Raw genomic sequence first — 72,089 nt, forward strand, 5'->3', positions numbered from 1 at the left:
AGCTTGCAGACAAAGTCTCCCCGTTCTCTGACTACGCAGAGGTGCATTTTAGACTTCATAGACATAGCCAGCATGGAACACTGGGCAGCTAACAGGCATTAGGCAATCTCTGGTAATGTTTCATGCTGGGATCAAACCATTACTACTCTCAAGTCCTTTATAGGCTAATCTATTTGCTCCTTCCATGGGGTCCTGTTGGGGGGGGGGGGGGGGGGGGGGGGGGGGGCTGTGATGGGGCAGGTGGGTTGGAGGTATGTGGGGGGAGGGACATTTGTGGGAGGAGGGGGGGTAGGGGATTGCTGGGGTAGGGGGAGATTGGGCGGGTAAGGGGAGATTGTGCGGGGAGGGGGGCTGGAGGGAAGGTTTGTGGGAATTTTGTCATTGTACTTCTCTCCTGTGTTTAATTGTTTGTTACCACTCCCTTGTATTATTCCCTGAAAGAATAATAAAAAATCGCTTACTTGGGGGACCAACTATAGAACTATAGAACTTCAACCAAACCTGGTCAGTTCACCCCCAGCTGCAGTTCACACCGCCCTGCCAGTCTCCCCAGTCTTGCCTGTCCTGACCCAGTTGTTTCCCAGTTGCAGGTTCTCCAAAGCTCGTTAATATTCATCACATGCACCCCTAACAAGGTCAGTGAGGCCTGATTTAGCAGGAGAAGACATCTGGCTTCCTGGTTCCGTACCAGACAATCGTCTGCCACATGCCGTCTGGAAAAATTCCCTCTTTTCTGGTGAAATTTATGAGGGCGGCAGAGCACCTCTCCTCTATGATCCCATTTTCCTCTGGTGGATTGCCTGCCTAATGGGCGCTGACAGATGGGACTGTAAATAGAAGGCCCGTCTCTACCACCCTGCAAAAACCGGGCTAGCTAGCATGCGTTAGCTCTGCCTCCTCTCATCCTAACTACGCCTCCTTCTCTCACTCTAGGTCCCTCCTCCGCCCTCCTTCACCTTCCATTCTGTTACTCTATCACTCCCACCCCTGTTACAATAGTTCTATCATCCCTTTCGCTATCTTTCGTTCTCTTTCTTTTAGTCTCTGTTCAGCTTTGAATTCAACTTGATATGCTCACACAGACAGTTGTGTTCAATGTGTTCGATGTGCTCAATCATCCCTTTGTACACTACTGATCTACTGATGTATTGATTTTTTCTTTCTCTGAAGAAAGTGTGATTCACGACTTGATGCATATATTACTTTTTATATAACAGTAATGCATGTACAACTTCCATACCTTTTTATTCACATACTATACAAACATATCCAAGTGAAAAGGGGATTACAGATTAGAAACACTTTAAAAGAAGATGTTTGTCTTACACGTTGAAGTGAGAAAGACATAAGGAGTGTTAAGTAATGTTGTACACCACTCAGCAAGAGTTGTTCAGAGACCACAGGAGTGTAATGAATGAGAGTGGACATTGGTCACGATCAGCACTCGAGTTGAGGGGGGATGAGGGGAGATGGCATCCGCCCTGAAATAAAAACGGTGAAAATCATCCCCCTTCTAAAACTGCCATCCCTTATGTCTTTTTATCAATGAACGTGGTATTACTGCTATTTCAACATTTAGTTTAGAGGGGTAGTGGTGGTCTAGTGGATAGTGAGTTGGACTTGTGATCGGAAGGTTGTGAGTTCAAATCCCGCCTGAAACCACACCACTACTAGTGTGCCCTTGAGTAAGGCACTTAGCCCTCAGTTACTCCAGGGGGAATGTCCCTGTAATTCGTAATTGTAAATCGCTTTGGATTAAAAGCGTCTGCTAAATGGCCAAATTAAAATTAAATAATTAATTTGTTTTGCGCATATTGAGTAAAATACTGTGGGCGAGGGAGGGGGCACGCACACATGCAATGACATTTTTACCAAGTCACTGACACTGTGGGGATGCTAAAATTGTCCCCATATGATAAAATCCACCATCCCCCCTGATTTTTTGAGTACTGGTCACGATGGACAGTGGAAAAAAAAAAGCAGAGAAGATGCGAGAGAGAAAATAGTAGAAGGCACAAGCAGGGTGAAGGGTTGAACTGCTGAACTGCTGAAAGGGAGGATACAGGAGATGAGGACATACCTCGCTGGCAGACACTGCATTATGCACATCCTCCTGGGTCTGGCTGTGTGCTAGCGATGATTTGGATCCCCTGTCTTTCTCTGTCTCTGCCTGCACCCCAGACTCCACTTCCTCACAGCCAGCACTCAAGTAGGATGGCATCCCCCCTGAAATAAAAACGGTCAAAATCACCCCCCTTCTAAAACTGCCATCCCCCCTTTCATCCCTCATGTCATTTTATCAATGAACGTGGTATTACTGCTATTTCAACATTTAGTTTTGCGCATATTGAGTAAAATACTGTGGGCGAGGGGGAGGCACGCACACATGCAATGACATTTTTACCAAGTCACCTGACACTGAAGTCACTGACGCTGTGGGGATGCTAAAATTGTCCCCATATGATAAAATCTACCATCCCCCCTGATTTTCTTTTACAACTTGAGTACTGCATGTCTGTCTCTCTGTCTGCACTCCAGACTCCAGTTCCTCACAGCCACACAACACACTGGGTTGTAGACACAGAGAGAGACAGCATCATTTAACAGCACTCTCCTCTAATTGTTTAGATTCACTGGGAATTAGAGGGCCGCGCTGACATCAATGCATTTTGGAAAAACTAATCAATTATTACAAATGACTATTTGGTCCAGACTGAAATGATATGAGGCCAGGGTGTAATTAGCAGCCAGACTGATTTCACAGTGCAGGCAATGATGAGTGAAGTTGGTGGGTGGGTGGGTGGGTGAGTGTGTGTGTGTGTGTGTGTGTGTGTGTGTGTGTGTGTGTGTGTGTGTGTGTGTGTGTGTGTGTGTGTGTGTGAGAAGGGTACAGTGACTGGAGGACACATTTTGTAAATAGACTTAAAAATGAATTAGTTATGTTGACCAAACCAAGGAATTTCATGGATTACTGGAATTACTAAAACTGTCACGATATCGCCATGCCATTATTAATTTCCTTATTACTGTTTTTTTTTCTTCAATTGCTAACACACTAATATGACACAAAGCACAATCATTGAAACTGACACTCAAGAGAACAGAACCTCAGCTCAAGTCTCCAAAACTATAAACACATTTTCTGTTTTGCTTTGGCACGTTTTGCAACACACTGACTGCACACGGCTCCCTACACAAGACACAGGAATCTGACAAAAAAAGGCGTGTTCGAAGTGGCATACTAGCAAACTACCTACTACATACTACTCAATGAGTATGCACTGCTAAATTCATAATAAGTATGCCATTACCAGCAGACTGTTAATTGCAAACTCATCAGTCATGATGTAAGAGCTATAAAACACATAGGTGGTGAGAAGTATTTTTCTTTCCTGTTTTTTTTCCCATGGATTGACACACACACACACTCACACTCACAGTCTGAGGCACTGCCAGGTAAGGCCTCCTGAGGACATGTTCTTCTCTGCCTCAATCTGACTGAAGTTGTGGGAGCTGGTGAACACCAGGTCCACCATGAGGCGGGACAGGAAGGTGACTGCCCTCTCTGAGGTCATGCCCTGGGTCAACTCAACGTCCTCCAGCGCCGTCTGGGTCACAGTCAGACGCTGAACTCGTCTCTCTTTCTTTCTTTCCTTCTATCTTTATTTTATTCTCTCTGTGAATCAAGGATTGGCCTCTACAGCCACCTGAAGACCCACAAACCAAACGCACAACAGGAGGACAATCATACTCTACCGACAGTGATTGCCGATGGTGGTGTGTGTGTGCGTGCGTGTGCGTGGTGTGTGCGTGCGTGTCTGAACAACCCTGTCTGAAGTAGTCTAGGTGCAGGGAAGGTGGGAGTCACACAAAAGAATCCAGTGAAACAGTGTAGTTCATGTCAGTTATGCGGAGGTTTCATAAAGACAGTGGTGACAGTACACTGAGGGCAGGGCAGTGTGTTGAACCCCAACCACTACCCAACCACTACCCACCTCCACCCCAGACCCCACATTGTCAGACACTGGAGCCCCATCACCAGTCTTTACCACCTGTTTTTGGCTAATTAGCACTCATTTGCTTCAGTTAACAGGAGAAGGAGACAACAATAGAAATACATCATATAAACATATCAAGGGTTTAATTCTTAATTAGCTCAATGGCTAATTGGCTTAATGGTTCAAGTGAGGGTGTTCCAACAAAATGCGAGTCAGGGTGTTCCAACAAAATGTATAGTAAGTGTTTTCTGATATTCATCTTTCAGCCTGGATTTTTTTTTCAGTTGATGACTTTCTCATCCCAAACTAATAAATTAGTTAATAATAAATTACACATTATGATGAGACAGTAGACAGAGACAGTAAATAAGGAATACTAATATTAGACATGATTCTTGTGGTGAGAAGATATAAAAAGCAAAACGTTTAGTAAAACAGAAATGCAGTTGAAATAAAAGAAAACTATCATCCTAAATACTAACCTTGGTATTCTGGACATGCACTGAAAACAAAATAGAACACAACAAAAAACAATGATTAACATCGAGATTGCAGATAGAGCACATAATAATTGCACAAGGTTTACAACCCTTAACACAATCAAAGCCTACAGAACAAAACATTACTAATCACTAATTACTTAAGTGAGTCTGACGAGGTAATATCGTAGAAAACCGCAGAATGAAGCTAAGCTAAGTAGATAAAGTTGATAAAGACAATCAACAAGTCTTATTTTCCAAAGGCACTAAGCATGCAGTCATAATTCAACATCACCAGGTGGCAGTGTGCCACCACAGACTAGAGAGGCTGTGTAGACTTACTTGGGAGAGGTGGCCGCAGAGAGGAGAGGAGAGGCAGTACTAATACATCCGAGGGAGCAATGCCAGTACAACAACATACCTCAAGCAGGGAGTCAGGTGAGCAAAGAGGTAGATCACTGGGTGCGCACAGGTTAAGTAGAGAATCACTAATCACTAATTGTTTACCAGGTGGTGGATGTCACGCCCCTCTGGATCCCATTGGCTGTCCTTCTTTTCACAATAAAAGTCAGTGGCTGTCCTACCTGTCACACATAGGCAAAGTTGCCATCAGCAATTGTACATAAACTGTACCTTAACTGGTTATTGCTTGTGTTTGATATTTCCCTTATTAGCGTTACTATTTATCTTCACTTTCTGAATGTTTTTACCTGTATAATATATACATGTGTTATGATTGTTTTACCTGTATAATATATACATATGTTATGATTGTTTGTGATGCTTTGGCAATGTAAACATTTGTTTGTTTATGCCAATAACGCCATACATTTTTATTATTTTACACATTGAGCAGTGGTTAATTCAAGTTCAAACAACTAACTGTCATATAGTTCAATATGTAAACCTAAATCTGTATTCAAAGCAGATAGTTTTGTAACTTCTCATGGTCTCATGGACTTCATACAGAGTACCCACCCGTGTTGGTTGGATCACTGCTCACCAGTCTGAGAGACTCCTCATTTAGTGGTTAAGTAGGGCAATCTTGTGGACAAAGGCACAGTTTACTAAATATGTCACTCCATATGCAATCTGTTGTATTTTTCATGTGTTATCACAGAATGAGTCTGCAGTTCAAAGCACACTGAAGCCACTGATATCCTGCCTGCTCATACTCCACTACACTGTTGTTTCATTAAAGCCTTTAATTATTAATTTAACGTTCATTCTGAGATGGTCCACAGTCCCCCATATCATGTCTTTCATCATTTCACAAATTGGTTCTGAATACAGTTGGTTTCAAAACCGTTATAATAGCTAATATGTATCAGTTTACAGTAGACACAGTCAAACAATAGTCACCTATATAGCTATGGTATAATTCCAAATGAGGGATTGAGGAACACAGGCTGAATTCATAGCTTTCAGTCACGTGGTTTCTTCCCTAGCAACCACCAACCTGACGGGCAAAAAGTATCATAGCAACATCGCTCAACATGGCTGCCTACTATTTAGACCACGTCACTCATGAAGAACTATCAAGATACACGACGGTGATAGGAGTGGAGGATTGACACCATTCAAATAGTGTTGGATTCCCTGTCTTCTACTCTATCCGGACACGTTGGAATTATTTTCCTAACCCCCGGAGAATCAAAGTTATTGACCTGCAAAGGGTGCCTCCTTGACCGGCTTTTCCCGTGAATAACACCGGTTATGGAGGTGGTACAAACATAAGACTATTATTGCTAAATTCACCATCAGTATACGGTCATTTTGAGCCCTTAACCACCGCGCTGACACCCCGAGAAGATATACTTTTAATATGAAACTCGATCAACCGGGCGTTCACCAGCTGCTGGACGAAACTCCCAACTCCCGCTGTCAGCGAGGCGAGGGAATATTTATATCCGGGAATTCGCTCCTTGCTGTGTCCACGGTGATAGGAGTGGAGGATCGACTCCATTCAAATAGTGTTGGATTCCCTGTCTTCTACTCTATCCGGACACGTTGGAATTATTTTCCTAACCCCCGGAGAATCAAAGTTATTGACCTGCAAAGGGTGCCTCCTTGACCGGCTTTTCCCGTGAATAACACCGGTTATGGAGGTGGTACAAACATAAGACTATTATTGCTAAATTCACCATCAGTATACGGTCATTTTAAGCCCTTAACCACCGCGCTGACACCCCGAGAAGATATACTTTTAATATGAAACTCGATCAACCGGGCGTTCACCGGCTGCTGGACGAAACTCCCAACTCCCGCTGTCAGCGAGGCGAGGGAATATTTATATCCGGGAATTCGCTCCTTGCTGTGTCCACGGTGATAGGAGTGGAGGATCGACTCCATTCAAATAGTGTTGGATTCCCTGTCTTCTACTCTATCCGGACACGTTGGAATTACTTTACACACTGTAAAGTTGGAATTACACAACACACTGGGTTGTAGACACAGAGAGAGACAGCATCATTTAACAGCACTCTCCTCTAATTGTTTAGATTCACTGGGAATTAGAGGGCCGCGCTGACATCAATGCATTTTGGAAAAACTAATCAATTATTACAAATGACTATTTGGTCCAGACTGAAATGATATGAGGCCAGGGTGTAATTAGCAGCCAGACTGATTTCACAGTGCAGGCAATGATGAGTGAAGTTGGTGGGTGGGTGGGTGGGTGAGTGTGTGTGTGTGTGTGTGTGTGTGTGTGTGTGTGTGTGTGTGTGTGTGTGTGTGTGTGTGTGTGTGTGTGTGTGAGAAGGGTACAGTGACTGGAGGACACATTTTGTAAATAGACTTAAAAATGAATTAGTTATGTTGACCAAACCAAGGAATTTCATGGATTACTGGAATTACTAAAACTGTCACGATATCGCCATGCCATTATTAATTTCCTTATTACTGTTTTTTTTTCTTCAATTGCTAACACACTAATATGACACAAAGCACAATCATTGAAACTGACACTCAAGAGAACAGAACCTCAGCTCAAGTCTCCAAAACTATAAACACATTTTCTGTTTTGCTTTGGCACGTTTTGCAACACACTGACTGCACACGGCTCCCTACACAAGACACAGGAATCTGACAAAAAAAGGCGTGTTCGAAGTGGCATACTAGCAAACTACCTACTACATACTACTCAATGAGTATGCACTGCTAAATTCATAATAAGTATGCCATTACCAGCAGACTGTTAATTGCAAACTCATCAGTCATGATGTAAGAGCTATAAAACACATAGGTGGTGAGAAGTATTTTTCTTTCCTGTTTTTTTTCCCATGGATTGACACACACACACACTCACACTCACAGTCTGAGGCACTGCCAGGTAAGGCCTCCTGAGGACATGTTCTTCTCTGCCTCAATCTGACTGAAGTTGTGGGAGCTGGTGAACACCAGGTCCACCATGAGGCGGGACAGGAAGGTGACTGCCCTCTCTGAGGTCATGCCCTGGGTCAACTCAACGTCCTCCAGCGCCGTCTGGGTCACAGTCAGACGCTGAACTCGTCTCTCTTTCTTTCTTTCCTTCTATCTTTATTTTATTCTCTCTGTGAATCAAGGATTGGCCTCTACAGCCACCTGAAGACCCACAAACCAAACGCACAACAGGAGGACAATCATACTCTACCGACAGTGATTGCCGATGGTGGTGTGTGTGTGCGTGCGTGTGCGTGGTGTGTGCGTGCGTGTCTGAACAACCCTGTCTGAAGTAGTCTAGGTGCAGGGAAGGTGGGAGTCACACAAAAGAATCCAGTGAAACAGTGTAGTTCATGTCAGTTATGCGGAGGTTTCATAAAGACAGTGGTGACAGTACACTGAGGGCAGGGCAGTGTGTTGAACCCCAACCACTACCCAACCACTACCCACCTCCACCCCAGACCCCACATTGTCAGACACTGGAGCCCCATCACCAGTCTTTACCACCTGTTTTTGGCTAATTAGCACTCATTTGCTTCAGTTAACAGGAGAAGGAGACAACAATAGAAATACATCATATAAACATATCAAGGGTTTAATTCTTAATTAGCTCAATGGCTAATTGGCTTAATGGTTCAAGTGAGGGTGTTCCAACAAAATGCGAGTCAGGGTGTTCCAACAAAATGTATAGTAAGTGTTTTCTGATATTCATCTTTCAGCCTGGATTTTTTTTTCAGTTGATGACTTTCTCATCCCAAACTAATAAATTAGTTAATAATAAATTACACATTATGATGAGACAGTAGACAGAGACAGTAAATAAGGAATACTAATATTAGACATGATTCTTGTGGTGAGAAGATATAAAAAGCAAAACGTTTAGTAAAACAGAAATGCAGTTGAAATAAAAGAAAACTATCATCCTAAATACTAACCTTGGTATTCTGGACATGCACTGAAAACAAAATAGAACACAACAAAAAACAATGATTAACATCGAGATTGCAGATAGAGCACATAATAATTGCACAAGGTTTACAACCCTTAACACAATCAAAGCCTACAGAACAAAACATTACTAATCACTAATTACTTAAGTGAGTCTGACGAGGTAATATCGTAGAAAACCGCAGAATGAAGCTAAGCTAAGTAGATAAAGTTGATAAAGACAATCAACAAGTCTTATTTTCCAAAGGCACTAAGCATGCAGTCATAATTCAACATCACCAGGTGGCAGTGTGCCACCACAGACTAGAGAGGCTGTGTAGACTTACTTGGGAGAGGTGGCCGCAGAGAGGAGAGGAGAGGCAGTACTAATACATCCGAGGGAGCAATGCCAGTACAACAACATACCTCAAGCAGGGAGTCAGGTGAGCAAAGAGGTAGATCACTGGGTGCGCACAGGTTAAGTAGAGAATCACTAATCACTAATTGTTTACCAGGTGGTGGATGTCACGCCCCTCTGGATCCCATTGGCTGTCCTTCTTTTCACAATAAAAGTCAGTGGCTGTCCTACCTGTCACACATAGGCAAAGTTGCCATCAGCAATTGTACATAAACTGTACCTTAACTGGTTATTGCTTGTGTTTGATATTTCCCTTATTAGCGTTACTATTTATCTTCACTTTCTGAATGTTTTTACCTGTATAATATATACATGTGTTATGATTGTTTTACCTGTATAATATATACATATGTTATGATTGTTTGTGATGCTTTGGCAATGTAAACATTTGTTTGTTTATGCCAATAACGCCATACATTTTTATTATTTTACACATTGAGCAGTGGTTAATTCAAGTTCAAACAACTAACTGTCATATAGTTCAATATGTAAACCTAAATCTGTATTCAAAGCAGATAGTTTTGTAACTTCTCATGGTCTCATGGACTTCATACAGAGTACCCACCCGTGTTGGTTGGATCACTGCTCACCAGTCTGAGAGACTCCTCATTTAGTGGTTAAGTAGGGCAATCTTGTGGACAAAGGCACAGTTTACTAAATATGTCACTCCATATGCAATCTGTTGTATTTTTCATGTGTTATCACAGAATGAGTCTGCAGTTCAAAGCACACTGAAGCCACTGATATCCTGCCTGCTCATACTCCACTACACTGTTGTTTCATTAAAGCCTTTAATTATTAATTTAACGTTCATTCTGAGATGGTCCACAGTCCCCCATATCATGTCTTTCATCATTTCACAAATTGGTTCTGAATACAGTTGGTTTCAAAACCGTTATAATAGCTAATATGTATCAGTTTACAGTAGACACAGTCAAACAATAGTCACCTATATAGCTATGGTATAATTCCAAATGAGGGATTGAGGAACACAGGCTGAATTCATAGCTTTCAGTCACGTGGTTTCTTCCCTAGCAACCACCAACCTGACGGGCAAAAAGTATCATAGCAACATCGCTCAACATGGCTGCCTACTATTTAGACCACGTCACTCATGAAGAACTATCAAGATACACGACGGTGATAGGAGTGGAGGATTGACACCATTCAAATAGTGTTGGATTCCCTGTCTTCTACTCTATCCGGACACGTTGGAATTATTTTCCTAACCCCCGGAGAATCAAAGTTATTGACCTGCAAAGGGTGCCTCCTTGACCGGCTTTTCCCGTGAATAACACCGGTTATGGAGGTGGTACAAACATAAGACTATTATTGCTAAATTCACCATCAGTATACGGTCATTTTGAGCCCTTAACCACCGCGCTGACACCCCGAGAAGATATACTTTTAATATGAAACTCGATCAACCGGGCGTTCACCAGCTGCTGGACGAAACTCCCAACTCCCGCTGTCAGCGAGGCGAGGGAATATTTATATCCGGGAATTCGCTCCTTGCTGTGTCCACGGTGATAGGAGTGGAGGATCGACTCCATTCAAATAGTGTTGGATTCCCTGTCTTCTACTCTATCCGGACACGTTGGAATTATTTTCCTAACCCCCGGAGAATCAAAGTTATTGACCTGCAAAGGGTGCCTCCTTGACCGGCTTTTCCCGTGAATAACACCGGTTATGGAGGTGGTACAAACATAAGACTATTATTGCTAAATTCACCATCAGTATACGGTCATTTTAAGCCCTTAACCACCGCGCTGACACCCCGAGAAGATATACTTTTAATATGAAACTCGATCAACCGGGCGTTCACCGGCTGCTGGACGAAACTCCCAACTCCCGCTGTCAGCGAGGCGAGGGAATATTTATATCCGGGAATTCGCTCCTTGCTGTGTCCACGGTGATAGGAGTGGAGGATCGACTCCATTCAAATAGTGTTGGATTCCCTGTCTTCTACTCTATCCGGACACGTTGGAATTACTTTCCTAACCCACGGGAAATCAAAGTTATTAACCCGCAAAAAGTGGGTTTTGCCCGTGGGTTTTGCCCGCAAAAAGTGCCTTTTGCCCGTCAGGTGGGCGTTTCCACTATGCTGTGACGTCACATGAAAGCTATGAATATAGACTATCTATAATACACAACACATCTAGCAGGAAAGGGTGACATCATGGGGTAGTGGTGGTCTAGTGGATAGTGAGTTGGACTTGGGATCGGAAGGTTGTGAGTTCAAATCCCGCCTGAAGCCACACCACTACTAGTGTGCCCTTGGGTAAGGCACTTAGCCCACAGTTACTCCAGGGGGAATGTCCCTGTAATTCGTAATTGTAACTCGCTTTGGATAAAAGCGTCTGCTAAATGGCAAAATTATTATTAAATTAAAATTATTATTACATCAAATAATAATTATTTTTGTGTGTATGCGTTTGAGGTTTGAGATAGTTCCCCCATCACACACAAAATGTGTAACAAATTAATGATATATCATATATAGCATTGATTCTTCAACACAACATGTATTCCACTACATTCAAACAATACTATCTGGCCAGCCTATTCTGCTCCCTCCTTATCAGACCAAAATAATTACCCAGAACACCCTAGCCCATTCACACCTGTCTCCCATTCATACCTGTCCCGTTCACACCCTAACCCATTCACACCTGTCCCTGAGCAACAGAACATTCAGACCCCAAACATTCCAGGCATTCCATTCTAGCTGTGCCTAGGATCAGTTAAATGTATTTTTTTAACTGATAAGGTACAGACACAGTTCAAATACTGCTACAGATAGTTTCAAATACTGCAATCAGAAATAATGTATTAATTTATTCAATTGTTAACATAGAAAACTCATTTAGAACTTAGTTACTGTTGTGAAGGCCCACAGTTTAGAGCCAGTTTAGTTTCCCCAAACCAGCCCTATTTTGCCCCAGTTATTTCCTTTGTTATTTTCTATACTATTCATATACGTTTCGTGAAGTGTATGTATTGTTATTGTAATGTTTATGTATATGTTTGATGACGTGGTATATCCGGGGTGTGTCCGTGACCCGGATGCTAGGTTCGGTGGTGTATATATAGGAACGGAAGTGCTCAGTGTGTCAGTGTGTGATGAGAATCAGAACGAGAGAGACCAAACGAGAGAGAGAACCAGAGAAGTCAATCTAAGATGGCGGATTCAGTAACACGCACACCGTGCAGCAGCTGAAGACGCCAGGAAAGTGATTATTGCGTTTACCACTGTAGCCCAGTTTAGTTGTGTCCCCGTTAGACAGCCTTGCCAGCAGCCGGCTGTTAACGTTGGACCACGCGAGACGCCAAACTGGACAGAATCGTCGCCTCCACGAGCGGACTGCGACCGAACGCTGACTCCATCGGAGCTTCGACGTGGACCACCGGACCTGGGCCCTTCACCTCGTCGTGGACCACGAAGAAGGCCCTTTCCCTCCGCGTTGCTACGTCACCCCCCCCCTTTTGTCTGCTACCTTCCTCGACGCACATGCCATCCGACCAGGCCTCAACGCGCACCACAGTCCGGGACTATAAGCCTGTTCAGGCCAGATACTATGAGTGAGTGAGTGTGTGTGTGGCCGGCGGGGAGGGAGTGTATATATCGGGGGATGTATACATCAGTTATGTAAATAAATGTGTTTGTTCATATGTGATACCGTTACCGTGTGTTAGTTGTTTGTATGCTAATGCTAATTCCAAGGCTAATGCTAATGCTAATTCCAAGGCTAATGCTAATGCTAATTCCAATGTTAATGCTAATGCTAATTCCCATGCTAATGCTAACGATAGTAACTGCTAGTCTAACGGTTTGCTGGCGCCCCCTGCCTGTATCCTCCTACACTGCCTATTTAGCTTAGAGTTAGTTAGATAACCAGCCCCTTCCTAAATTCTACAGTCCTTTTAGCTACTCCCTGGTTACAGTTACAATACTGCAATATACTTGATACTTGATTGGTTGCCAATATGCGGAACAAAACACTAGAATGTGACACATAATGTTTAACATTATTTAGGCAGTTGATATTCTTTTTTCAAATTATTATTGTTTTTCAGATTTTATCCCTTTTTCACCCAATTTGGTAGCCAATTGAACCCAACCTAGCATCCAATTATCCCCTGCCTATTGCGAAGGATCCGCCGCACGACCCCGTGGCCGGCAGTCCCAGAGGAGGCCGCCAGGCAGACTAGCTGACTGGCTCCTCGAGCCCAGCACCGTTATTCCGGCACCCCGGGGGCGCTGTTGCGCGACGGATCCTTGTCCGGAAATACTCCTATACCGCCCTCGGGAGCGGCCGCCCAATATGCCGCTCCCCGTGTGTGCCCCAGCCATATCCGGATCTGGCGAGCTGGGATTCGATTCCAGTCCCCGGTGGGCAGCTTGCACTAGTGGCCAGTGCTTAGACCGCTACACCACCGCGGGGCACTGCAGTTGATATTCTTTACCCCTCATTATCTGGGCCCCCTAGTGGTGAGGAGGCCCTAGGCATGTGCCTAGAATGTCTATGCCTAGATCCGGCCCTGTGCATCCATGTTAATAAATGCATCCAAAGATCGAGTGGAAATTTGAAGTTAGTTTCTGTATTTAGTTGTATTGTATCTTCTTTCCAAGAAAGTAAATAGGTAGCCTTAAGTTTTGAGGGAAGGACGACGTCTGGTATGATAATCTATATAATAGATAATATAATAATAATGTTTCTATTAACAGTGGGGCGTGCATTGGGACATACCTCCCACGTGGGGCATGGGAAGAGAGAGAGCTCTCCTGTGCTTGCTTACAGGACTTCAGTTATCCACTGCCTGCAGTGTAGCAATAGGTTGTCATTGGAGACAGGATCAGATCTCTTCTATTCCTTCATAGCTCTTCCTTGTCTTGTCTTGTGTGGTGTGTCAACATGTTCTGTGTTTTTGTGTTGACAGTGTCACTGACAAGGCCTTTTATTAATGATCTGGAACAGGTATTTGAGGTCAAAGGTAATAAGACAGGTGGTTGGCCATTTGTTTGGTCTCTCCCTTTTTGTTATTCTTTTAACACTTAATCAGCCATGAGGAGTGGGGTCATTTGACCCCTGTGAGTTAAAAAAAAAAAAAAGTTATATCTTTGCACTCGATCGAATTTCAGGACCCTCCTTTCATGACTTTTCCTAGATATGTGCGTTCTACCGCCCAGTATCCTTACATTTTCAAAATCACACCAGGATATGCTAATATAAAGCTATTTGCAGTTTTTCTGTGTAGGAGGCAGGCTAATTTACAAGCGGCCAACTAGTGGTCGTTTTGTGTAAATAGCAGCTTAGCATTGTTAAGAGGGGGTTTGACCACCGAGGCGGCTCTTTTAGTAGGTAAAAAGGCACGGCTGTTCTAGTGTTAATGGTATTCACTTGTTTACAAAGTAAGCGTGAGCACAGATTCCATCATTCTTTTTAAATTGTTTATTAAAAAATAGTTGTCTCTGGAGCTTGACTGAAGCATAATCCAGTACCCTAAAAACAGGGATGAACATGTCAAACCTGAGTCAATGTTTCTTAACCTACGAGATCAAGGTCAAAGGTTAAAATAAAATTACACCCATTCATCTTTTGAAGCAACGTAAAACCAGCTTACAATTTTGTACCATAATGTATTACAATAATCTTGAAACAATGGAAGAATCAATATATAGGCAAAAATGATTGTACCATCAAACCTTTCATATATACAGTATATACAGCTAGTATGCATGAATGTATTCACACACAGATATATACAGACACATGCGTGCACATAGCATATCTTATATATATATATAGCTTTACATTTGAAATTAATACAATATACATGCTTCACAGAAGCGTTTAAGAGGTTGAATGTCCTAGACACTGTAGATCCTGACTGCAATAATATTAATTATTAAAAAATAATAACAATTACAATAATAATATAACACAATATATCACGATGTAACTGTAATCCTAATGCTAAGGGATGTTGGCAGGATGATTCTCTCACTCTCTCCCCATTGGGTGATAAATGTCCAGCACCTATAAGAGGTCTCCTTTTGTTATTGTGCAAGTTCCAGTGAAGCTCCCAAGTTGATCAGATCATCTTGTGGCGCTGTCACAAAAAAACACTTGGCTTTACGGCGGTCATGAGTTTCAGGGGCTCAATCCCCCTTCTTCTCCCTGTGGAGCAGGCGTGGGTGGCGTTAGAGTCAGATCTTGGTCTCTGGACCTTCTGTCGTGAGCGGATGGAAGGAGTTGCGGATTCGGGCGGATTCAGCGGCACAGAGGTTCCCGAAGGCCTTGTTGTACCACTCTGGTGTTCTGCCTCTGAAAGAGGAACACAACGAGACAGGAAGGTGAGCCTCATGTACATACATGTGACACGTTCTAATGCTTTGGTCCTCATATCGGCAAACAATCAAAAATGTTTGGACTTTTCTTTTGAAACACGGAACTACATTTCAACGTTGTTGAGAATCACAACACAAACTCGCTAGTCAAGCCAAAATACTGGGAATACTTTTCCTAGATATGTGCGTTCTACCACCCAGTATCCTTACATTTTCTAAATCACATCAGGATAAGCTAGCATAAAGCTATTTTGCAGTTTTTCTGTGTAGGAAGCAGGCTAAATTACAAGACGCGCCAACTAGTGGTTTTTGTGTGTAAGCAGCAGATTAAAGACTATGGTCATTTCACCCCCGAGGACGGCTCTTATAGTAGGTAAAAATGCACGACTGTTCTAGTGTTAAGTCTCTAATGTGTCAACTGTCAACTCACTTCAGGTCCACCCTGCAGATGTGGGTCAGTCTGGACTTCCCAGAGCCGCAGGGCTCCAGCAGGTAGTTGGACTCCAGTACCACGGCCCGCACCCCGCCCACAGCAGGACAGTCCTCGTGCTCTATGGACACGGACACCAGGGCACACGTGCCTTTGGGCAAGTCTGTCCTCCAGGACCTTCGGTTGAAACAGAAACATTAGCTTTCAATGGGTGCTCTGCACACACACACACACACACACACACACACACACACACACACACACACACACACACACACACACACACACACACACACACACACACACACACACACAAACAAACATGACAGAAATTCTCTCAAGATCATTGTGATTTACTTTACTTAGTTTACTTTATTTATTACTTTATTTGTATAGCACTTCTCAAGACAGTAGTCACAAAGTGCTTCACTATAAATTTGATAGCATACAGCATAAAAGACAGCAAGTAAATAGCCAACAAGTAAAATATAATTCATAAAATGTAGACAAACACTTTAATTTAATCTAAACTTGAACAGAAATATTATGCCAGGTCTGGCAAACAACAGAGTATTAAAAAATACATTAAATGAAGATACGTTTTGCCTTAATTCAACCATGCAAGAACATCATCTAGCCTTCCCATGACCCCCCCCCCCCACCACACACCTGAGCACCACAAAGTCCCGGCTGGGGTGGGGGGGCATGCGGTTGAGGACGTACTGGAACACCTCTGTCTGCTTGTCCAGCGTCTCCTTCGTCTTCCACTGCAGCAGGTCCACGTCCCACAGGTGGCGCTCTCGCAGCACGCGGTTCAGCACCACGGACGGAGGGGCCTCCACCTCCACCGACACACGCCAGCGCCGCAAGGGGTTCCCATCACCCACCTGGGCAGGACACACAGGGACACAACAAAGTTTTCGTCCGTTATCCTGAAAGACTGTTGAAGAATGTTCAGAGAGACTAGAGCCTTACTGAAATGAAGCCTCTAAGGTGAAGCCTCAGCAACCCTCAAGCTCATCCTGTGATTGTTAAGAGTCAGTTGGTATTTATAAGGAAATTATGTTGCTTTTAAACTATGTGTGCTAAGCACTTGAGTTACTGAGAAACTACTTGTATGTGTTGTGTGTGTACCACCCAGTATCCTTACATTTTCAAAATCACATCACGATAAGCTTGTTTCTCTGTGTAGATTTCTCTGTGTAGATAGCACAGTTTCTCTGTGTAGGAGGCAGGCTAATTTACAAGACGCGCCAACTAGTGGTCTTTGTGTGTAAGTAGCAGCTTCCAATTCTAAAGACTACGGTCATTTAACCCCCGAGGCGGCTCTTATAGTAGATAAAAAAGGCACGGCTGTTCTAGTGTTAAAGCTCTTCCATCGACCCACCTTCTTGTAGTAGAGCTCTGTGTTGTCGGAGCTGGTGCAGGACACCCAGCCCTTGGACTTCTCGCGGGCCTCTCTGAGGAGGTTCTGGAGCCTGCCCTCCATGTGGGTCTGGTAGGACCCGTCATCCTCCTCCAGCTGTCTGCACAGGTCGTCCAGCGTGAGGGCGTGCAGGTCCGCCTCCACGTAGGAGTTCCGCGACTGGGTCACCATCTCGTGAGGAATCTAGTGGTCACCATGGAGACACACAAATGCAGAACGTAAACAACGTGAGGAATCTAATAATGATAATAATAATGCATTTTATTTGTATCACACTTTTCATTCAAAAGAATCTCAGAGTGCTAAGGAGTTTAAAAAACTGCCTAAAACATAATAAGTTAAAAACAAAAACAGCCTAAAAACGTAAATAAAAAGTTAAAAACATAATAAAAAACACAAAACTATTCACAAGAATGAACACAGATTCAACAGTCAAAGGCCTTTATGAATAAAAAGGTTTTGAGGCCTGTCTTAAGAGTCCAGGCTCTGTACTGCCCTTAGCTGGCTAGGAAGGCTGAATTTAGTGGTCGCCATGGCAATACAAATGCAGAACGTAAACAAACAAAAAAAACAGCATTATTTATGTATGCATACTGGTGAGACACAGGGGCAGGGCAGACACTAATGGGAACACAGTTATAGTTGGAAAAGAAGAGAATGCACACCGCAGAAAACTTGGGCGAGGTGCTGGCGACGGAACAAAATACTATTAAAAGGATTAGATGCCGCACACTCTGGTGTTACATCTTAGACTTGACAAAGGCTACGGCCGAAACCGTTGTCATATTAAATCTACACTGTTTTGCATCTGGAACTAGAGTGTGTGGCTTCTAGTCCTTTTAATAACACAGCTATTAGACCACATAGGGCTGTATTTTAACAGCGGAAAAGCGCTACGTGATGGCAATTGACATGTTTATTAGATTAGATTAGTTTAGATTCAACTTTATTGTCATCGCAGAGTACAAGTACTATACAACGAAATGCAGTTTAGCATCCAAGTCCAAATAGTGATATAAGGGCATGATATAAATAGAACAAGAATGGTAGTGATAGGTAACTATGTAATATACAGTATGTGCAGAGGTAGTATTGTAAACATCAGTATAGTTTAGAGGTATATACAGTCATGAGCTACACAGCAGGGCTCTCAAGTTTTGAACAGAGTTCAGAGTGAGATTTTGGCGGCGGCGGGGGGGGACGGGGGTCTGATCTGATCAATTTGTAAAAAAATAAAAAATAAATCACACACACACACACACACACAGTCTCAGCGTCAAAGGATATGGTCTTCTCCCACGTCGACCAGTCTGTAGCCACTTCGAGATGTGAATGATCAATTCAAATAATCTGTCCTCTTCTGTGTAGCGAGCATCTGAATCAATAACTCCAGTCAGCCCGTGTCGTTGGAATCAGAACGTTGTTTCTTGTAGCGGGAATATCAAAATGTTACCCGGATACAGCAATGCTATTATTTTCTGATTGGCTGTTCGGTAGCTATATTTTTGTTAGTTGATTAGCTGGTGCGTGGCCTTCTGAACTCTAGGGGAACCAGAGGGAACTCACTTGATTCTCTACCTGTTCTATTTTTAAAAAATAGCGGCGCAACTTGGTGGGCGTTACCCTGGTAATTTCGATGCGTGAGAAATACAAGGTGTGGCGTGTGAGCGTGTGAACGGGTTGAAATGCGTGTGTCTCACGCCCAATGCGTGAGACTTGAGAGCCCTGATACAGTTATGAGCTATGTACAGTTATGAGCTATATAGAGTTATGAGCTATGTACGGTTATAAGCTATATACAGTTATGGGCTATATACAGTTATGAGCTATATATAGTTACGAGCTATATACAGTTATGAGGTATATACAGTTATGAGCTATATACAGTGAAGTCGTTTATGTACAGTATCTAATGTGCGGAAGCATAAAAGAAGCTTTGTTTATTGTCACGAACATGGCTCTGTTTACCACTACTCCACTCATGAGCACAGACCAGACAGCACTACAGCCCCTGAGGTTGATGTTAACATCCCTGCATCCAGTCTGTCCTCACCTCAAACAGATGGTTGCACTCTACGATCATGTGAGCCAGGCCCTGCGTGGCCGCCAGGTTCTCATTCAGGTCCTTCTGGTCAGGCCGTCCCGAGGCGTACTTCTTCTGCATGGCCCTGTGGGTTACAGGAAGAACATCAGTTAGCTGTGGATTACAGGAAGAACATCAGTTAGCTGTGGATCACAGGAAGAACATCAGTTAGCTGTGGATTACAGGAAGAACATCAGTTAGCTGTGGATCACAGGAAGAACATCAGTTAGCTGTGGATTACAGGAAGAACATCAGTTAGCTGTGGGTTACAGGAAGAACATCAGTTAGCTGTGGGTTACAGGAAGAACATCAGTTAGCTGTGGTTTACAGGAAGAACATCAGTTAGCTGTGGATTACAGGAAGAACATCAGTTAGCTGTGGGTTACAGGAAGAACATCAGTTAGCTGTGGGTTACAGGAAGAACATCAGTTAGCTGTGGGTTACAGGAAGAACATCAGTTAGCTGTGGATCACAGGAAGAACATCAGTTAGCTGTGGATTACAGGAACAACATCAGTTAGCTGTGGATTACAGGAACAACATCAGTTAGCTGTGGATTACAGGAAGAACATCAGTTAGCTGTGGGTTACAGGAAGAACATCAGTTATCTGTGGGTTACAGAAAGAACATCAGTTAGCTGTGGATCACAGGAAGAACATCAGTTAGCTGTGGATTACAGGAAGAACATCAGTTAGCTGTGGGTTACAGGAAGAACATCAGTTAGCTGTGGGTTACAGGAAGAACATCAGTTAGCATCCACAGCAGCATCCTCCAGCTGAGGTTCGTTGTGTTTGTACACCGGATGACCTCATAAAACACAGTGCTTTTAAAGAGCATCTTGGAAATTCTAGAACATTCTTAAAACGGCCCAGAAAACTAATTTATCTTTACGCCTGAGGCCTAAGCAAACTCTGTAACTGGCTTTATATCTGTCTTTATAGACTTCTAGTCAGTGGGAGATAATCATCTGGGGTTTATGTATAATAGTAGAAGATACAGTGCCCTGCCTAAGTAATGGGACAGTTTTGTTTTTCTTCTTTTGGCTCTATACCCCAAACGTTTGGATTTGAAACCAAACAATTACTATGAAGTTCCCCCATTAGCTTTACCCATAGGCATGAGCTACTTTTAGTGGGGTCCACATTTAAAACATACATTACAAATAACATTTAACATTTAAAACATACCTTACAAATAACATTTAACATATAAAACATACTTTAAATTACAATATCAAACATTAAAACCTACATGGCTCAGTATCCCACTGTGCGTCTAAAAAAATTGGTATTGGCTTTAGGGAGTGAAAACCTTCCTTCTGTTACCCGTCTAGTGACATAGGTACTGTATGTGAAGCCAAGTTATTATCTAGTTTGCTATACTGATCTGCTGGAGTTTTAGACTGTAAGAGGCTCCATGCTGATAAAAGTAGTGCAGCGGCCTTCCTGTCTTCAACTTTTAGCCATTGGAGACCAGCATGCATACTGTGTATGCTAGTTCTATGGGCACTGTAGAGCAAAGCGTGCAGCTTTGTTCTGTACTAGCTGTAGTTTGCTCAGGTCTTTCATTGTGGTATTATCCCATACTATCTGGCAGTAATCCAACTGTGACAGCTGAGCTGTATGTGCTCAATCCTTACTGGAAGTATACTGAGAGATACTGAGGTAATTTCTTTAGGGCAGGTCTGATAAATGAACAGTCCAAAGGAGCACAGCTATCACTGCAGCTTACCTGGGTGACAGATTGTCTTTCTTCAGGATGTTTAGGTGGAAGAGCGAGGGCGCCAGGCACACGGCGATGTTCATGGGGGTCATCTGGTTCTCCTCCACAGACGACGTGACATCACTCAGGAAGCACAGCAGCGTCTGCAGCACCTCTCTGTTCTCGTCTGACATGAGCATTATGGCTGCCTGGACTGCCTGCAACCTTTGGTCCTTAGGTACATCTGTACGTACGAAGGTTAACACCAATGGAAGAGTGAGAAAAAGACGGTGGTCGAAGCATGGGGAATTCAGAGAGATATCAGCATGATAATAATAATAATAATAATAATAATAATAATAATAATAATAATAATAACTTTTTTAATACTTTTAAACTTTCCTGCAAACGTTGCAGCTCAAAGTGCTCCAATCATTATATAATCATCATTTCATTATTTAGACTTTTTTTTTTTCTTCTGATTTTATCCCTTTTTCACCCAATTTTTGCCTTTTTTTTTTTTTTTGCAGACGCTTTTATCCAAAGCGACTTACACTTACGAATTACAGGGACATTCCCCCTGGAGTAACTGAGGGCTAAGTGCCTTACCCAAGGGCACACTAGTAGTGGTGTGGCTTCAGGCGGGATTTGAACTCACAACCTTCCGATCACAAGTCCAACTCACTATCCACTAGACCACCACTACCCTGCAATTTGGTATCCAATTGCACCCAACCTAGTATCCAATTATCCCCTGCCTATTGCGTAGGATCCGCCGCACGACCCCGTGGCCGGCAGCCCCAGAGGAGATAGCCAGGCAGACTAGCTGTCTGGCTCCTCGAGCCCAACACTGTTATTCCAGCACCAGACGGGGGCGGTGTTGCGCGACGGATCCTTGTCCGGAAATAGTCCTATACCCCCCTTGGGAGCGGCCGCTCAATATGCCGCTCCCTGTGGGCCCCGGCCATATCCGGGTCTGGCGAGACCGGGATTCGATCCCAGTCCCCGGTGGGCAGCTTTGCACCAGAGGCTGATGCTTAGACCTCTGCGCCACCGCGGGGCATTATTTAGTCATTTTAAGGCAATATTAAAAAGATGGGTTTTTAGTCTTGACTTGAACATATTTGTTGAGGTTGCATTCAGTGCATTCCACAATATGGGTGCATAAAATGAGAATGCAGCCTCACCAAATCTCTTCTTTTGTACATGACGCGCGCATGCTTGTGTGTGTACATGCATGCATGTGTGTGTCTCTGTGTGTGTGTTTCAGCCCCTTACACTGGTAGATGTGGAGGAAGGTCTCCCCTAGCTTGCTGGTGAGCAGCGGCTCAGGCAGGTCTCTGAAGAACTGCTTCACCATGTCGGCCACGTCGTAGGCCGACTGGTCCTCGTAGCTCACGTCCTCTGGGGAGTTCTCGTTCATCTGCCTCAGCGCCTGGATACGAGACTTCACCCCCGACTTACGGAAGAGACCCACCTAGAGAGAGAGAGAGAGGAGGTAAGTGTTGACGATACTTCATGGTACAATGATTTAGACAGATTCCTCTGTGGTCCAGCGAACGCAGGGCCGGCCCAGAGCATAAACAGACGAAGCGGTCGCTTAGGGCCACAGCCACTAGAGGGAGCCACACCTTGTCATTATGGGGTATTGTGTGTGGATTGATGGCAATTTTTATTTATTGAAAAATAAATTGATTTATTGATTTATTATTTTATTTTATTGTATTTATTTATTTATTATTACATTAAATTAAATTAAATTATTAAAAATAAATTGATTGATTTATTGATTTATTATTTTATTTTATTTATTTATTTATTTATTATTAAATTGATTTATTCTTTTGAAATTGAGTCTATAACACAACAAAATTTGGAAAAACGTGAAGGGGTGTGTTGACTTTCTATAACCACTGTATCTGTTATTTTATTTAGTTAGTGTGTGTCTTTATTGAGTGTGTGTGTGTGTGTGTATGTTCATCTAGCCCCCCCGTGTGTATGTTCATCTAATCACCCGTCTATCGAAAACACCTGTCAATCAAAAACTCCAACCCCCTGACAAAACGTGTGTGTGTGGGGACCCCACATTAAAAATATTGGAATTTTTTGGGGGAAAAAGTGAAGGGGTGTGTTGACTTTCTATAGTCACTGGATATGTTATTTTATTTATTATCTATTGAAAACACCCGTCAATCGAAAACTCCAACCCCCTGACAAAACGTGTTTGTGTGGGCGGGGCCACATAAAAAATCTTGCTTAGGGCCACAAAAGTCCTCAGGCCGGCCCTGAGTGAAGGGTTGAACTGTGACTGACCTGGTCCAGACATTGTGTCTTTATTGAGTGTGTGTGTGTCTATGTTCATCTAACCCCTTAAATAATAATAAAAAAAGGCTAGGTTTAGAAGAAGGTTTTTCCTTCTATCAATGGCCCCGGACCTGAGCTGGATTACTCTTCCTGCTACGACTGGTGGATTGATGATTCACTTGCTTAGCCAAATGTATTGATTGTAAGTCGCTTTGGAATAAGGCGTCTGCTAAATGCCAAAAATGTAAAAAATGTAAAAATGTCTGACCTGGTCCAGACACTGGCTCCTCAGGTAGCGCAGGGCCTGCTGCAGGCTGAGGGGGAGGGGCTGGCCCGTCCGCTGGACATGGACGATCAGCGGCACGCCAAACACGTTCTTGTCCTTGTAGTCCGGCACTTTCATTCTCTTCATGAACTTTGGCACTGACCTGAGAGTGACACACCACCACAAAAATGAATATACAGTAAACTCCTGGAATTGGAAGTGGCTTTATGTACATCATGCTCTCCCTCTGTGTTAACACTAGAACAGCCATGGGTGGGGTCAATTGACTACAAATTGTGAGACATTTTGGCACTCGATCAAATTTCAGGACCCTCCTTTCATGACTTTTTCTTAGATATGTGTGTTCTACCACCCAGTATCCTTACCTTTTCTAAATCCCATCAGAATAAGCTAGCATGAAGCAATTTTTTTGTGTAGGAGGCAGGCTAATTTACAAGACGAGACCAACTAGTGGTCTTTGTGTGTAAGCAGCAGCTTCCAATTCTAAAGACTGTGGTCGTTTGACCCCCGAGGCAACTCTTGTAGTAGGTAAAATAGACACGGCTGTTCTAGTGTTAACTGTCCACACATCTCTCCATGCGTGTTGTGTGTGCAGTACTCACCAGGTCCAGCCATGCTTGTTGGACATGGAGTACTTCTCCATGATGGCGGTGAGGCGCAGCAGGGAGAACTTCTGCAGCAGACTCAGCTGGCCTGCTGATTGGTTGGTGATCTGCAGGGAGGCCACTGAATGGCTGAGGCGATTGGATATCTGGAAACTGGGCCACCGCAAGCTAATGGCCAAGAAGATCATTAAAACTCTTTTGGTCCGCATATCGGCAACCAATCAAAATATTCGGACTTTTCTTTTGAAACACGGAACTACGTTTCAACGTTGTTGAGAATCATAACATAAACTCGCTAGTCAAGCCAAAATACTGCAACCAATGAATTCAGTGAGTTATCCCCCACTGCTACCTAGTTAACTATAACACTACTTTACATCGTCAACAGGCTCACAAAACAAGCTGTGTTAGTTTACTAGCGACTAAAGCGGAAATGTATTCACAATTTTTTGAAAGAAAAGTCAGATCGTTACATCGGATCCTGACATGAGGACCAAAGCCTTAGAACCTGTCACAGTGTCACATATTGATATTGAAAAATATTGATGGGAGTGTAAAAAAAACAATGAACGCTCTCATGGCCTTACCGGTTTGGTCTGGTGAGCGAAGCCCCGACCCCCGAGTCCCTCCTTTCCCTCAGCCCGGTCGAGTCCGTCTCCATCTCCGACACTCCGTCCCCTCCGTCCCTGTCTCCGTCACTGGGCGTCCCCTGGCCCTCCATCCCCTCAAAGTCTAGTGTGATCTGACTGGACGACTTCGCCATCTCCTCCCCTCCCATCTCCTCCCCTCCTTCCCCTCCTTCCCCCACCATCCCCCCCTCTCCAGCAGGCGGCAGCACGTTCTTCGACCAGCGGTCCACGATCTGCTGCAGGCCGTTGACGTGCTGCAGAATGTCGTCCAGGTGGGGGAACAGATCCTCCTTCTCCAGGTCTATCAGGTCCCCTGTAGAGGCGTAGAGGTGGGAGCCAGGGACGTTGTCATACACACTGATGCGGCTTCCCCTTGTGCAGAACTGGGTGAGGGGCCTGGGCGGCGATTCCTTGGCGCAGCTAGAAGGAAGAGGAGGCTGCTGGGAATCCAGGTGCGTGCTACTACCACCTCCTGCATGCCGGCTGATTCCAACGGAGGCCCCGTTGTGGTTGGGGGTTGGCGACAGGCTCTCGATGGACAGCGCTTTGGGGAACGTCCCCGGCTTGTGGTCCTTGGGGATGTGCACCACCAGGTCTTCGTAAGAGTGGAAAACCTCGTTCCGGCGGTTCTCCTCGGCCACCCTCTTCACCTGGTTAGCGCCTTTCGTCGTCGTGGTGAAGATGTCCTCCAGGTACATGCCGCTGCGTTTGTGGTCGGCCCGGTGCGGCTTGCGCTCCTTCAGGTTCGGCGTGCTGGCGGCGCTGCCGCTACCGGAGCGGCTGCTGCTGCTGCCTCCTTCGCTGCTGGACTGGGACTGGGACTGGAACTGGGGGGGCAGGCCTCTGCCCGGGGAGGAGGGCTCCAGGGACCCCCCTCCTCCTCCTCCTCCTCCGTCTCCGTCGACGATCTCCACACAGCGCAGCGTCTTCAGCGCCTGAGGCTCCTGCTGCAGCACCGGGGCGCTGATGACTAGCGTCTTGCGCGTCCCCCCGCCCCTTCCCAGAGTCCCCCGGGAGCGCAGGGTCTCCATGCGCCTCAGGAAGTCTTTGGCATGCATGTGTCCTCCCGCCGCCTTCCTGGCCTGCTTGGCGGGCAGCGAGCCGTAGTGGGAGGAGATGTTGTCGTCTTTGGGGATGTGAGGGAGCAGGGTGAGGGAGGTGGAGTCCGGCATGGCGGGGGGAGTCGCCGAGTCGGAGCAGGCGGTGCGGTTGGAGTTGGAGCAGTCGGAGTCCTCCGCGCCGCTGAGGACCCGGTGTGTCCCCCCGCCGCTGCCCCCGCTGCTCTCGCTGTGCAGGGAAGAGACCTCGGGCTCGGGCTCGCTCTGGTCCGTCAGGACGCTCTCGCTGCTGGTGGTGGTCCTCAGAGCCAAGCCGCCTCCTCCCTCCCGGGGGCCCTGGACCACGTCCACGTCCGCCTGGGGACCCAGGAAACAGTCGATGTCCTGCAGCCTCGACCAACGCCTGCTGCTCCACTCAAAGGTCCATTTGTCGCTGATCGCGAAGAGGTCTTCTTCATCAGAGTCTTCACTCTGCAGGGCAGGGCAGGGGAAGGGAGAGAGAGAGAGAGAGAGAGAGAGAGAGAGAGAGAGAGAGAGAGGGAGAGAGAGGGATGAGGGAGAGAGAGAGATGGATGAGGGAGAGAGAGAGAGAAGGAGGGAGAGAGAGAGAGAGGGAAAGAGAGAGAGATGAGGGAGAGAGAGAGAAATGTAATAAAGCAATCAGTAACCAGTGAGGTAGACATTGAAAAGGTTTACAGTACATAAACACAAGTGTTATAGATAAATAGATGTTTAATAATCGATCATAATAACTTGTTGTCTATGTAAGCAGATAGATCAGATACAGTGAGAGCCTGGGAGCGGTGATGGGTGTGTTGCATCACAGCGTATCTAAGAATAGACATAGAAGAGTAGAAGAATAGACAATTTGATCTGCAGGAAATGGCCAGGAGGTATTTATCTGCTCATTATTAACAACATCAAAACAGGAAACATCCTAAAGCCAAGAGCCTTTTATTCTACGATTGGGGGAGGATGAAAGAAAAAACAGAAACATTGAATCAATTCAGAGATAACAATGGCACAATCTCAAGTATCATAGAATCTAGGTTAAAGGGGTGAAGGATGATTAGCCTACATTGTTGTTGCAAGACACAGATATCTACATCTACTACTCTACTAGCCCCCAGCACTGTGTCTCCCGAGACAACCACTTTTCCCCTTTACTGTGTCCCCTAAGACTTCTACTGCCCCCCTTGTACTGTTTCTCTGTTTCTCCAGTGTCTATATAAAAACAAAACAAAACAAAACAATATTTGTATTTTTGTTTTTTTTCCCTTCTATCACGGAAACTGCCAATGGCCCCTGGCCTGAGTTGGATTACTCTTCCTGCTGCAACTGGTGAACAGATGATTCACTTGCTTAGTCAAATGTATTGATTGTAAGTCGCTTTGGAATAAGGCATCTGCTAAATACCAGAAATGTAAATGTAAATGTAGATATTGTATAGACATTTGGCCAAGAATGCAGCAGAATAGTAAAAAGACCTTCAGGTTTTTTACCTGTTCAAACTCTTCCAATTCAAGGCATACTGAAATGTGACGTTTCAAAGGTGGACATTTTTCAATATCAACAAATCACATCTACTAAACACAGGAAAACAACAGTAGAATACTGTATCGTACATCAATTCCCCATGAGCATTTTAGAAAATCCAACATTGTAATAACAGTGTTTTTTGGCCAAAGTCTAAACCAAAAGATTGTTGTTGAAAAAGGATGTTGATTCACTGTCTTGTGCTAAACCACAGAGAAAACAATGGAAAATAAATGTAGGAATTTGGTTAGGCTGCTTTGGTTAAAACCAAACATTGCACAGTAGAATGTTGTAACTTCATCATACCATGGTACTTTTATTTTATTGTTGTTATTTGATCCTGTCATCATACAATGTTGCTACATTATTTATCCTGGGTTGGAAATGAACGTTTTTGTTAACATTGGCAGTTGACCGTCAGTTGACCATCAGATCATCTTACAGTTGAAAATAATGGTTAAAACAGTAAAATGCTGCCTAGTTACATTCTGAAAAATCAGCATTTAATGGTCGTCACCAGGCACGCGGGAAGGTATTTTGACTGGGGGTGCTGAGGTGCTGTCTATATACGCTACAGGGAAAAAAATTGCCAGGGAAAAAATTATAACGATTTCTCTCCCTCCCTCTCGCTGATTGCTCGTTCGCTCACACGCACACAGTGGCATAACGACGGGCCCCAATGCACGGGCAATAATAGTTAAGCACGCACGCATGCACCCACACACTACAAAGACGTAACGTTAAATATTTTACCAACAATGTGTTGGAATTTACAGTAATTTCCACTCAGCTCACAGTGTCCCACAATGTCCACAAACATGATGTTGACCATTATTACAGACAGCACTCCATGTCGATTGGTATTGCATCTTAACGGAAGCCCTTCGCTGCCGAAGAATCGGATGGATCTGAATATCAGTTCTAATACGTTTCTGGCCGTCTGTTGCTCTTTCTCAACAACGTCCGACAGTAGAGCATTAATGGGAGTGTTGTTAAGCGAAGCAAGCAATCTCACCGATTCTGAATGTATGTCAGACATCTCGTGTTGGCTAAACTTACAAAAGCCTCCTACTGTAAATGCACTTGTCTTTCTGTCGTGGTGCCTTAACCCCTTCTCTATATAGCTTTACTGCAAGAGAAGCAAAGAACAGGGTCTCTTTCAGTGACATAATGCAACCATTTCCACCTGGTAAACCAGCTTTTTAAAAATGAAATGAAACTCGAATGTCTCTGTTCCAATTTTCCTCCCAGGAAAACGTATGTCTGGTCGACACGGCTCGTCAAACGGGGGTGGGGGTGGGGGTGTCAAGACTCGGATGTCAAGTCCCTAGCAAGATATGACCATGTGATCACTAACATTAAAACTAACAAACACATTTTTACATTTATTACAAAAAACACATTTATTTTTATTCCCAAAAGCAACAATAGTTATTATATTGTTTTAAATTATTGTTTGAATAATATTTTTATTTTTAAAATTCAGGCAGGAGGAGCTCCTTCTGCTTGCCGCTAGGGGGTGCTGCAGCACCCTCAGCACCCCCCTTCCCGCGTCCCTGGCGTCACACAACATTGTGATGAGGTTGGACTACATACACTACTACACTACTGTAAAGAAATACACTACATACACTACTACACTACTGTAAAGAAATACACCACATACACTACTACACTACTGTAAAGAAATACACTACATACACTACTACACTACATACCTGTCAACCCTCCCGTTTTTCCCGGGATTCTCCCGTATTTTACCTTTCTTTCCCGCTGTGCTCCCGTTGTAATATTTTCCCGTAAATGTCCCGTATTTTTAACCTATAATATAATATAATTGAACACTTAATTGTTAGTGCATGCGCACAATCGTTATATCCATGTCGGAGTTGACTTGTTTCCGCTCGTTTGTTGGGCTGCGTTCGTAATTTTGCTCTGAGAGCGCCGGAACGCACACTAGGTGCAACGTCATAAAGGGACCAAGTAATTTGATTGGACAAGAGACATTCCATGAGTGGTGATCAGATTTCCAGAGCGTATTTACGAACGCAGCCTCGGTTATCTCCGTTTTGAAATGATCGCTGGTAGCATTGCGCCGCTCTTTTCCTGGTGTCAAGTAATGTATAAATAAATGTGCTGAATTGATATGCCCTTTTGTGTTTTCATGTATATACTGTATATGCAGGGATGTTCAAAGTATTTTACTTTCAACCAGGTATCTGATTCTGATCACCTGTAGTCACGTGCTTAATCATAGGAACTAGTTAACCCAATTCTTGTTGCACTGAAGCAGGTGGTTGATTGACTGTGTGTACCCTTGTCTAAATGTAAGGGGTATCCTATGGTTGTCTAGTGGTGATGTTAGGACTGACTGTGTGTACCCTTGTCTAAATGTAAGGGGTATCCTATGGTTGCCTAGTGGTGATGTTAGGATTGACTGTGTGTTCCCTTGTCTAAATGTAAGAGGTATCCTATGGTTGCCTAGTGGTGATGTTAGGATTGACTGTGTGTACCCTTGTCTAAATGTAAGGGGTATCCTATGGTTGTCTAGTGGTGATGTTAGGACTGACTGTGTGTAACCTTGTCTAAATGTAAGGGGTATCCTATGGTTGTCTAGTGGTGATGTTAGGACTGACTGTGTGTACCCTTGTCTAAATGGAAGAGGTATCCTATGGTTGTCTAGTGGTGATGTTAGGATTGACTGTGTCTACCCTTGTCTAAATGGAAGGGGTATGGTTTGTGGACGGTGGGGGGGGAGGACGGCCCGGGGGCGTGCGGGGGATATCCCTTATTTTTCCTTATTTTTGGGGAAATATCCCTTATTTTCAAATCCCAATGTTGACAGGTATGCTACACTACTGTAAAGGAATACACAACATACACTACTACACTGCTGTAAAGAAATACACTACTACACTGCTGTAAAGGAATACACTACATACACTACTACACTACTGTAAAGGACATGTTTCTACATTAACTGACAGTCATCATCCAACATTGTAACAAGGATGTCCACTGATTCCCAACCAAAGCGACACAAAGAAATACGATTTAATTACATGAATAAAACGTGATTTACTTAATATAAGCTATTTGAGTACTTTATCCCTGCACTATAATTGAATAAACACTGTAATTTATGATGCAATTTGAGGTTTGAACCCACACGATTTTTCGACCCCCACAACCGTTGAAAAACATCGGTTTGGTTAGTTTTTGACTGTTGCACAACTGTCTGTGACACAATATAAAATGCCCATGGGGTAGATTCACAAAGCTGTCAAATATCGAGGTCTTAAGAACACTTATAAGAATAGGCTCTACTTACTTTCTTCTTAGGCAGGCACACGTCAAGTTTCATAGAGGCACACTTATTCAAGGTGTTCAGCCGTCTGAAAGAAAATCAATCCATAAACATACATATTCATCTTCAACGGATAGTCTCAGTCTACAAAAGCTCACATTGCTCTTACATAGAAGACGCTAGAAAAAAGACCCTATCAACCAGCAGCAGCCCCTAACCTGATCAGCCACCATATTCTGATCTGTTCCCCAACCCTGGAGCTAACTCACTATAACATGGCCTCGGCAACTCAAACCTAATTAAGTCTGGTAATTGTCAGATGTTCTGGACTCTGTTCTGTCTCTCTGCCATGGATCTAATTGGTTGTGGCTGCCAGAGGGTTAGCCCGCAGTGGTTTGACTGGAGTGATTCTCCACGAGTAGCTAATGGGCTAGTCTCTGCTCCAGCTGCAGTCTGACCTCCTGGGTCCACTTAGCCATAGGCTCCACGGCGGCGGATTTGGCTGAATCCACGATGATTTGATATCATTTGCGATTTTGAGGTGAAATGTCTTGAAATTGGACTTTCCATCAAAACAGTGAGTGATAAAACAATGGAAGACCAATGCCTGAGCTTAAAGGACCAACTTCAAACGAAGGGACAGAAGATCACACTGAATTTAAGCTACCTATATCGGGTTCATATGTGTGTAAATCTGACTCAGTCATTCCCTCAGTTCATCTCTATTTCTGTCTTCTGTCATTCCAGGCACCCAAAGACAACAAGAGCCCTAGATCCTCTCCTCCTTTGATGCCATTAGTCACGCGCTTCTAATCAGCCTGATCTACTCAGGAAAAAGTGTGGCTATCTCCCTCCAATCTATAAGCAGGCTCAAATTTATCTGACTACTGAAAAACACACCTGAAAATGAATAAGATGGCTTTTTGATGTCCCTTTTGGTATTCTTTGGGCTTTACTTTTTTGGTTTACTCAACTGGTTAGAGTTGGAGTTCCAATTAAAACTCTCCCAAAAGCTCTTTTAGAGTCACAACGGGGGCTTCACTTGACGATATTTCCAATAAACAGTAAAAGAGGAGGCCTGGGAGTCTGGGGCCGGGAGATTAGAGGCTTGTGGGAGCAAACTGGCAAACTGGAGTAAATAAAATAGGGCCTCTCAAAACAGTGTGTGTGTGTGAACCGACAATAAGACAAGGGGGGAACAGAGTACGACACATTCCACATTAATCACACACAAGGAAACTGAGGGACGAGAAGACTGAAGAGCAGGATCACGTGTAGTGTGATAATTGTAACTTCAGAAGATGTTGTTTGACAAGGTTTAAGTGTATCCTGTGACAGGAAAATACTTCAGATATAGTAGTAGATAGAAGAGCCAAACCTCCTCATAGTCCCGTAGAAAACCAAAAAGGGACACAGACAGGCTAAAAGTAAGTTCCCATGGTGCTTACTGTAGCTATAGGAGCCTTTTGAGGAGGAGAGAGTAGTGTTAAGGCTGGATAAAGGGAGGGCCCCTAACTCAACAAGACTAAAGAGCTTTGAATACGGGGGATAATAGGGGGGTTGACTAGTCAAGAGGTCAAAGAACGCAGTTGTGATACTGTATCTGACCCAATCAATAACATCCACAGGTATGACAGGAGTGTTATTCTGCACACCAGCAGAGAGTGACAGTGTGAGAGATTGTTTACCAAACTTCCACTTCGCCATGTCGCCATTAAAGAAAACTAAGAAGTCATGGACAGAATCACATGGAGGTGGGAACTGCATGGCGGCCATTGTCTTCTTTTCATTCGAGGGCTTGTTTGGAATTTAGATTAGTTGCTTAAGGGTTGTTTAGAGTCACAGTATATAACGGAGTCGTGTAAAGCAGCACCCTACTCTCTCGCTCGCCAGCTTCTCCTCTGAGGGCCGTCGCCATGGCAACCGTGGTAACTGAAGCATTTGTTGTCATCTCTGTTTAAGAATGTCTGTCTTGCCAAAGGCGATATAACGATGACGTTCGACCGCTTGTTAAGTCAAAGAGAAGCTTCTATACGTTCTATACTCTTTTTGTTGTTGTTGTTTTGAAAAGGTAAACGAATCAGATAAATCCCATGAGATTTACGGTACAGTCTGTGATAGTCTCCTAGGATGGATACCGTTCTGAAATGGTGGAGCTTCTAGTTCATCAGTTAGTGGTTATCACTCCCCTAGGGCTCAAACACTAAGTACTCTCTGGCCTCATCTCACCTACTGACTCAGTGCTGGATCTGAGTCATTAGACCAAGCGGTCATATTCATTCAGACTTTCACAATCAAATTAAAGCCCTAATGTACGTTGTTATATAACTTACCTGCATAGAGGTTCCACCAGGTCTTTGTCCAGAAAGTCATGATCTTTCTTCACAGGAGAGATGTCTATAGGAAACTGGGAATCTGAGAAAGGAAATAGTTATAAATCAGGATGATGGGGCGCTTAGGTGGCGTAGTGGATTAAGCGCTGACCATGTACCGCAGGGATCCCGGTTCGATTCACGGACATATCCTGCATGTCATCCCTTCTCTCTTTCTCACCCATCCTTCCTGTCATAATCTCTACTGTGTCTGTCATTAAAAGGAAAAATATGAGTGGGACTGCCCCACTCAGAAAAAATAACTTAAAAAAAGAAATCAGGATGATGTTCCTCCATTCAGAGGTTAGCTAACTAGCTCCTTAACTGGCATGCTGGAAAGACTTGGTAAGACATTTCGAGCTGCGCATTACTATCTTATGCGAGAAGTTCCAGCAAAAAAAAAACAGAAGACCACATTCTTTCCAGTGAGACATCCAAGAGGCAGGAGTGCAGCAAAATAGTTTTTGGACGACTGACGTTAATGAGGACAGACAGGGTTTGCCCAAGTAACGGCACTCAGACTTGTGGAGGCATTACGACTTGCTTTGGGCATGGGCCTCCTCTCTTACATAACCAAAGAGACTCCATGCAGACCCCCTCCGAATCAAACATTCCACTGCATTCATGTGGTGTCCTTAATTTTTTTGTGAAAAACAGCCCGTTCATATAAGTGAAAACACAGTTCTGACAGAGCCCTTGTTTGGGGGGACGGCAGGAATTGTGAAATGGTCTTTAAACTTGAAATGTCTAAATGCAGTGTATAACATTTTTTTTAAAACACAGAAAAACTAAATATAAATATAGGCCTAAACATCACCTAAACTGAATCACTTACAGTAAGTCTTGGTAAATATCCTATTCTTTTGAGACTATGACTGGAACTGGATACAGAGAGACAGACCACAGCAGCAGACATAAGAGACTTTCACATACAATAACAGAGAGAGAACTGGGATCAGTGTTTTCCTTTTACAACCCGCCACAATCCTCCCTGCCAGCCAGAGATTCATGACACCCCTCCTCACACTTAAACAGACCTGGCTCAGGAGCCGGCAATGTTTTTGGGGGGGTCGGGCGGGGGTGGGGGTGGAGAGCTTGCTTTTTCCAAGCCATGATAAAACCAGGTTTTTCCCATGACCTCTTACTTTTAGTGTGCTGGACATATTTGGGTAGTAACTCTAGCTCGGAACTAGCCAGACGACGACAATCCAGATGAGATTATTCTCCCTCCTGTCCGCTTTGAGTTGAAAGAGGACCTTAGCTTCTAAACTTCCTGAGGACAGCAGCTGTGTAAATGAAGCTTTCCATGTAGCACCCTGAACCACAACTACAGTACGTGGTAAGACACAGACACACTGCGCTATGTGACTCACTTGTCATCTTAAATACATGAATGCTATATAGTTGACGGTGGCTAATTTAACAGTAGACATTAACTTATAAAAACTCATAAAACTGCTATTTTTGGTTTACTACATGACTTTTTAGTCTGATACTTATATAATATCATATGACATCATATGACAAAAACAATTATTTCCAGAAATAACCGTTAAGTAATTTCATTACTGGTAATGCGTGTGATAAAAGCTGTGTACAGGGTTTTATTGGGTGTTTTTATTACCTTCAAAGAGCTGAGCGTACTGAGGAAACCCTGCCGCCCGCAGCCAGTCGCACGCTTCCTTAGCCTCGATTTCTGCAACACAACAAGGTAATGAGTTTGTTAGTCTGTATTGACACACACACACACAGACACACACACACAGACACACACACACACACACACACAGACACAGACACAGACACACACACACACACAAACACACACACACACACACACACACACACACACACACACACACACACACACACACACACACACACACACCACGTCTCAGACCTTCATCCCGTCGTTGACAAAAACCCTACGGCAGGGATAGTTGCCTCCTTTACTCCACCAATGACTTAAAAAATAAATAGCAAGCTGCCATGCAAGCCGCCAGCCCGCTCATTGGGAGCCATTTGGGGTTCAGTGTCTTGCTCAAAGACACCTCGACATGTGGCCAGCCAGGGTTCAAACCACCAATCTGCCAATCTTGCGATCATTAGACGCCGGCTCTACCTCCTGCGCCACAGCCGCCCCCTAGTTAGTATTTTTAAATAATTTATATATAACTCATTAATAATAATAAACTACTTATTAACTCTCTATAAACCCTATATATGGGTGAACTCAATGTTGTAAGTGTTACCAAAATAATTTTGGAAAAATAGCAAAAATGGTGCTGAGACTTATAGTTAGTCTATATTGATTGATTGTACTGAGGTACAAGATAGTTATGTCTGGATTTGAGTGGACCCTCTGTATCCCAGAGGGTCAGTCATGACTTTTTGAGGTACCCCATGTCTCACACGGAGAGACACGAGAGCTTCAAACAACCTGTGGTCTGGTTCCTTTTAGCTTGGATGTAGTATGATACAACCAAAGCACAACGCCATGAAGAGAAGGTGAAATAAACATGTGTTGTTGTTGTTGATGATATTGTTGAATATAAGTAATTATCTGTCTCTTTTTCATGTCCTTGAACACTCTGATTTAAGTGAGAGTTTTACAAAAGACTACACATTATCAGATATCTAAAAAACAAAGCTAAATATTGATCCTCAAAAATGAACAAGACACAATTGTTGTTGTTGATATTGTTGAATATAAGTGAATAATCTGTCCCGTTTTCATCTCCAATGAACACTTTCGGATTTAAGTGAGAGTTTTACAAAAGACTATACATTATCATATTAAAAAAGCTAAATATCGATCCTCAAAAAAAAAATGAACAAGACACAATTTTGGTTATTTAGCGAGAACGAGCAGCAGTCCTTGTTGACAGTTCGTGAGCTTAGAATTATAAGGTTCTAACTCCATTTAGGGTAGTTCAGAGATATTGAGCGTCAACGTTTTTACATTCCATTATGTTTTGTGAGATGGAACCTTTGTATTTTATTAATTACTAACTCAAAAATGTCAACATTTAAAAAAATAACACCACACTTGCATTAATAAACACCTAATGGATCAGATTATGTAAAAAAACAAATCAATTTTGACCAAAAATGGAGATAGAACCTTATAATTATAACGTCACGAGTTGCTGTTTCCTTAAAGCAGAGTGATCAAAGTGCAGACTGCTCTCTGTTGAAGTGGCCATGCAGGCAGGTCCGGCCTTCTGTCCCTCTGCAGCTGTTCTGGTAGCGTTGGCCTGTTAGAGGGAGGAGGCGACCCCTAGGCCGGGGTCACGCCCTGGCCCTGCTGACCTCTCGAGCATGACGTCTCCAGGCTCCAGGGGCTCTGAGACTCTGATGACAGGGGAGGCTCAGCCACTCAGCCCCGAGAGGAAACAGACCCTTCTCACTCCTCCATCAATGCTAATGGAGCCGGGTGTCTTTTACTGCCTCAGGAAAACTGACTGACTGAGTGTCGCAGTAATAAGGCAGGACACATGGTCAAACCCACTGTAATAAGGTAGGACACATGGTCAGACCCACTGTAATAAGGTAGGACACATGGTCAGACCCAGTGTAATAAGGTAGGTCACATGGTCAGACCCACTGTAATAAGGTAGGTCACATGGTCAGACCCACTGTAATAAGGTAGGTCACATGGTCTAACCCACTGTAATAAGGTAGGTCACATGGTCTAACCCACTGTAATATGGTAGGTCACATGGTCAAACCCACTGTAATAAGGTAGGTCACATGGTCTAACCCACTGGAATAAAGCAGGACACATGGTCAGACCCACTGTAATAAGTCAGGACACATGGTCAAACCCTCTGTAATAAGGCAGGACACATGGTCTAACCCACTGTAATAAGGTAGGTCACATGGTCAAACCCACTGTAATAAGGTAGGACACATGGTCAAACCCACTGTAATAAGGTAGGACATGTGGTCAAACCCACTGTCTGTAATAAGGTAGGTCACATGGTCAGACCCACTGTAATAAGGTAGGTCACATGGTCAGACCCACTGTAATAAGGTAGGTCACATGGTCAAACCCACTGTAATAAGGTAGGTCACATGGTCTAACCCACTGTAATAAGGTAGGTCACATGGTCGAACCCACTGTAATAAGGTAGGTCACATGGTCAAACCCACTGTAATAAGGTAGGTCACATGGTCTAACCCACTGTAATAAGGTAGGTCACACGGTCGAACCCACTGTAATAAGGTAGGTCACATGGTCAAACCCACTGTAATAAGGTAGGTCACATGGTCTAACCCACTGTAATAAGGTAGGTCACATGGTCTAACCCACTGTAATAAGGTAGGACACATGGTTGAACCCACTGTAATAAGGTAGGTCACATGTTCGAACCCACTGGAATAAGTGTCTTTGAGCCCCGGAAAAGCGCTATATAAATATAATGAATTATGATTAATTATTATTATTAATAAGGCAGGACACATGGTCAGACCCACTGTAGTAAGGCACATGGACGTCAAATGGAAAAAAAAACAGTAGGCCAAGACGAAATATATACAATAAAGTAGTAGAGTACAATAGTATTTGCACTTCTGGTTGGATGCTAAACTGCATTTCGTTGTATAGTACTTGTACTCTAGTCTGCGATGACAATAAAGTTGAATCTAATCTAAAGAAAAACATTAATTCAGTAAAAGTTAATGCTATACCTTGTTTTTTTAAATCTAATTTGATTGACAATTAAATAAAATGTTATGGGAATAGAATAGGTAGTATTATGACATTAAATCATTTGCTGTTTTTTAATGAAATTGTATTTTGAGAAATAATCTCACCTACCCCAGCAGCACAAACAAAGACTGTCATCATTGGTAGAAAAGCTGTTTGAGTTTCATCAGAAGCCCTAGACCCTGAGATAAAGTCACCACCCGTGACTCAAACTCCTCAGCGAGACAGACGTTGTTCACTCCATGACCAGCCATGAGAAGAATGACACTGGATCATGGCTCACGTCTAAATATCACAGCAGAGGGACACAAAAGCAGAACCCTCCACTCCAAATCCCCACAACACCCTTCTCAACAATGCGTCTGCTGCGAACAACGAATCGTGTTTCAAACAGGACTCCCACACTCCCACAACTGGAGTGTCCTTCTCCCCCCGCTCCCTGTCTGTGTCTGACACTCTGTGAAGCCTCGTGACAATTAAATCACAGTAAATTTAATCTGTCTGTTCTACAGACTCGAGTATTGAATAGTGACTAGTTCTAACCTTTCTCCGTCATCTCATCTGTCCTCTGTCCTCCACCCCGTCTCAAACGGCCGCTCAGCCACTCACCTGTGTCCCTACAACTCAACGACTGGTGACTTTGGTCCACACACACACCGCCACCACCAACTGAATACATATTAACAGTTTCCCAGTAGTGTGTCCTTGGGCACCTGACAGAAAAATCCACTGTTTACCCTAAAAAAGCACATTGGAGATTAACAGTTGAGTCAACATGTGGAATCTCCCAACAGTCCCGGCGATTCCAGGTCCCATTCTCCACCTGGGGTCACCAGGAGGTAAAAGGTTCCCAGCCCAGACTAGCCTGACTAGCCTTCCCCTCCCAGGTGGATATTATTAGCTGGTATTGTCCCACCGCACCAACATATCGAGCGCGCCGCCACCAGCTCTATTCTCTTGTCCTCTAGCCTCAGGTGGGACTTTGGGGAAACAGAGGAAACCTGAGATGGGAATTCCACTGTATTCCTAGATCGTTCTGTAACACTATACGGAGGACGTCCTGTGCTGGCGTTCCCTTTTTTTTCTCAGGGAATCTCTTAGATAAAAGGATAGGGGGCTGGGCTGACACGATGCCAGGAGGGGGGGGACTCACATTTTACTACTCCTCCTCGGCTAACCAAAGCTTTTAAAGTTGTGTACAGTGTAAAATTGCAGCGGCCACAAAGGAGAGAAACCCAGTACGGCACATGGACACAAAGGCACCGGAATGTCAACAGAAGTGTAGTACCGACGCATGGGTGGAAACGCTGTCCCAGAACGGACGACACCTTTCCTCTCCTTTACAAACGAGGTTATGCAACATTCATTCGCCTGTTTTTTGCAACGTTCCCGTTATGCAACGGCATAAAGTATATCAGAGGTGTTAGCGTTTAACGAGACAGAGACGCCCTGCCAACAACATGACAGCTTTAAACACCTCCTTCACACACCGTCGCATTCACAAAGTTGTGTGTGTTGGGAGAGAGAGCCAATAGTAGCGTAAGGTTCCAAGACTTTCCAAGATTTTTATGGGACATGGTAAAGGTGTTCGGAATTGTTCTGCTGCTGCTCAAATCTAATTGGCTGCAGCTCGGTGGCTAATCTTCAACATAGTATAAAGAAGCATGCTTCTTTGTAAAACAATATACAAAACGACGTATTTATCTATGCTCATTCTTAACAACAACAACAACAACATTTATAAAAAGCAGAATTCACTTTGTGAGTCCCCCTGAGGTGCCTTTACATAACTTAACATGTTCATTCCACTCTCTGACTTTAAACTGTTATGTTACAGACACTTTGAATCATACATGCAAATGTGCCTAGGTTATCTATGTGGTTAGGGTATCTGCTCACTGTTTCTGTTGTTATTTTATGTTGTATATTGTATGTTTTTATACTGTATGTGGTGTCTTTTTAATTAAGTGCTGCTTTTCTTGGCCAGGGCTCATTTGAAAAAGAGGCTACTGTCTCAATATGACTACCCTGGTTAAATAGGATTAATAATAATAATAATAATAAAATAACATGGGTTCTGTATATAGAATTTCTTAACAAAATACCAAACTCTAATGTAACAAAATGGTGGTATACTCACTGGATATTTTCATCATATAGCCATTGGGAAGCTCCTGTGATAATGTGATGAATTCACCGTGGCTCTACACATCTCAGCATCTTCCTTCCCACGCTGCACCACATTCCTGCTCTCTCTCTGAAGACAGACTAACGCTCTCTACTAAGACCCAGTACTCCCCTCTCTTCCTCTCTCTCTTTCCATCCACCCCCAACAGTCATAAGCCCAGCCCACCCCTACTATTACTCTACAAACCCACCCCTTTCTGTAGCCCCCCCAGTCCTCTCCCCCGCACCCCACCCCCAGCTTCTTGTGGTCTACCCTCTTACCCATCTCTGCCCACAGTGTTTCCTACAGCTCTCAGCACTTTTTTGATATCAAGAGCATCAATGTTTGGAGCCAACCAGCCAAAGCTGTGTGTTCTGCAAATCCGGAACTTCTCTTTTGTGAGATGAAATCAAATCCTATATGTTAACAGGAACTGTTATGAATAGAGACCGCATTGTGCGGGGGAGAGAGACTGCATTGATTCCCCTGTGATGAGGCTTTTACCCATCCGAAACCTCTTCTTCCCCTCTTTAGCAGGGTTCTAACATTGAGCAGGGACATTGTTTTCTTATGAGGGGGGGAGGGGGGTTTCTTGGGAGAGTCCAGATGTTGTTCCAGCAAATCAACGCAAATGGAAAAACTGAAAAGGCAGCCGAACTGGGGAAAACCATGACATAGACCGTCGGCTATCAGCAGCAGTGAATCATCATGCTGAGGAACTCCAGCTTCCAGATCAGAGTGCTAACATCACCACAAACATCCGTCTGCCTCCACCTCAGGCTCACTTCTTGACGTTAGAATTATAAGGTTCTAGAAGGTTCTAGAAGGTTCTATCTCCATTTTTGTAAAAATTTAGTTTTTTACATAATCTGATCCATTAGGTGTTTATTAATGCCTAATTAATTTTTGAGTTAGTAATTACCGTAATAAAATACAAAGGTTCCATCTCACAAAACATAATGGAATGTAAAAACGTTGACGCTCAATATCTCTGAACTGCACTAGACGGAGATAGAACCTTATCATTCTAAGCTCACGACTTCTAAACTCATAGAGACAGAGACCATTGTCCTTAGAGATTAGAGAGTCGAGTCACAGCTGAGTACACACTAATGTCATTTATTGTATGATAGTAATGTGCTGAGGTTTTGCTTTTCAAACAACAAATTCATCTACATGAAAAAGAAAGAAAAAAATACACAATGGGGGGGAATCACTGCAGGAATATGGTCACAGGCATCTTAAATTGCTAAGTTCTGGCAAGGTAACCATGATTACGTAATGGCATATCCATCCAGGATTTCTGTCTGAGTACCATTCCAGATGTAGAACATTTCTAATGCGCCCGCCTCTGCTGTGGCTGAAATGTCTGCCATTTCCCGTTGTAAAGCATAACTCTTCTAACCTACCCGGCGTCCGTGAGTAGGTAGGTATGGAATTACAAGTACAAGTAGGAGCAAAACATACTTAACAAACCACTTAACGTTATTTACACTTTACACTTCACTAGAGCTTCATAAACGTTCTCCTGGAACCTGGAGAAACCACAATGATAGCAAATTCACAGGAAATAGCTTTGTCGTCCCCCCCCCCCCCCCCCCCAGAGCATGCTGAATGAATCAGCCAGCGGAATACCTCAGTAAAAACATCCCCCTTGCCAGACGCCTGCCTATTACTGTACACTGTGATTGTCTGTATCCAAAACACCTGGGGAGAGAGAGAGAGAGAGAGAGAGAGAGAGAGAGAGAGAGAGAGAGAGAGAGAGAGAGAGAGAGAGAACCTCGGTCGTGAAAACAAAGTTCCACTGACTGTCTGGAAGGCCTGAGGGGGGGGGGGGGGGGGAGGGAGGGAGGGAGGGGGCTGTCTGGGGTGTCAGAAGACCTGAGAGACACGGAGGTGACGCCTCCCCCCTCCCCTCCCCTCCTCACCCCCCCTCGATGACGCTGGTCGCAGACAGGCGCCCACCACTCACAGTCAGCAGAGTCTGAGTTATCTTACTGTAAAAGGACCCAGACGCCCCCCCCCCCCCCCCCCCGTCTAGTCTAGTGCCCTCCACGAGTCTACTGTACCTAAACCCAAAACATCTGATGTCTCATGCCTAAAATAGTCCAACATTTCTCTCGTCTTGTCTAAATGTTTTCAATTGTGCACGGCAAACAGGACAGCATCAAAGAGAGAGAGAGGGTTATATGATAGCCCGACGATAAAATGTAGACAATGACAACCACGCACATTGCTCGAACGCAGTCGAGGTTCCATGCAGGAAGCATAAGGAGACCGCTGACCAAGCAGGGTGGATTAATATTGCCGTGCCCCCCCCCCCAGGCCATTCCCATGGGGGGGCCATGTCATGGGAAAAAAAGGCATTCAAATTTCTTCTGACCAGGTTTTAATTAACACAGCCCCCCCCCCGCCCCCCATGTCTCTCAGACCCCCAGCGATCAGCCTCATCAGCACAATGTGCCACAATCATCAACTCCAACAAGAGGAGGTGCCACTCACTAATCTCCTGGACACATGTCCCGGGGGGGGGCGGCTGTGGTGCAGGAGGAGGTAGAGCCGGCGTCTAATGATCGCAAGGTCGGCAGATCGGCGGTTCGAGCCACCGGCTGGCCACATGTTTGAAGTGTCCTCGGGCAAGACACTGAAACCCCAAATTGCTACCAGTGAGCGGGGCCGGCGCCTCGCGTGGTAGCTTGCCGCCATTGGTGTGTGAATGTGTGTGGGTGAATGAGAGCAGGGCTCGACAGTGCGACCATTTCACTCGCAATTGCGACTAAAAATAAATCTGTGCGACTAGAAAAATAATTCACGAGCACACTGTGCGAGTACAGATTTCAACCATTTCATTTCATTTCATTTATTTTGATTTTTTTAAATTCTAAAAATAAATCTGCGCGAACCGGGAAAATAATTCACGAGTGAAAGATTTCAGTCCCACATTCCACAAGCCACAATCCGCCAACCACAGTACAGCTCTCTGTGATAACGTGTGGTGTCAACTTTCCCTGAGAAGAACACGGCTGCGCTATCGAAAGTTTGACTCAAAATGAAGAAAATGAAGCCCATTCATTTGTATTTTGTGAGGGCCCAAGTAATTCGCAAGCTGGTTCAACTAACGAGAGAGATGGGGATGAGACGGCTAGTAGCGACAGTGAGGCTGAGAACAACGTTAGTAGGCCTAACGTTACTAGCGAAGATGACACCCCAGCGTCCATTGCAGCCGGCGGAGGGAAAACATATAGATTTAATCCGAAGTGGCTGAAAATCTTCCCATGGCTAGAGTTTAAAGACCTATAGGTCTTTTTTTTTGTCGCCTCCTCGTCAGCAAAACTGTCTCTCGGCGCGGACTACCTCAGAGAGATGTGTGAGACAGGTCTCACTGCCTGGGACAGCATAGGACACGATGAGACATCTCCTTGTGAATGGGTAAGAGATGTGTGTGTGTGTGTGTGTGTGTGTGTGTGTGTGTGTGTGTGTGCATGTGCGTGTGCGTGCGTGTGTGTGTGTGTGTGTGTGCGTGCGTGCGTGTGTGTGTGTGTGTGTGTGTGACTGTGTGTGTGTGTGTGTGTGTGTGACTGTGTGTGTGTGTGTGTGTGTGTGTGACTGTGTGTGTGTGTGTGTGTGTGTGTGTGTGTGATCCCAAAGCTATGCTAACAAACTATGATCATCCACAGTATCTAGTCTAATCAGGTTCTTGTGATGAACAGCCTCCCTACTCATAATCCAGTATCTAGCTGCTCTATTCTATTCTATTAGACAGTAGAATGTGTCAGTTCCTCCTCCTCCCTGGGTTGGGCTTAGACAGTAAGTCAAGAGATAGACTCAAACACTGTTACTGTTCTTGTTACAGTAGGCTTACTTACAGTGGACTGGTATGATAGTTGAATGAACCAACCCCATGTAGTAATGTAGAAATGAACTAAGGAACTATCACTTCCTCCTTCCTGGGCTTGTTAGATAGACAGATCAGTTAGATCAGTAGTAGTAGTAGTAGTAGTAGTCGTCAAAAAATATATGGTCCTCTGTGTCTAGTAGGGCTGTAGGCATGGGCCAATGTGTGATTTTGGTGCAAAAATTGCAAAATCACTAATAAAAATGTGTTATTATAAACATTTTCACTGTGCTCCTAAATTTCTTTGTGTGCCCCTAAAATTTTTCATGTGCTCCTAGTGAAAAAGGTTAGCGTAGAGCCCTGGAGAGGCCATTGTAAAGCGCTTTGGAATAATAAGACGCAAGTATGTCAGTCCATTTACCATTTATGTCCTGACTCCGCAGCCGTCTAGTCGGCGATACGAGAACGTGTGTTGATAACGCAGACGCAGAGTCACTGGATAAAAGCGTCTGCTCGATATCAACAATGTAAATGTACATATCAATATGATACGTCTGTATGGCCGTGGAGCCATAGTCATAGTCTCCCTTTACAGCGTTTTTATCAAGTCAACACGTCACAGCAACATGCCAAGACAAAGAACAAAGTGCACTGCTTCCATAAGAGGCCTCACGTCAGAGAATCACCCGTGATAAGGTGCAATGAACGTCTGTGTTGTGACAAAAGCAGCACTTTTATGAATGTAACATTCATTTAGTGGTTGTGGTCACATGAGGTAGCCGGCGGACTCGTAAGGCAACATAACTAATTAGAAGGAGTCTGCAGTGTTGAATCACCCTCAGAGTTCCAGGCCTCTCATTTGATCCCGGTGTGAACCCAGGGAACCTGTCACCAGCCCACAGCAGACGTGGTATCCAGGTTTTGAAATTAGTCAGCTTTGCTAGGGCTAGGGGGGGTGTTGCTAAGACACCAGAGCAACATTTCCTGAAATACAAATGAGGATAAGAATCTTAAACCTGCTTTGGCCTGACCGCCAAAGCCCTGTGGCATACTGGACCAGTCTCACACAGGTCTCCAGTCAACACCACATATGGACCAAACAGCACCTCGCTTCCTCCTGGACTCAGTTCCTAAGAATCTGGTGAAAGGAATTGCTGTTGAATGCCAGCAGGGTTCTGAACCACCAGAAACCTGAAGTCAGATTATCTTCATTCACTCTCTGAACTATTTCAAGTCATGTGATGTTGTTTGAACCCTTAAAAACCACTGCATTCACTTGTCTGCTTTATGCCTGAAGAAGGTCTATGACCGAAAGCTCGCAATAAACAATATTTTTTTGCACAGTGTTTGAATGTATCCTACAAAGGTTACAAATGAGGGCTGTCAAGCTTGTACACTTATCTCTCACTCCTGAGTATATGAAAGAGCTCTCTGTGTAAAGGTCCCTGGTATTCGTTTGCCTGACCCCCATCAGCTCCAGTGAAAGGGGTTGAGGTCCACCTTCCATTTCAAAGCAAAGAAGAGAACCACACAGCGAGAGCTTATTGATTCTGAAAGTAAACAACACGACTATGTGAGCTAGGAGCTGCTGTTGTTGACCGTCACTGAAGCCGCCTGTTAGATCAAAAGTCACCTCGGCTGTTTTTTTTCTATCTACAAGGTCCTGTATTGAATTTAAACAAGAGCAGCACAGCTGTGGTAACGATCCCCTTCACCCCCTGAAGGACACCAGGAGAGAGGGAGCCCTTTCATCTTTCGGGGTAACAACCCCTCAACTCTCTCTCTCTCTCTCTCTCGCTGACTCTGCCTGAGGTCTCTGCTCTGACTGCATACGTGACACAGTCTGATCATTTTGGTCCGCATGTCGGCAACCGATCAGAATGTTCAGACTTTTAATTTTGAAACACGGAACTACGTTTCAACGTGTGTTGAGAATCACGCAAACACAAACTCGCTAGTCCAAGCCGAAATACTGCAACAACGCAATGGATCGGGTGAGTAATCCCCCCACTGCTACCTAGTTAACTACAACACTACTTTACATTGTTAGCAGGCTCACAAAACAAGCTGTGTTACTCAACTAGCGAGTGTGTCATTGACTTTCAACAACGCAGAAATGTATTCCCACTTTTTTTCGACAGAAAAGTCCGGTCATTACATCATTACATCGGATCCCGACAGGAGGACCAAAAGCATTAGAACGTATCACGTATCTCCACGTAGGGTCCCTATGCAGTGTGCGTGGGCTAAGGGTTCAGGTCACCAGGGGCAGTGTTCACTGGCCCTCGCGGAGCAGAGCAGGTGTGGTGCTCCTCCTTCCCCACACGGCCCCAAACCACAGGACCGTCCAGCACCTGGCTTCCATTAACCTACCCAGGGGAGAGAGAGAGAGGCCTATACCAGGAAAGAGGGGACTTCGACCCCAGGCCTCCAGGGATGAGAAAACACGTCTACAATCTCAAGAGCCCCCCCCCCCAGCACCCCCCCCCTCCCCGTACTCTCTACCCACCACTCACAGCGAGCGACTCCAACCGGAGCAGAAAATCATCCAGCAGCAACAGAGGTTTCTTCTCTGTGAAACACATATAGCAGCAGCAGTCCCACTCGCAACAACCCCACAGTTGCACTAAGATAAACACTTCCAGACATCATTGGAGCACAGCCATGTTCCCACACATGCTAAAGTGTTTCTGACAACCATCTTTTTAGAGGCCTTTTATGAAGGATTTGGTGTTTTTTGGGGGGGGGGTGAGAAAAACATCAACTTTGGGCTTTTCGGAGATTTTCATTTTTCATTTCATCAAGGCGTACCGCCGTCAACCATTTCTACTACCGAAGCCCCTCCATCTTTGTAGAGAATTCATTATGTTAGAGATAACGTTATTGACACTTAAACGACACTATGCCAGGTGAGTGATGTACGTAGGAGAATGATGACATGCATTAAGAATTAGCTGCCAGTGATTAGCCTCAAAAGTTTTCTTCTTCTTCTCTCTTTGCTATTTTCTATAGTAGCAGTAACAGCATGACAAATACAAAGTGTGTGCATACGTATGGGGGGTAAGGCGGTCTGTTGAGAGAGATTAGGAGAGTTGTTGTTGTACCTGCTAGCATCCGGGCTGCACTGTGTCCAAACAGGCTCCGGCCAGGAACAGTCCCTGTTCTTCAGCTCCCGCTTCTGACCAACAAACTCTCTCACTCTCTCTTTATCTCCTCCCTCTCTCTCTCACTTCCTACCTCTCTCTCTCCCCCTCTCTCTCTTCACTCTCTCTCCCTCTCTCTTCCTACCTCTCTCTCCCTCCTTCCCTGACTCTCTCTCTCTCCCTACCTCTCTCCCTACCTCTCTCCCTCCCTCTCTCTCAGCAATCCACTCTGGGGTTTTTCAGTTGTCTCCTCAACCCCTCTTGTGCTCCACTTTAAGAGTAGTGTGTGTGTGTGTGTGTGTGTGTGTGTGTGTGTGTGTGTGTGTGAGTGTGAGTGTGAGTGTGAGTGTGAGTGTGAGTGTGAGTGTGTGTGAATGTGTATGTGTGTGTGTGTGTGTGAGCGCCTGCGTGTCCCGACTCAAGTGGTTATTTGAAGTGTACATGGATCTCCTGTACAATATAACCCCTTGCCATTGCGATGGTGACATAATACAAATATGTACACAAGTATGTAATTATCTCTCTGTGATAGCATACGCAAACACTGTAATTTGTTTTTCCATGAGAGCTGTAGAACACAACTGGAAGAAGAAGATCACCCCCATGAATTACCGACATGTATTACTAACTACTAACCAAGAATCCCAGCTTTCACACACAAACAACAACCAGGAAACCCAGAGATCAACACTTCTTAGTATTGGCTCTCACACAAAAAGAAACTCTGTTATTAATGTGCTAAAGCCATCTGGTTTAGATGAAGCTAACACATCAATGCAGTGTAAGCTAGCTAACACATCATCTTTTATTTCGCAGCCAAGGCTTCGACTGGGAATAAGAGGGGCAAAAAAACGTCAAACACATACTGCTGTCGAATTGTAACAGCCGTGTCTGTCTGAGGGCTTTCACACCTCCGAACGTTGGCGCTGTCTGGCGAACGAGCCCGCGTTCATACCAGTGTATCGTTCGCCAGACAGCGCCAACATTCGGAGGTTTCCGAATGCGAACGCGAACCGGCACGGTTCTTTGCCGGTGTGAAAGCCCTATGAGGGGTCCACCTCGTTCTCATCTGAACAGAGAATCCCAGAGGGGGCTGCACTGGGTTCCCTCGCCTTCTGTGAATAGTCTGAAGAGAGTCAGAGGGTGGAGGGTGGAGGATAATGTCAGAGGGGTGAATAACAAGAGAGAGGCCTCCCTGGGTGTGGATATTAGAGGCCCGGGAGCAACGGAGGGAAGGGACTCACAGGGCCTCACACACTAGAACAGCCTTTTTACCTACTAAAAGAGCTGCGGTGGTCAAATGCTTTACAATGCTACGCTGCTATTTACACACAACGACCACTAGTTGGCCGCTTGTACGGTAAATTAACCTGACTCTTACACAGAAAAACAGCAAAATAGCTTTATATTAGCTTATCCTGATGAAAATGTAAGGATACTGGGTGGAAGAACGCACATATCTAGGAAAAGTCATGAAAGGAGGGTCCTGAAATGTGATCGAGTGCAAAGATATAACAATTTTCTTTACTCACATGGTTGTTCTAGTGCTAATGAACTGCATCAAAGTGCAGGGCCACAAGACAGCCTTAGGAGCCTTACAGTACAGTCATACAGTGCACATCATATCAGCAGTACACACGTTGTATAAATTCTCAATACTGTTTGTACTGTGTGTGTGTGTGAGAAAACAGTAAGAAACAAAACAAAATGATAAACAACCGCTATAAGAATGTGTTCATTAAGTATGTGCATAGTGGTTCTCTATAAAACACACACACACACACACACACACACACACACCACACACACACACACACACACACACACAGACACACACACACACACACACTCACAGTACACACACACACACACACTCACAGTACACACTCACAGTACACATAGACACTCACAGTACACACACATACACTCACAGTACACACACACACACTCACAGTACACACACACACACACACACACACACACACACACACACACACACTCACAGTACACACACACACACACACACACACACACACACACACACACACACACACACACACACACACACACACACACAATTACTCATGTGTGGCCCTCAGTGACAGAGTCCATGTTCAGTCAGTCGGAGGCCTGTAAACTGAACAGGCAGCGGTTGGATGTCTGCGGTCGGCTCAACGCACACTGTTTCTGTCTCCCTGTCACACTGTGTTTCTAAGTTGTGGTGCGCCATACCACATGTCTGCCAGCGGAGGGCGACCAAGAGCTTAAACACAGTGTGGTTGTTGTCTGTGGAAAACTGAGGAGATGATGGAACAGTGATGATAGCCTACTACTCACTCAATAAACTGGGGAAACCCCCCCCCCCCCCCAAAAAAAAAAAACTTTTCAATCTTCTCAATCAAAAACAGAGGGTCTATTTAATACCCTTTTTATTTTTTCTGAAATATGTAATCCTGCTACAGATCTCTCCTAAAAGGTACAAGACCGGTACAGGCACTAATTTGCAACAGCTGCAGACCAGATTGCATCGACTATTCCCTAAATAGGCCTAAACTGTACGTTCTTGTGTTTGGACAATAAGTTGGAGCACTTTTCCAGTAGATTACCATTTGGCTCAGAGGAGTGTAAAGTGACCTGTGAGCAGGAAAAGTTTTCCAGCAGGGTTCTGTCAATATGTAACTTTACTGTTGCTTTCTACAGTGTACACAATGTATTTAACCATGTCTCCATTCTTCTTTTGGTCAATTATTAGCCCTGCACATGTGGCAGCTGTCAGCTAGACAGCAGGGGTTAAACTTGAACAGCCGTGCCTTTTTATCTACTAAAAGAGCCGTCTTTAAAATGCTAACCTGCTATTTACACACAACGACCACTAGTTGGCCGTCTTGTAAATTAGCTTCCTACACAGAAAAACTGCAAAATAGCTTTATAATAGCTTATCCTGATGTGATTCTGAAAATGTAAGGATACTGGGTGGCAGAACGCACATATCTAGGAAAAGTCATGAAAGGAGGGTCCTGAAATTTGATTGAGTGCAAAGATATAACACTTTTTTTTACTCACAGGGTCAAATGATCCCACCATGGCTGATTAAATGTTAAGAGCTGCAGCGTGTGAGAGTCAAAGGAAAATCTTACCACCTCCAGGTAGATATGACAACATTACCTATCATTCTACCACCTCCAGGTAGATATGAGAACATTACCTATCATCCTCCACCTCCAGGTAGATATGACAACATTACCTATCATCTTACCACCTCCAGGTAGATATGACAACATTACCCATCATCCTCCACCTCTAGGTAGATATGAGAACATTACCTATCATCTTACCACCTCTAGGTAGATATGACAACATTACCTATCATTCTACCACCTCTAGATAGATATGACAACATTACCTATCATCTTACCACCTCCAGGTAGATATGACAACATTACCTATCATCTTACCACCTCTAGATAGATATGACAACATTACCAATCATTCTACCACCTCTAGATAGATATGACAACATTACCTATCATCTTACCACCTCCAGGTAGATATGAGAACATTACCTATCATCTTACCACCTCTAGATAGATATGAGAACATTACCTATCATCTTACCACCTCCAGGTAGATATGAGAACATTACCTATCATCCTCCACCTCCAAGTAGATATGACAACATTACCCATCATCCTCCACCTCCAGGTAGATATGACAACATTACCCATCCTCCTCCACCTCTAGGTAGATATGAGAACATTACCCATCATTCTACCACCTCCAGGTAGATATGACAACATTACCCATCGTCCTCCACCTCCAGGTAGATATGACAACATTACCTATCATTCTACCACCTCCAGGTAGATATGAGAACATTACCTATCATCTTACCACCTCTAGATAGATATGAGAACATTACCTATCATCTTACCACCTCTAGGTAGATATGAGAACATTACCTATCATTCTACCACCTCCAGGTAGATATGACAACATTACCTATCATTCTACCACCTCTAGATAGATATGACAACATTACCTATCATTCTACCACCTCTAGATAGATATGACAACATTACCCATCATCTTACCACCTCCAGGTAGATATGAGAACATTACCTATCATCTTACCACCTCTAGGTAGATATGACAACATTACCTATCATTCTACCACCTCTAGATAGATATAACAACATTACCTATCATTCTACCACCTCTAGATAGATATGACAACATTACCCATCATCTCACCACCTCTAGGTAGATATGACAACATTACCTATCATTCTACCACCTCTAGATAGATATGACAACATTACCCATCATCTTACCACCTCCAGGTAGATATGAGAACATTACCTATCATCTTACCACCTCTAGGTAGATATGACAACATTACCTATCATTCTACCACCTCTAGATAGATATAACAACATTACCTATCATTCTACCACCTCTAGATAGATATGAGAACATTACCCATCATCTCACCACCTCTAGGTAGATATGACAACATTACCTAAGCAACACATTCTGTTACCTTCTCCTTCAAGACACACGCAGGTTGTGTGGCTGCTTAAACCCGTTAACATGGGCGCCTAAATGAAACTCATGCGCGCCGCTGAGGTAATGCAAGGTTGACGTTTGCGGTCTAATTTAGCCCTCACCAACTCATCAACACTTGCTCAACACTGCTCATCAACACTTCCAAGCATTCCAATGAATCCAAGCAACATTGTCAGGTAAGCCACAAGTTTAACTACCAAAACACAGTGATAAACTTAATAAGCAAATCAGTATGCAGTAAACATGTTGTCCTATTGCTGGGTTGTAAGTCAATAACATTCTCAAGATGTGTTTGCATTATATATTATCATTCATTACTCTCTCTCCAGTCATAATAAACCAAAAGTTGTATGCATATGCTCTATAAGCAGCTTGCTTACTCATGAATATTCAAACATCATTGTTGCCTAGTAGGCAGACAATGTGTATACTCCCAAAACTCCCTAATTTAAATACAGCAGCAGACTATTTTGACACGTTCTAATGCTTTGGTCCTCATGTCGGGATCCGATGTAATGATCAGACTTTTCTTTTGAAAAATGTAAATACATTTCTGCGTTGTTGAAAATCAATGACACATCGCTAGTCAACTAACACAGCTTGTTTTGTGAGCCTGCGAACAATGTAAAGTAGTGTTATAGTTAATGAGTAATCGCCACTAGGTAGCAGTGGGGATTACTCACCCAATCCATTGCGTTGTTGCAGTATTTTGGCTTGACTAGCGAGTTTGTGTTGTGATTCTCAACAACGTTGAAACGTCGTTCCGTGTTTCAAAAGAAAAGCCCAAACATTTTGATTGGTTGCGCCGACATGCGGACCTAAAAGACTAGAACGTGTCACAATTTGTCTCACATGCTGATTATCTGATGAGCTCCAGGTTCTAGCTGAATAAGGTATTGCTTTGAGTTTAAATACTGAGGTAGAGTGAGGGCCCCTTTTGTATAAAATGTAGCTGGTTAACAATAATGAGCTGTTCGTTGAGTGGAGGAGGAGAGGGAGTAGGGTCAAGTTTGTCCTCTTTAAAGAAGAGGGGCTCCAGTCCCTCTCTTCACTGCAGTGTTTGAAACAAGTGTTACCTAACCTAATCCTACTCTGAACCCTTTGGGAGCTTTTCCACAAACACAACTGTAGAGTTCACACACACACACACACACACACACACACACACACACACACACACAGTACACACACACAGTACACACACACTCACAGTACACATAGACACTCACAGTACACACACACACACACACACACACACACACACACTCACAGTACACACACACACACACACACACACACACACACACAGTACACACACACACACACACACACACACACACACACACACACACACACACACACACACACACACAATACGCCCATTGTACCTTATGTATTATGTAACAGTCAATTAATACATGAGTGAAATAATATTTCTATAATAATAATAATATTATGTGTCAATAGAATAGCCATTTACAACACTGATGTGAATCTTGTCTTGTCTACAGATGCCTGAAGAAGGTCTCTGACCGAAAGCTCGCAATAAACGATGTTTTTTGCACAGATTTGAGTGTGCGGATGCTGTTTTTTTGCACACTATTGATACTCTTCAGTTCCAGCACCTCAGCTAAGTCTGATCACGGATGAGCGGTGGTATTTTCACAATCTTGTCTTGTCTAAAACATCACCTATAGCAAAGTAACACAGACAACATGGATAAACGCCCTATTCACTAAACGACTGGTAGCACTGAGGTTGTGAAGGCAAACCCGTACGTAAGAGCCAATCAAAATGTCTAATTTTGAACGCCAGGACACAGATAGACTCGGACAGACACAGACAGACACAGACAGACGCAGACAAACACAGATAGACACAGACAGACACAGACAGACACAGACAGACACAGACAGACACAGACAGACACAGACAGACACAGACAGACACAGACAAACACAGACAAACACAGATAGACACAGACAAACACAGATAGACACAGACAGACACAGACAGACACAGACAGACACAGATAGACACAGATAGACACAGACAAACACAGATAGACACAGACAAACACAGATAGACACAGACAGACACAGACAAACACAGATAGACATAGACAAACACAGACAGACACAGACAAACACAGATAGACACAGACAGACACAGACAGACACAGATAGACACAGACACACACAGATAGACACAGACAGACACAGACAAACACAGACAAACACAGACAGACACAGACAAACACAGACAGACACAGACAAACACAGACAAACACAGAGAGACACAGAGAGACACAGATAGACACAGACAGACGCAGAAAGACACAGACAGACACAGATAGATTAATTGAACGCCACACAGCTGCCATCAACATCGTTTGGCAGTTGACGAGGAGTGAGCGGCCTCCTCTGTCAGAGGAGAGACAGGAATGATCGTTCCTGGCAGGGAGTGTCGCTCGCCTGCTGAACCCAGGTCAGACAGACAGGAAGTAGGCCCATGGAGGTGTGAGGCGGGACAGCTCCCTTTGTCCAGAACACAAACCCCCTCAATTCAGACATGGAGAGAAACGGCCTCTGTCAGCCAGGGAGCTTTTAGTCATACTTAGAAGTTTCGCCACGTGGCCTGGGGTGGTCCAGTGGTCTAGCACCGTGGTCTACAGTGCACACATATGCCCATGTCGGCATGGGTTCGAGTCCGGCCCCATGCCCTGCTGACATGTCCTCTCTCTCCCTTCTTCTCCTTACTTTCCTGTCTGTCTTCACTCTCTCTATCCAATAAAATGAAAAATAGGAGTGGGAGTTTTGCCACAGTAACCAGCCATATAAAAGACTACAAAAAGAATTGATTGTGGGAAACATACCAGGACCAAGACTCTCAAAAGTGTATTTTACTACTAACAATTATCAAAGGTATATCCAGTATCTAACCATTCATTAGCTCTCAGTATCAAGGCCAGCCCTCTTGACTTTCTTTCTTTCTTTTCTATGGAAAGAGGAAAGAGGCTGCTCCAAAACCCTTTGCCAACAACCGTCGTCCAAAGCGACCTGGACTGGAAAATCCTGCACACTCAGAGAGGAGAAATCTAACAGGAAATGACCACTCCATGACGGCAGGAATAGCTCATTGACTGAACAGAGGAGGAGTGTCGTGACGTTAGAATTATAAGATTCCATCTCCATTTTTGGAGAGTTTTTTACATAATCTGATCCATTAGGTGTTTATTAATGCCTGTGTGGTGTTATTTTTAAAATGTTGACATTTTTTAGTTAGCAATTAATAAAAAACAAAGGTTCCATCTCACAAAACATAATATAATGGAATGTAAAAACTTTGACCGTCAATATCTCTGAACTACCGTACCCTAAACGGAGATAGAACCTTATAATTCTAAGCTCACGGTGTGTCCAAGGCACGTGTGAATATGTGACACGTTTTAATGCTTCGATCCGCATGTCGGCAAACCAATCAAAATCACAACACAACACAAACTCGCTAGTCGAGCCAAAATACTGCAACAACGCAAAGGATTGGGTGAGTAATCCCCCCACTGCTACCTAGTGAACTATAACACTACTTTACATTGTTAGCAGGCTCACAAAACAAGCTGTGTTAGTTGACTAGCGATGTGTCGTTGATTTTCAACAACACAGAAACGTATTCACGTTTTTCGAAAGAAAAATCAGATCATTACATCGGATCCCGACATGAGGACCAAAGCATTAGAACGTGTCACATACATAGTATGCGTTTGTGTAGGTAAGTCTGAACCTATACAGTTTAATTTGGGTGTGAAACATTACTTTTACATTTAGGGCTGCCACGATTAGTCGACTAGTCGCGACGACGTCGATTACCAAAATCGTCGCCGACTTATTTGGTAATCAACGTCATCGCATGTTTTTTTGGAGCTGAAATAAGCGATAAGCATTCGTTTTTCTTCCCTGAAGCTGCCACTGGCTAGCGTTCGCCTATCATCCATCCTCACTATGGCTTTTGCCACTTGATTGACGTACAGGTAAGCCAGTCTGAGATCTGATCTTTTCACCTAACACACGGTTCACCACGCATGCGCAGTCAACAGCGCCAACTACAATACCGGCGAGACTAATTAACTAGTTAGCCTTCCAATTTCTACTATTTACTATATAATACTAAAGAAAGGGTATACAAATGAGTGGGGAAGCTGGACCAAGTAAGAAACCAATAACGTACAACTTCCATCCAGAATGGGAGGAGGACTTTTTGACACGATGTGATATGTGAAGTGCGTCTGTCTGATCTGCACTCTAGTGCGTGTGCAGCAGCAGCTGGGGAGCGGGCCGGTTGCCGCACAGCTCGTGAAAGTTGTTTGAGAGTTTTTCGACATCTAAACCTAAATAACGTTTTATTAACATCTGCCCACACGCACACCCGTTGTAACTGCCATCGTTAATGTAGAAGATGCAACCAGTGCTTGGAAAACTCGCTTTGACATCAATGCTTTTTATCACCGTATTGAGGCTTGCGTTCAAGCGGGCGCTCCTCAGCGGGAGAGTCTATAGACTACCGGAGAATGCCTAACGCTCCGTGCACACCGCGGACCGTGACCCACCGTTCTGGCGCAACCTGGTGGGATGGACTTGACGTACTTCAACGTGCGATGCAGATGCAAAGCTCTACTCGTGTTGCTAGCGAAGTTTCCCACAGAAGTGGGGAAAAAAACGTCAGATCAGATATATAAACGGGTTATTTTGATAAACTGGACACATTTTGTGAATATATATGGTTACTTTCTCGCCTGAAAACATATAAAAACTTCATAAAATGACATATTAACACTTGTAGAGCCAAATTACAGATTTTAGCCAATGGCGGCCAAAATTGAGGATTGAAAATCTGAGGCGAGAGCTCCGGGCAAGAAACTACTTCCGGTTTACTTCCGGATCCAACGCAACGCAAAAAGCTGACATTTTTTGACTGATTGCCGCACCCTGACGGTCAAGAAACGCAGAGCAAGGCAACTGATCAACGCAACGGCCCCATTGAGATGACTGACTTCCGGTGCAACGCAATGGCCCTGTGTGCACGCAGCTTTAGACCCTTCCCTGGCGCACCTGAACATAGGACTGTCAGTGGACACGGATCTCTATGCCATTGTACAGCTTGGGTACAAATGTAAATTATTAGTGTTTATATTTGGAAGCCTTGGTAATGTCCACAGACTAGTCGTCAGGCAGCCGCCACATATGGAGGAGACGCTGCTACCTGTACCCATAGACAGATTGTAAAGCTTGAATTATCGAGTGTCCTATGCTGGTGCAATTAATACTGTTTGTGTTCAAGAATTTTATTGTAAAATGTGAACGCAAATAAATATATTAAATGTGTGTGTGTAAGAGAGAGAGAGAGGGAGGGAGAGAGGGAGGGGGAGAGAGAGGGAGGGGGAGAGAGAGAGAGAGAGAGAGATAGAGGGGGGAGAGAGAGAGAGAGAGAGAGAGAGAGAGAGGGGGGGGGAGAGAGAGAGGGAGAGAGAGAGAGAGAGGGGGGGGGAGAGGGAGATGAAGTTTGAAGTTTGAAGTTGTTAGTTGTTGTTGTAGGCATGTGCTAACTAAAAATAAAGACAATTAAAATGATTGTTCACTCAAAAATAGATATTTTAATGAAGCAGCATATTTATTTCTGGCATCACTTGCATAATGTAATGTAATAGTGCAAAACAAAGGGTATAGTGCATCTTCTCAGGCATCAAACACAATTTTTAAATGTAGTAGAGAGTGCAAACTGCTGAGTACTACATTTTAAAAATGATGTACTGTGATAAAATTGATGCCTGAGAAGATGCACTATACCCTTTGTTTTGCACTATTACATTACATTACATGCAAGTGATGCCAGAAATAAATATGCTGCTTCATTAAAAGATCTATTTTTGAGTGAACAATCATTTTAATTGTCTTTATTTTTAGTTAGCACATGCCTACAACAACAACTAACAACTTCAAGCTAAATTTAGAAGCTGATTTAGAAGATGATCGCTAAATAAGAGCGATTGAGTAATTGTGCGATAAGCTGTAATTTATGATCTGATTAGTCGACTAATCGTTTAAATAATCGGTGACTAATCGACTATGAAAATAATCGTTTGTGGCAGCCCTATTTACATTACCGCAGCAGATGCATCATGGAAATAATAACAATATGGCCTCCAGATGGGTTGAAGTCTACACAGGAAGGACTACAGGGCTGCTGACAGACCAGAACAATGCAGCAGGGCAGCATGCAGACGCTCCAGAGTGATGAGTTCAGAGAGAGCGACGTCTCCAAAAAAGCCTCAGGAACGTTTAGAGGAAAGACACAATCCTCCACCATAACCCAGGCCCCTTCCCTGGCACCACATGCCCACACTGTAGAGAGCCAGATCATTCCATTACAGTTACAGGGCAGGAGAATAGAAAACAACATAGTTAACACTAGAACAGCCATGAGCAAAGAACATTTTTATATCTTTGCACTCGATCAAATTTCATGACCCTCCTTTCATGACCTCTCCTAGATATGTGCGTTCTACCACCCAGTATCCTTACATTTTCAAAATCACATCAGGAGAAGCTAGTATCAAGCCATTTTGCCATTTTTCTGTGTAGGAAGCAGGCTAATTTAGCCCCTGAGGCGGCTCTTTTAGTGGGTAAAAAAGGAACCGCTGTTCTAGTGTTAAGGCAGAAAAAAATACATAGCTATTTTGGTCCAAAGGTAACTTGCTCTATTAGGCTACTTTGGAATAGATGTGTGTACGATTGAAGGGCTCTCTCTCATTCATTAGAATGTCATGCACTGAAAGCCTCCCACTCCTACACAACCGTCACTGCCAATAATCAGTGCTTTCTGAATGAGACCCCCCCACACACACATAGCTCTGGTGTCACTGCAAATGCCATCAAATCGGAAGAAACATGACTAAGACCCCGCAAGCTTCCCTGGAATTCGGGACGAAACAATATATGAGCAACTCCCCACCCAGTCACTCCGGCCCCCACTCACTTTCAGCCTGGCTATGTCAACAGGAGCTGACCAGCAGGAATGCACCAAGAGCTACTGCAGAGCTACTGACTGCAGAGAGGCTGGAGGAAGTCAGTTCTCTAGTTCCTCTCTTAGCATTTGAACACCCCAGGCATGCCTTTACAACCGCTGCTCCTCCGGTGGGATATTGTGATATTCCTAATAAGTGGTGGAACACTCTGAGTTTGCTCACTGTCGGTTGGTTTTCAAAAAGCAACTGAAAGATTATCCAGTTTTGTCATGAGCCGTTCATTTCATCCTTGTCCTGCGTAATATTCTTAGTAATAGATTGTTTTTCTTTTCTTTTTATATTCTTATTTAACTTATGTATATTCTTATATAACTTATTTTCCTTTCTACGATTATTGCTCTTATTTCTGTTTTTCTTTTTCTTGATGTGTTCTGAGCAAGCTATGTCTCCTTGTGTTTTTTTTCTTTTCCGTTTTTTTGTGCTATCCTACCGTTTTGCCACAAGGATATGATTTAGTTTGTGGTTTCTCTTGTCTTATTTACATGTATTAAGTGTTTCTCTGGTCTTATTTACATGTATTAAGTGTTTCTCTTGTCATATTAAGTGTTCTTTGTTGTATATTGAACTTTAGCTATTGACGGGAGAGGAACTATGTACGAGCTTTCTGGGCTTCGTTCCCTCCTTGCACTGTTTTTTCAATCATGTGTGAAATAAATAAGCTAAGTGTAACATTCCAAAGAAGCCATAGCAGCATAATTACCAAAAGTTGTTTCTGATAAATATTTTACCAGATGAAAATTGTATCTCTAAATGGCTCTACAATGTCTCATCAAAGAGAGGGAAGTATGTTTCCTAAAATTGTTGATCCAAGACATTTTAGATAACAAGCATGTAAGTACAAGCAGGTTACGAAAATGTTTTCTCACTAACACTTAGTAAACGTGGTGTGCAAATGAAAATACCACCAGCACACATCTTTATACATTTTCCTCAATGTTCTGGTTAGCTACGTTAATAATAATCGAAACAAAAAACATGTTTGAAAAACAAAGCTTAGATTGTACGATTCATTCACTACAACAAACAGCCATGGGAAAGTTATACTTAAGGAAGTAAAAGGGAGGAATTTCAGGAATTTCCAGATCACACATGACAACTCCACATTTGGAACCAGAGGGCTACACAGTGTCTGCCTTCACCACAGCTGACCTAAATTGTTGGTTTGCTGACACACCAGACATATGAAAAAACAACCCAAATACATGACTCCACACGCCTCCTCCTCCTCTACACGTCTGATAGTCACGCGTTCCTCTAGAACCAGCATACCTACATGAAGCTCCAGGAAGTCTAGATCACATCAGTCAAACAATCACCTCAGTGTCCGACTGCCGACTGTCATTTCCACAAGTATCCAATAAATCCAACTGTGAAAATGTTGGACAATCTCTCTCTGTGTAATTTTCGGACTCACGCCAGGTAGAGTCTTGACTGAGGAGAAAGCTATGTTGGAAGTGACTCAGTGATGGCTGAGGCTTCTGCTGGAAAGGAAAGTTGTTTCTGTGAAATGTTGTCACCCCTTTGATCCAGAGCCAGGGTGCCCACACCTGCATGAGGGAGAGGAGGGGAGAGGAGGGGAGGGGAGGGGGGAGGCGGCCCTTTATCCCATCTCTTGTTATGCCCTTGTTTTGCGTGCCCCCCCCCCCCCCCCCCCCCAGCCTCTTGGCCACAGCCCCAGGTGAGACACACAGCCCAGGGCGGAGCTAAGGCATTAGATGTTGGCTTCAGATGTTGTTTTGTGAAGTTGTACACAATGTCCCCGCTAATGACAAGTGTCTTTCTTGGGACTTGGCCCATGGAGCAGTTCTGTGTGACAGTCACAGGACACCTATAAATTCTCTCTGTATATATATCCCCCTAGGAAATATTATTTGTAAGTGATGGAATACATGTTCACTGTTGTGCAGATGACACTCAACTTTATATTTAAATTAAATGAATTAAGGAGAAATGGGCAACTCTAGTTACCAAACTTAAATCTGTACAGTTTAAACGTAAATGTGTGTTTTTTCAGGTGGGACTGTTAGAAGCAGAAGTCCAAAGCAGAGTTGTAATGGTTTGTTAAACTTTTCTATCAAGGGGTTTTTGTTTGGTATACATTTGAAAGGGAACAATCGAATCCCAGCATCATTCTGTTACCATGGAAATGCTCTATGGTAAAATGGTGGACAATAACACAGACATACAGTATCTCTGTCAAGATGCAAACGTTATTAGCACATGACTAATCAGATACTATTGATGTAGGCTGTTGGCTGTATTGTAATGACTCAGACTCAAAGGGCTACTGGCTGCTTATTGGGCAAAGGTCATGTTCGTCATTGTTTGCCATGGCACTTCAGCTGCTAAATGGCAAAATTAATTAATTAATTAACTTCAGAACCCATGGAGACTTCACTCACTGCATTGCTAAATACTTGATTCTATCCTGCTCTTAACTTTGTTTTCTAAGTTGTTTGGTTGTTAATTCCTCCAGTTATCTATTAGGTTCGAGTGAAACTGACGAAGGATACGGATGCAGCATTTCAAGTCAGATATGTCATAAACTGCCATGTCTAATTTTTGGTTCCCAACCAATTCGGCAACCACATCAAATCACACAGCTGAATATGTACAACCTAAACGTTTCACATTTTCAAAGTGAACACAGATGTAAAGATAAGTCGTCTGCATCAAATCTACTCACTGTAGCACACCTTGATAAGAAAGACACACTGAGACCTAAGCTAAATGTCATTAAGCAACACACACACACACACACAGGGCTGTTATATAACACAACCCAAGGTACTAACTATCTTTAAGAGCTCTGAATACATCCAACAACTCGTACCTCCCGCAATCCTCTTCAGCAGCTTCTGCCTGGCGATGATCCTGCCCAGCCTGTACCCAGACCGCCTCCTGTGATGATCCATCCTCAGGTAGATGTCCTGAGTCTCTGGGGTCATACTGCCCAGACACTCACTGCCAGACGACTCCTGGAGCTCCCTGAACATGGCTACAACTACTACTACTACTACTACTACTACTACTACTACTACTACTACTACTACTACTACTACTACTACTACTACTACTACCCCTCAACAGAGCCCTAACCCTCACAATGACCGGTACACACTCACACACTCTCTCTCTCACACACCCACAACCAACAGAAGCCTTCACACACAGGCGCAACAAGTCCCCGAAGTGAGCTGGTAAAAAAGCAAAAAAGGGGAGTTAAAGAGTCTAGAGGAGGAGGAGTGCCAACAGGCAACATTTCACTCACTCTACCTCTCCACGAGTCATGTGATCGCGGAGCAGCCAGTGGCAGGAAAGCACTGGGAGTACTGCCCACCTTGGTACACTGGAGCTGAATCCAAAGTCTGTCAACTTCCCCCCTCTTGGGTCTGGAGGGAAATATAAATAACAGTGGAATGCCTGTGAACTGAGTAGGCAAAGAGTGGGAGGGGAAGGAGGGAAAAACTGGGAAGGGCTTAGAAAAATAGCCAGGCTTGTGCCCAAGAACAACCCCTCTGCTGTGGGCCTCAGACGCAAGGTGCCAAGTTTACCAAGGAGTGAGACGTACTGAGAGAGGGAAAGAGAGGGAGAGAAGAAGAAGTGTCCTGCTGGAGTAGAATGCTAATAGCTTCCCCCATCGCACCCCCCATCGTTCCTCCTCTACAACCCCCCTATCCTAATCCTATCCCAAGCCTCTTCATAATCTCAGTGGGGCTTCCACAGGAAGCACAGCACACCTTAGGAGAAAGCCTATTTAGCCTAAACACCTGGATAATGAGACTTAAAACACACACAAGCTAGCAAATAGTGGAGGGAGCACCCACAAAAAAACGATTTGACATTTAATTCATTCAAACAGCCTTCAGATTAATTCTAATAAATCAAATCACAACAAAAAAAACTATGTTTCACCTTCATGAACTGAATGAGGTAATCCCAGGTAATATCTGCTACGTAGATTTTGTAACCAATTTTGAGATATGATGATATATAATACAGTAACTTTATATTATTATACAGTAACTTAGTAATTAAGTGCCCATGCACTGCGACAATGTTCTTATTGGGATAAATGTAGAAACCAGCAATTAAACTTCAACAGTTGGTTATATCGGGGAGGTTACTGCATGGAACAACCTTCTCACAAGTTCTCACACTTAAAATAGCGTCCATATCCTTGCAAACAGACCCACCCACTGACCAACAGCGCCAACTTCTCAAGTGTTGCTCCCCTGAACACACAGGGTGCTTGTGTAAGCGTGAGCATAACCCTACACATGTGACTAGGGTATGAATGGGCCAGCAACCAAGTTACACACAGGCCCCTGTCCTTCTCCCAGGCTGGCAGAAACGCACCATGGCTAAGACACACAAAGACCACAATTCAACAGTGTACTTCAGCAGAGACCCCTGCAAAAACAATTTCATAAACTACTTGCTTTAACACCCCAACACCCAAACTAGGAGCTATTTTAACCCAAACTAGGAGCTATTTTAACCCAAACTAGGAGGCTATTTTAACGTGTCGAAAATGTTGTTTGTTCAGGTATTGCGGGGTTCTGTGACACTGTGCTAATGATTTCATTTGTTAACTCTGTAAATCTGTCTGTAAATCACACAGACACACACACACACACACACACACACACACACACACACACACACACACACACACACAGTCCTCCCCTAAAGTAAAGCGTGTTGCAGAGGGCGCAGTAATTACCACAGGTGTCAGATCCTGGAAGTGTGAGTGTTTAGGGCTCTGCACACAGCGTGCGATTTCTGTTGCGCATCAACGTTCCATTTTGAAGTTTGAATGGAAGTCTATGAGAACATCGCATTTACCCACACACGGCCCCGATTTTAATCGCACGGCGAACATTCGATTCCATTCATTTTGAATGGGACAAAGCACACGGCGTGCGAGTTTTGTCGCACTGCTTTGTCCCATTCAAAATGAATGGAATCGAATGTTCGCCGTGCGATTAAAATCGGGGCCGTGTGTGGGTAAATGCGATGTTCTCATAGACTTCCATTCAAACTTCAAAATGGAATGTTGATGCGCAACAGAAATCGCACGCTGTGTGCAGAGCCCTTTTGAGTGACAAGCTCACAGTGGTGTAATGTCTCCTAAACCCACTCCACGTCTAGCCATTTAGCACTAGAACAGCCGTGCCTATTGTACCTGCTATAAGAGCCGCCCATTAAATGACCATAGTCTTTACAATGGGAAGCTGCTACTTACACACAAAGACCACTAGTTGGTGCGCCTCATAAATTAGCCTGCCTCCTACACAGAAAAACTGCAAAACAGCTTTATACTAGCTTATCCTGATGTGATTTCGAACATGTAAGGATACTGGGTGGTAGAACGCACATATCTAGGAAAGGTCATGAAAGGAGGGTCCTGAAATTGCAAAGATATAACATTGTATTTACTCACAGGGTCAAATGACCCCACCCATGGCTGTTCTAGTGTTAAATGACCCCACCCATGGCTGATCTAGTGTTAAATGACCCCACCCATGGCTGATATAGCGTTAATACAGAACCCCTGAGCACATCCTCCATTAATCTCATTACAAATTACTTTTCCGAGTTGAATTATAAGGAGCAGAGCAGATCACAGGGTCGAAATTACATTCCCCTGTGTTTTTACACACACTGTCTCTTACATCTCTGGGTTAGGAGACAACATTGTGAAAGAGAGTCACAAAATCCCCTCTGTCTGTCTGGAATCTGATTGGCCAACAGGTTCCGCCAGCCCTGTGTTTAAACTCCAGACTGCATGCCATGGTGAGGTGGCGGAGGCGCGACCTTGAAGTGAGTGTTGTGTGTTATGTGTTGGGTGCTGCTGCGGCTGTGGAGCCCTTATCAAACCTGTCCCAGCATGCCCTGGGCCTGGCTGCGTCTCAGATCTCGGCCCACACCACCGCCCGGGCAGAGGAATCCAGCGTGTCTCTCTCAAACTCGTGACGTTAGAATTATAAGGTTTTTTGTATTTTTGTCAAAATTGAGTTTTTTAGGTGTTTACATCCATTAGGTGTTTAGTAATGCCTGTGTGGTGTTATTTTTAAAATGTTGAAATGTTTGAGTTAGTAATTAATAAAAATACAAAGGTTCCATCTCACAAAACATAATGGAATGTAAAAACTTTGACGCTCAATATCTCTGAACTGCCTAGACGGAGATAGAACCGTATCATTCTAAGCTCACGAACTGATGGTTACCATCGGAATTCATTCCTTAAAAAAAGCCTTCAAATACGTTATACGCTGCCCCTTCTGCTTGGAAGTTGGAAAACCCTCCAGAAAGACTTAAACCTGGCAAAACTGATCTCATACGACGCCTTTAGTGGAATCTTGGAAGGACCTTTAAGCGGGAAAGTACTAGAGAGTGTCTGCAGCCACCTATGCATTCCTGATACTGCCTTATGTTCATTGTTTTATACTGTACGTCTGAAACCTCTTAAAGTCTTTATATGCTGCCCTCTTAGCCAGGTCTCTCTGAGCTGCTCTCATTTCAATAACTGAGCTCTCGCTGGACTGAGATTACTGGCTACGTTATAATTTTGGTCAGGTCAGGTGTTAATGTTATGGGGTTTCCAGCCTTGGAAACCAGGACGGTCAGACATCTGAAGCGGCCGAGGAAATGTTTAGACACTTTGTTTGACGTGGAAAATGATTTGGAGGGCAGACATATGTAATCTGCCCTGGGAAAGGCCTGGCTCTGGTGTGGCTGGGTTTCCTGTGGTTAGGAGGCAAGGAGGCTTAAGAATAGCACAGAAATGACTGATGAATTCCTCCCCACTATCCAAATAGTCTGACTGGCTGGCTGTGAGGCTGGGCGGCAGTTAATCACACTCTAACACCCTCTGGGCTCATAGAGCTGCCTCTCAGGTAGGCGTACGCTGAAACAATAGCGGTTAATGACGGTGGAAAGAGTGTCTCATCATAACATTCACTCTTTGTCTACTTTAGGGAATCGCTTTCAGACTTCAAGACTTGCAGGGGTAAGATTTAACAGTACTGAGTGCTTTAACTTTGGATACAAAGGAACTGAAGTCTTGGCTTTGAAAGCTTGTTCGTGTTATTGGATCTTTTTTTAGGAATATCTTAGTTAAGCAAGTGCCAAGCCATGACCTATCATTCACACTTCAATGGATCTGGCTGTCAATCTGTTCTGCTAGTAGACCATTTTTTGATGGGAAAATCATTTGTGACACAGTCTGATCATTTGGTCCTCATGTCGGGATCCGATGTAATGATCAGACTTTTCTTTCGAAATGTTAATACATTTCTGCGTCGTTGAAAATCAATGACACATTGCTAGTCAACTAACACAGCTTGTTTTGTGAGCCTGCTAACAATATAAAGTAGTGTTATAGTTAATTAGGTAGTAGTGGGGGATTACTCACCCAATCCATTGTGTTGTTGCAGTATTTTGGCTTGACTAGCGAGTTTGTGTTGTGATTCTTAACAACGTTGAAACGTAGTTCTGTGTTTCAAAATAAAAGTCAGAACATTTTGATTGGTTGCCGACATGCAGACCAAATAATCAGACTGTGTCACATTTTGTTTGATTTTAGGAAAGAGGGCTTAAAACATTGTGTCTCTGTTAAAAGACAATCAGGCATTCCTATGAAAAAACACTTTTCTCAGAGCTACCATAACTCTCTGGTAACAAACAACTGCTGTGTTCTGACATACTATATATACAGTATACTATATATATATATCACCAGATACATTACATACATTTGCATTGACAAGTCAACTGTCTGACCTATTTCACACTAACTTTGAGCTCCTCAAAATGATTATGACACACTCACACACCCACATGTGGATGTGCGAGTGTGTGTCTAGATTATGGTTTCTCCATGATCTAGGGTTAGGAGTTGAGGAGTTCCCTGCTTGGTGGTTAGGGGTTAAACATTCCTCTGCATATGTGGTTAGGCAGCAGCAACCCATGAGTCATGACTGCTCCAACCCTACCTGAATGAATGGCACAGCATGCTTCAGATATCCATCTTTAAACAGAGCATGAGCAGACATGTGGACAGTGGACACTGTCTATCATTCAGTACTAGAATATCTTCTCCCCACTGCCAGGTTTATGCACAGGCATTTCTAGGCATTTGAGAAGCACAGCCAGTAAGCTCAATCTGTTCAGCCCATACAAGGCCCCTCATTGTTTAATGTGCATATAAACAGCAAACCAAGGCCGTAGTACTGCCAGATGCATGCCATCTAGGATACATATATGGAATAGACTGCAGGATTGATGTGTGACCCATGCAAACAACGCAGGACTCACCATGCAAAACAACGCAGAAGGGAGTTTTTTTTAGTGCCTGCACAGCTGATATGTCCATGTTTTAATTTGACTGGACACTAAACTAATAAGGACTCACTAGATATGCTGCTAAAGATGACAGAAAGATAGTGTTTTAAAGGCTGGTCAAAGTAATGATTGTGTAGCTAGCTACGGTATAAGACTAGAATGTAATTTTAATAATTTAATAATTTTGCCATTTAGCAGACGCTTTTATCCAAAGCGACTTACAATTACGAATTACAGGGACAGTCCCCCTGGAGTAACTGAGGGCTAAGTGCCTTACCCAAGGGCACACTAGTAGTGGTGTGGCTTCAGGCGGGATTTGAACTCACAACCTTCCGATCCCAAGTCCAACTCACTATCCACTAGACCACCACTACCCCCCAGTGTCCGACCCAGTTGAATTGCAATGTGAAGGTTAAACAAACCTGAAGGCCAAACAAACCAAAACTCCCAAAGTACAAATGGGTTCAGGAATCTATCTGAAGTCTACCTGCAATACTGTATGTATGATGACTTGACTGACACCTAGTGGTACTGTGGTGTACTGCACACATACGCTCCACTGTGAGGTCCGTATAAAATAGAACAATGTGTCCGCATACATTATCCAATTATGTAACTCTATAAGGGGACCGGGTAGGAGGAACTATGGACTAAGGACGGTAGACATTAGACGTTTGAAAACGAGGCAAACTAATACAGGAAGTCCACAAACCATTCATTATTATATTAAAACGCCAGAAAAACGTGGGGGATCTTTCCATCTGTGAGCTCCTTTGATGGAATTAGTCAAATGCCGCTAAGTTTGAAAAGAGCAGAGTTATATCATAAACATATAGTGATAGTTTTACCTTTAGGTCGATGCGTTGTAACACATCTTTCTCACAACAATCACCGAATGAAAAAGCAATACTTATTGTTTCTATTAATTTCCCCCCTATTTTGTTTATGTATCTCAACAAGAGTGGCCCAACAATTAGACACACCAACACACCAACTAAAAACGGGGGTACAAGAACAGTAGGCAAAACACAATAATAACAGGTTTCACTAGCTGGGCTGGCAGTGCACAATGTGCCTGAGAGCCTCTTTACCCACCAATGAATACCAGTGGTAGCCAGGCCTAAAGAATAATGTATGCCTAATAATAGACTATTATGAGAAAGGCCTACAGAATAATCTAGGTCTAATAATAGCCTATTATGGGAAAGGCCTACAGAATACTCTAGACGTAATAATAGCCTATTATGAGAAAGGTAACAGGCTATAGTCAGAATTTTGGAACTTATTTTGGAACTTTGGAAACATAATCAATAACGTAGGCTATAATTAAACAAATCTAATTAATAATACTTTTAAAAAGTGTAAAAAGTTTAAATAGATAAGTTAATATGTGACTTGAAACGTGAGATTATTACAACACACTGACACTGTACAGGCCTACATTTAAGAAAATGTCACTACATTTGAAACATTGAATGGTGAATGTGTGCGCTGACAATGAATGAGCTTATGAAACACAGTTTGTGTGTTTTCTGGCAGCATACCTGATTATTACTTATGTATATAATCATTATTACTGTCAGTAACACCAACCTGCGAGTCGTCGTTCCCTGACGTTCCTCCACAGTAGGTCCCAAGCCTTCGACGTGGAGTCCCGCAGCTGCTCACTGAAACACCGCCTGAGTTTCACTCTCATAGACGTTCCCTTAGTTGACATTGTAGATACTTGATATCGAGCATAATAAATAAATAAACAGTTGTCCTCCTAAATCCGTTAGTTCTCCTAACTTCTTCTCCGCACTGTTGCACAAAGAGGATCACGCACCGTTTCTCCCGGTTATCTTGCAGTCGTCCAGTATAACCGGTGACACACTTTGAAGAACAGATACATGTCCAGTATAGAGTATTCCTCTCCTCTATTCCTCTCCTCCCTGTCCGACTTCTTCTGAGTTTAACACGATGTTGAACACATTCAGTAGAGGAGACAAACCGACAAACCAATACGGCAGCAACCCACTGTGCCTGTCACAGCTCAGACCAGATGTGTGACTGTGTGAAGTTTCCACTACCAATACACACACACACGCACACACACACACACACACGCACGCACGCACGCACGCACACACACACACACACACACACACACACACACACACACACACACACACACACACACACACACACGACTTATGCTGCTCCCCTTCTTTCTCATCCACTCTCACTTACTCACACGGTCTCACTTTCATTTACGCGACCACCAATCGTGCATATAGGTCTCATTAGCACATAGCATCTAAAAGGTTCATAAAAGTGTATACGTTCATTTTCTGATTTCACAGCTGACTCGCGTGAATAGCAATTCGCAATAGCTGAGTAGTTGGCTACAAGCATTTTCAATCTGCTATTATCTCTATTAACCACTGTGGTGATTTAACAGCTGATTAAAAAAATTATAATATATATATCATAATATCAAGTGCACTACAAACAGAGCAAAACAATAAAACAACACCAGAAAACAACCAATAGGCTATACAATTCTAACCAACAACTACAATTGTAAATTATACATCTCAAGCCCCACGTGGGGCAAATATACATCTCACGCCCCACGTGGGGCAAATATACAATTGGTCTCATTGTGACGTCTGCGTCCACCGTCAAAAATCAAACTTTTTTGAATGTCTACTTTGGACGCAGCCATCGGACGCAACGCTGACGCAACGCAACGCAGCAGGTGGAGCACCTTTCATTGATTACAATGCATTTGATCCCAATTTCGGACGCAAAGCACATTAGACGCAACGCTCGATGGCCATGGTGGAGCTTGGCCGTAAGCAGTGCTTACCGAACGAAAAAATAAAAAAGGACCGTGAAAATATTAAAATAAAAGTGCATGTAACAGTTTGTTTGTTTTCATTAAAAGAGTCGTATTTTAGGTCCCAGGGCAGCAGGAGTCATTCATTTTGACGCCACCTGCAGGAGTAAGCACTCCCTACTCTGCTTGCATTGCGTTACATTATAAGCACTTCTCTCTCTGCTTTCCCTCGCGTACATTCGAATGTGTGAAAATGTCTTTTTTTCCCTTCTTTTTCCGATGCCTCAGCCCGCTGTTTAATGTGGTCAGGGTAAGCATGCTTACAGCCAATCAGTAGGTCTTTCATTCCGATAAGAGCTACTGATTGGCTCTTATCACTTTCAAGTTCACTTAACATTTCACCTCTCGCCCGGCAGAATAGCTTATGCTAGCTAGCTCAAACGATCTAAATAATAATAATCAATAAGGATAACTTGCTTGATTTTGTGAATATGGACATTACTGTCAGCGACCTAAAGGGATTTCGTAGACTGGACTGGACTGGAAAAACACAACTACTGGCTAGGACAAACAGACTGAAGCTCAGCTTCTACCCCAGGGCCATTCAGGCCCTGAACACAGCAAAGACCTAGGTTCTAGGCCCTGGACAATCTAGACAAATTGATGGCAGCTACTAGATTGAAATCAAGTGTAATACTGAAACACAACTGTGTACATTTCAAACCTGCAAACTGCGACACTTTAAATGAATGTGCAATAACACTATGTGCAATATGACAACCCTAGGGTACATAAGGTTCAGAGAATAGGAAATGTTAGAATAGGTATAGCATAGCATAGAGTACAGCACAGTGTTTTATTTGTATAGTATAGTGGATAGTGTACATAGCCTTTATTTATGTAAACCAGCTCTTTTCCCTTCTTGTTTTTTGTTTTTTTTCCCTAGCACCAGGGGAGCCCCCCCTCCCAAATCTCGTTGTTTGGTACCTGTACTATATCAATGACAATAAAGACCATTCATTCATTCATTCGTTCATTCATTCATTCATAAATGCCGAGAGCTAAGTGCCTGTGTGACAAAGTGTGAAAAGAAAGTGTGTTGTGAGTTTACTATGGAGGATGGAAACGGTGTGTGTCTGTGTTGTGCGTGTGTGCGTTTGCGATGTTGAAACTGGACTTGTAGATTTCAGCAGGCTGGCTACTTGAAAAGATCTTGGTTCAAAAAAGATTGAACAATGAGCACCCCTGATATAGTCGAAACTGGCAACAGTTTTTTTTGTTTTTGGTAATCTGATCACAAAGTGACACTACAGTTTATTAGCGGGTTCTAGGGCATCAAAATTGCATTTCCTTGAAACTGCGTTCACTGATAGCGTGTATGTGTAATTATGTGTATTTCTATATCTTATGCTTACCCAATCTAAAAGCTCACGGCACGTGCCTGGTGTACAGTAGGTACAGCAGGGTAGATGAGTTCAAACCCTCCCCAGGAGTGTTCACTATAAGCCTCATTAACTTTTGCTGTGGCAATATCTAAATATGCATAACAGCGGATGTTGTAGTGGTTGCAACATGTATGTCTTAAAAGGTCTCCTCTAAGGCAAATGGTCCTACGTAATATTCTTAGTAATAGATTGGTTGGTTTTCTTTTCTGTTTTTCTTTTTAAATTCTTCATAACTTATTTTCTTTTCCATGATTAATACTCTTATTTCTGTTTTTGTTTTCTTGACAAAGAAAGCAAAGCTATGTATCCTTGTGTCTTTTTTGTGTTATCCCACCGCATAGGATATGCCCCATATGATTTTGTTTGTGGTTTCTTGTCTTATTTACATGTATTAACTGTTTCTCTGCATGGTCTTATGTACCTGTATTAAGTGTTCTTTGTTGTTCCTCTGGTCTTATTTAAGTGTTTATCTTGTCTTATTTACATGTATTAAGTGTTCTTTGTTGTACATTGAACTGTAGCTATCGATGGAAGTGCTAAAACTTAACTACCGTAAACTAAACACCTTTAAGAAGAAGTCAGGATGGCTAGTACCATAGATAGGCTATGGAATAAAAGTAGGTTTTACTTGTGCAAAAGTG

General features: G+C 43.7%; 1 protein-coding gene across 4 annotated transcripts; it reads right to left on the reverse strand.

Annotated features, from left to right (window-relative positions):
• Nucleotides 1-14,680: 14,680 nt before the first annotated feature.
• On the reverse strand, nucleotides 14,681-40,312 carry stard13b (StAR related lipid transfer domain containing 13b). 4 transcript variants are annotated; one of them, XM_080550330.1, is made up of 14 exons: nucleotides 40,182-40,312; nucleotides 34,955-35,026; nucleotides 33,292-33,373; nucleotides 30,983-31,046; nucleotides 25,016-26,586; nucleotides 24,426-24,596; nucleotides 23,806-23,965; nucleotides 22,512-22,710; nucleotides 21,264-21,477; nucleotides 19,504-19,618; nucleotides 17,412-17,633; nucleotides 16,694-16,911; nucleotides 16,025-16,201; nucleotides 14,681-15,571 (listed from the first exon to the last, which is right to left on the reverse strand). In XM_080550330.1, exons 1-14 carry the CDS (start codon nucleotides 40,195-40,197, stop codon nucleotides 15,454-15,456), a joined length of 3,399 nt encoding a protein of 1,132 aa, XP_080406456.1. In that variant the 5' UTR covers nucleotides 40,198-40,312; the 3' UTR covers nucleotides 14,681-15,453. The 4 variants fall into 4 exon arrangements, with proteins under 4 accessions (XP_080406456.1, XP_080406455.1, XP_080406457.1 ...); XM_080550329.1 differs by lacking the exon at nucleotides 40,182-40,312 and adding an exon at nucleotides 38,651-38,749; XM_080550331.1 differs by lacking the exon at nucleotides 40,182-40,312 and adding an exon at nucleotides 38,585-38,655.
• Nucleotides 40,313-72,089: the final 31,777 nt, after the last annotated feature.

The sequence above is a fragment of the Nansenia antarctica genome (assembly GCF_963989245.1).
Source record: "Nansenia antarctica genome assembly, chromosome: 1".
Lineage (NCBI taxonomy): Eukaryota > Metazoa > Chordata > Actinopteri > Argentiniformes > Microstomatidae > Nansenia > Nansenia antarctica.

Coding starts and splice junctions, on each gene's coding strand:
- stard13b (XM_080550329.1), bottom strand. CDS start 38,720: ATGTATTCAGTTGGTGGTGGCGGTGTGTGTGTGGACCAAAGTCACCAG. Junction 24,597..25,015: donor TCGCTCACCAGACCAAACCG/GTAAGGCCATGA, acceptor CTTGGCCATTAG/CTTGCGGTGGCCCAGTTTCC. Junction 15,572..16,024: donor ATCTGCAGGGTGGACCTGAA/GTGAGTTGACAG, acceptor TTCCTCTTTCAG/AGGCAGAACACCAGAGTGGT.